The sequence below is a fragment of the Dryas octopetala genome, chromosome 2, assembly GCF_963921425.1.
Source record: "Dryas octopetala chromosome 2, drDryOcto1.1, whole genome shotgun sequence".
NCBI classification, from domain to species: Eukaryota; Viridiplantae; Streptophyta; class Magnoliopsida; order Rosales; family Rosaceae; genus Dryas; species Dryas octopetala.
Genome location: NC_141367.1, coordinates 13,356,351 through 13,412,694, shown reverse-complemented (window position 1 = coordinate 13,412,694; position 56,344 = coordinate 13,356,351). Strand labels below are relative to the sequence as shown.

The following is a 56,344-nucleotide window of genomic DNA, read 5'->3' as shown; positions in this document are numbered from 1 at the left end:
TCGCCGCCTTCAAGGGTGGTCTCCTAGAGGGGGACTTCTTGTTTGAACTCAACCGCCGCAATCCGCGCACCTACAAAGAACTTATGCAAGAGGCCATTGCCTATGCTACTGCGGAATTCAAAACATATGGAAAGAAGCCGCCCACCATGGATCGCCCAAGTACCGACCAGGCCATCATAGTGCCACCCCAGCCCAAGCCCTACTCGGGTAACCAGCATGGGGGGTCCGGGAAAAAGTTCAGTAAATTCACCAAGAAGCAATTTGGTGATGGTAGAGGTGGAGGACAACGAAGGGAGGAAACTTATCAGACATCCTACGCCTCCAGGTTTAAAGTCTATACAATTCTCACTGTTACTTATACAGAACTGTATCCTCAGATCAAAGACATACTTCCCAAACTCCCACCCCGCCCACCACAAACACGGTACCGGGCCAACAAGAACTTCTTTTGCCTTTATCATAATGACCATGGCCATGACACCGAGGCATGCAGAGCCTTTAAAGAAGCAATAGAAACTTTGGTACAGGAAGGAAAATTGGATGGCTTTATAGACAAGGAGGCCACCGAGAAGGCCAAGGCCGAAGGACAACGACGGGGGCGGGTCAATACCATCTGTGGGGGCCCGACCCTCGCTGGCAACTCCAACAGGGCTAGGAAGGAATACGCCCGAAATGCTCAGCAATGCTCCGGCGTTATGGCTGTAGACCTCCACCGTGGAAAAAAGACTCCTAAGCTCGGGTGGTCGCCCATTTCCTTTGCTGAGGAAGAGGAACGCGATTTGATCTTCCCACACGATGACCCCTTGGTCATTGAAGCCACCATAGCTAATTTTGATGTGGCTAGGATCCTTGTCGATTGTGGTAGCTCCGTCAACATCCTCTTCGCCTCCGCCTTCACAGCTCTTGGGATTGACCAAGAGAGGCTTGACCGATCGGTCGCTCCTTTACTTAGCTTTTCGGGCGATATGGTCACCCCTCTTGGCGGGATCTACCTTCCACTCACCCTTGGGAGGTGTCCTTCGTCCGCTACCACAACCACTCAGTTTTTGGTGGTCGACTGCCCCACAGCGTACAACGTCATCCTGGGACGACCAGCCCTTAACCAATTGAGGGTTATGATCTCCACTCACTTACTTTTGATCAAGTTCCCGACCCCATGTGGAACGGGGGTAGTCAAAGGCAATCAAGTGTCAGCTAGGTCCTGCTATATAACTTCAGTCAAGAAGAAGAAAGAGGTAAAGCCCTCTATGGCTGTTTGTGTCTCCAACACCTGCCCTACCCCAGACGCCCTACAAAACCATTGAGGTCGTCCGTCCAGGCACATACTGGCTCCGCGCCCCAACCGGCAAGGAACTCGGCCGCCCTTGGCGCGCCGAGCATCTCCGCTACTTTTACAAGTAGACACATGTTGTACCCCCCGGGGACTTTTTTCAATTTCATCTATGTTATCGCTTTCATAAATGAGAGTCCTACCACGGACAGATTTTTCTTCATTCTTATTCAAAGTGTTAATTGGCTGTATGGACCCCCGGGCCATCAGACATCCGACCCTGCCCATATCCGCCCATGCATTCAAGGGAAGCTAAGTACCATGCATTCAGGGCGCGGCTATGGCACATGCATTCAAGGGAACTTAAGTACCATGCATTCAAGGGAAAATCAATCTCATGCATTCAAGGGAAACTAAGTACCATGCATTCAGAGAAAAATCAATATCATGCATTCAAGGGAAACTAAGTACCATGCATTCGAGAAAATCCCACAATACCATGTATTAAAGGGAAGGGCATCCTACCCCATAAACGGGTTGGACACCCTCCAAATCATCCAAATATCATAAAGTACAAAGGGAATAATCAAAAGAGTTTGTAATTTGGTACGGGCTACATCCGACCCGCCATATAACTCAAACAAAAAATAGGGCGATGGTCCGCCCACCCCTGCCCCCGGGCCATGTTTGCTTCAAACATTTATTTGGGATCCTCTCCCATGTCATGCTCCCCACCTGTGGATGCTCCATCCTCGGGCTCTTCCCCCTGGGTACCTCCCTCTGGAACGTTGGCATGTCCATCATTACTGCCAGCCCCTAACAAACCACCTGCTTGGCTTGGCTCAGCTCCTCGCACTGCTCCAACTCTTGCCTAGCCTGGTCTGCCTCCTTCCTGGCCTGCAGTAGCTCGGCCTGCAAAGCATTGATTAGCCTTCCTGCCCCGGCTCGAGCCCAGGCTTCCGCCCTGCTCACCACCCAGGCTTCCGCGCCGCGCACCCACTCAGGCTTCCTCGCCGCGCACCCACCCAGGTTTCCGCGCCCCTGACGCTAGCTCTCTCCGAGCTTCCGCCCAGTGCACCACCAGCCCCGGCCCGAGCCCAGGCTTCCGCCTCGCACACCTGCCCATAAAAAAAAAAAAAACAACAAAAATCAAGATGGGAAGTACTCGGAATACCAAGACAACACCATGGACATATCAAGATCGCTACTGGTTTCCCACCCCTCATATGTGCTCTTCCACCCCCAAATTTACAACATTCACCCTATCACTTTTCACATGCTCAGCCACCAACCATTTATCAAAGCCAATATTCAAAAAATCAATTCAAGGGGAAGAGCCATGACAACCCATGCCTTACCAGTCTTCCGCGGCTTCAACAGCTCAGACGGGTTCCGACCCACTCATCTTGTTTCCTATGTACCTGGCAAAAAACACAACAATACCCAATAAATTACAAAGTCCAAAATGTAGGCGTGTGGCCTACCTAGTGCTCGGCAAGGTTCATACCCACCTGCCCCTCCACCTGCCTCTACTCACATTATCCACAAATTCACAAACAGAATTCCAAGGTCCGCCTCAGGCTGGACGACAATAATTTCTCACAAAATCTCAACTTTCCAAGGCAAAATCAGTATATCAATTGAGTAGAAAATTTTTTGAGATTGCTCACCTCAAAACACCCGAGCACCCGAGCACCCGCGCACCCGAGCACACGCTCAAATCTGGCCTGAGCCCACTATTTTCGAGCGAAGACAGCAGCCACAAGCCGCGCCCACCAGCTGCTCCGAGCCGAGCTGCCCACGGATCCGACCCGACCAGCCCCCTCCGCCCCTCCCACGCACGGCAAGGCGAGCAGCGCACTTCGCCTGCCCCAAGTCCGAACACCCGAGCACACCCCTGCTCCTCTTCCGCCTGCCCACGCACCTCAAGCCGCCGCCAAGACCGGCCCGAGCAGCGCCACTGCACAACGCGGCTGCACCCAACCGCCCCGAGCAGCGCACACCACAAGCCCGACCCGCGCACAAGCACTCCGGCCCGAGCCCTTCAAATCCGACCCGAGCTCGACGAGCAGCGCACAAAACAGCCCGCTGCGATCCGCCTGCGCACAACCCCTGCGCGACCCGACCACCCGAGGCATGCGCGACCCTAGCCTCCTCCTGCTCCGGCCCGACCCTGCGGCCTCTGCACAGAACCAAGACCCGATCCGAGCGGCACTCACGACGATCCCCACCAATCGAACTCCGGCCCGACCCGCAAGGATCCTAGCAACCCGAGCCTTCTCCTGCTCTGATCCGACCCGCGCACAAGCACTCCGGCCCGAGCCCTTCCCTCCGACCCGAGCTCCTCCGACCCGAGCTCCTCCGCCCCGAGCAAGATCCGGCCACCCACCTTCTTCCGGCCCGAGCCCCTCCCAACTCCCACCCGAGCAGCTTTCTTGATCTATTTCAAAAAGCCCAGCCCCCCCTCTATTTACTTCTCCTGTTTAACAAAACAAAATAAAAAAAAAAAAAAAAAAAAAGGGGGGGCAGCCCCTGTATTCGGTTATCACAAACAAAAGGGGGGGGGGGGCAGCTCTATATTGAGTCATTTTTCAAAAAATAAAAAGGGAGGGGGGCAGCTCTCTCTCTCCTAACATAGTACCCAAAAAAAAAAGGGAGAGGGGCGGAGAGATGAGGGTGTGGAAATCTTTATATTTGGGCTCTACCATTTCATGCAAGATTCTCATTTACAAAGGGCGACATCCCACCATTAAAATCGGACGAGATTCACTGGGATTACATGAAGCGTCTACTGCTCGGAATACAGAGTGATCAGAAACTCAAAAAAAAAAAAAAAAAAAAAAAAAAAAAGGATCTTTCATATGTAACCCCCAAGCTTTCCTGCAGTACAGCTTTTCTTGCTAAGGAACTTGGGGGACTTCTAGACAATAGCTTAAGCAGGAACAAGTATGTGGTTACTTGTCGTTCTGCTCGGACTTCTATGTGTACAAAGTTCCCAACCAAGAAGTATCTTCTGCTCGGAAACTTTGGGGACTTCTGTTCGTATGATTAATCATCTGGGCATAACGACAAGTCACACAAGGCTTAACATCATGTCGTTTGGGCCTAGACCCAAAAGCTAAGCCCCCGCTAGGCTCCGGCCTCCTAGGCCTTGACCTCCTAGGCTCCGGCCCCATAGGCTCCGGCCTCCTAAGCTCCGGCCCCATAGGCTCCGGCCCCATAGGCTCCGGCCTCCTAAGCTCCAGCCTCCTAGGCCCCTGACCCGTGTCAACTCACTCGGATCCTCGAGACCGGTGACACGTGGCGCTCCTACAGTGCAAGTCATCACAAGGGACACGTGTCATCACCGGATTGGTTGACACTCTTCCAAAGGTACTATAAAAGAGGTACCTTCTTGTCACAAAAGGGACAACTGAAATCATTATTATACTATTCACTCACTCTGCTCTCAGATCTCTCTGAACACTGACTTGAGCGTCGGAGGAGCCGGCACCACACCGGTGCCCTTCCCGCTCACTTTTGTGTACCTGTGCAGGGTGCTTTGGATATCATTCTCTCTCATTGCTCACCAGTCGGACCCAGCTACTCGTTCCTGCCCCACTTCGACGTGTCATCCGCCCAGTGGTGGGTCAACGGGCCTACGTGGTTCGACTCGACGTTGACTGCTCTACCATTTTTGAGCATCAACATGAGCCTTTCTAGTTTCTACTGCCTTTTGAAGCTATCTAGCAATTCATTATGAAATTAGTATTCTTCTATAGCTTTGAACCTCCGTTTATATTAATTTCTAGAGCAAATTACAACTCACACCCCTCAGGTTTGGGGGTTTCACAACTTGCACCCTATGGTTTCAATTTTTTTAATTTAGTACCTAACGTTTTGATTTACTTACAATTCACTATTGTAATATGTCTGATTGTCTAATCAGATGTTAATTGCTGACGTGGCAGTTGCGAGTCTCACATTTTATTAACTTGTAAAGTCTAATGATCTCACAGATTGCCCCATAAGAAGTGCTTTAGCAGTTTGATATGGATTTTTGGTTTTTGAACGACCTCCCAAAATTCATATAAAACTTGATGCATTGAAAATGCACATGCAGATAGGTTATTCGGTCTTACAGGTTGGCAAAATTGTGGGATCTGCAAGTGTCAAATTATCAATTAACATATAATTAGATAATAACAAATATGGCAGTAGTGAATTGTAGGTAAATCAAAATGTTAGGTACTAAATTAAAAAAATTAAAACCATAGGGTGCAAGTTGTGAAACACCCGAAACCTGAGGGGTGTAAATTATAATTTGCTCTTTCCCTTTCATCTTCTTCCTTTATTGGGGTTCCCATCATAGAGAATCTGATCCGCGCCGAATTGCCAACCAACCAAACCAATGGTATATATCTGTTCACCAACTCATTTTGGAATATGCATTGTGTTGTTTGGCTTACACAAACACTAAATCTCAAAAACTCAAGCTGATCACAAGGAATGAGCATGTATATAAAGTTAACACCTCCTTCACATGCAGCTCCTTGTGCACTTGGAGAGATATGACAATATAGGTGCAACCCCCACCCTACATGAAATAAGTAGGAGATGAGGTTTGGAGCGAGGTTTCAAACTCATGACCACCTACAACTAGAACTCTAATTCTATGTCAAACAACCACTAGACATTGCTAAAAGAAAATGAGTCAATAATATATATCAAACTAACAGTTTGTTGTAACTGTTAAAGCTCTCTTACCAGACAGCTTGGTATATGTGAAATTATCGTATTGTTAACAAGACCTCACATTTAAATAAAAATTAACTTAATAAACCACACTTTTTTCAAGAATATATGACATTTCTCAAATAATAACAAGTTGGCATATAAGTTTAGGCCAGAATGCATGTCTCTTTCACATAAGCCACATTAATGGTTAGTAGCATCAGAGAATCATAGCCCACTCAAGTTTATTGCTTGAAATTTCCCTTGATATAATAAAGAGATGGTTGATAAGTTGGTAGTAAATGACCAAATATTGGGATCTGCTAGATTCCAATGTTAAAATCAATGCCCTAAAATGACACATGGAAACAACTTGTTCATTCCATCCTAACTTTGTTGTGTAGATTTTTTTTTTGGCCATTGTATGACAGATTATTTTCAAACGGAAAACAGAGGTTGGATTGTCCTTGTCCATTTACTAATTTCAATTATCAACAAATTGTGTGAAGAAGAACTTACTTGTCTCTGATAGGGATGAGTGAGAGAAAGAGAGAGAGTCAATAAGAGAAGAGAGGATGCAAGGTGTTATTCCCAAGGGGGGAATAGGTAAGTTATTTTCAATTGTGTGACATAACTCTCTAGGAGGCTAGGCTCTAGCCTCTAGTTGCAGTAATGTTGCACTCGGTCTCAAGCAATTGTTATCTCTTGTACAGTTCTTCTCATGTCGTCTCATCTACAATTCCAAATGGGATTGGTAACTATTTAAACTATATTTTTGATGGGTAATCTCCTTCTCTTTTTTTTTTTCTTTTTTTTAATTGTGAATATGAATTACACATTTACTTAAGACTCAACCTAATTAATAGTGAAATACGTGCTAAGAGAATTTTTGATACTTTGATTATGTCTTAATTTATCTAATTAAGAACATATATCTAGACCTACCAAATTAGCTCAGTTGGATATATATATATATATATATATATATAAAACAAAAAATGGGCTTGTCACAAATGCCACATAAACACTGATAAATTAAAAAATTCAGTTCCATTGCACACCTGAATGAGTTCAAAATAATCATTTATCTTTTTACCAGATGATACAACTACAAAATGAAATTAAGCCTGACCACTATTTTACCCAGAAGTCTGCATTGACATAGTAGTATTGCAATTTGCAAATGCAAACCCACCTTATCAGCAAAATAAGTAAAAAGACATAAGCAATATTGTCTCTCAGACTCGGTACTATAACCAACTTTCTCACCTTCTGGTCTGCATGCCCTCTAAGGCTCTCTTAACTCTAAAATGAGGAATTATGAGTATGAATGTCACATCTTTATCAGCAACCCAATGCGCAAAAATTGGAAAACAAAACACAACCTCAGACCACAAATTTTGTGGCACCAGGTTTTGAATCTTCCTTCACAGCATCACCTGTTTTGCAAACCATAAAATTAAAAGCAATGAAACACGTTCAAACAACACAAAATCGAACCCAAAATTGGTGAAATTTCAAAAACTAGCCAATACTTATGCCATTTAAAGACTTTTTAACCTGTTTTTTAGAGTTTTGGAAATCTAATGCTTGAGCTCTCCTCGATTGTCCTCGAATGCCCCTCGATTGTTTTGCAAAATGCTCAAATGCCCCTCGAGCACCACGCGATAGGTTCAAACATTACTCGAGGGGGATTCAAGCACTTCTCAAAGCACAATTCGAGGAAAGCTCGAACACTATTTGAGGATTAGATTTCTTAAATTCTAAAAAAGGGCATGCATTCAAGCTCGAGAGGGTTCGAACACTACTCAGGCATTTTGGAGCAAAGTTGGAACATTACTCAGTAACTCAAGGAAAGCTCGAACACCATTCGAGAAATGAAAAATAAGGTTAAAAGTCTTAAATGCGAACAAAAAATGATTACACTTTTCAAATTTCTCACTAAATTGTCTAATCCCTAAAAGCAAATATAAATGCAAAGAGAGTGATAGTACCGATTTGGGAAGCAGGAGCTTCGCCGTAGATGGCTTTGAGTCTGGAAAGTGGGACCACGGGGGTGTCCGTGGCGGCCTCGGCGAAGAGCTGCTGCTTCCAGTCCCACATGGTCTGCTTGGCGGCCTTGTTCGATTTGATCAGTGACGCCTTCTCTGCCTCCAGGGCTTCAATGTCGTTTTGCTGGTTCACCGACCTCACGCTCAGCGCGATGAACGACCCTACCAGGAACACGTTTATCACCGTGTTGTTGCTGCTCGCTCTCATTGCAGCGTTCACCACCTTGTTCGCGAACTCCATTGTTGTGGAACTTGGGAACTGCAAGCATACGACACCACGCTGGTTTGGAAGATGGAAGGTGAAAAGACTTGGACGTGGGCTTTGAATAATTTCTCTAAGACTGAAACAAATCAAGGTTTCTAGTAGTTCAATATTTTGTAGTAATTATTGGAAAAATTAAATAATAAAATAATTATGAAAGAAAAATTGGAAAACTGGCAGATTCTTTTCATGATAATTATATTGTTTATCAATCAAAGCCCATCAACAAATCAGGTATTCACCAGTACCTCGAATTTATCAAAAGCCATGAAGAAAAACAACCCATGAGGGGGGAAAAAACTTCCCCAAGTCTAACCTCTGTTTTTAATATCTCCATATCATCAGCAAGCGTAAAGTAAAGCCTAGGTACCACACTCATCTCTAAAGATCCGAAGGGTTCTCTCCCCAATGATATATATATATATATATATATTTCAGCCTAGGTACCATATCATCTGGCCATACGAATGAGGAAACAAGATAGTCTGATGGATCACAGCAATAGGAGGAAAAATCAAGTAATAACCCATGGAGGAATCTGAAGAGCTGCACATATATCATTAGTAGGCCATCTTTTAAGTTTCCTTCCTCACTCCTAAACTAAGACAAGCATTCTTCGATGCTTAAAACTGACTTGCTACCAAAGAAAAGGTATATAACATGGAGGATGACATTGCAGCATGTCAAATGTGGAAGATGACATGACACTATCGTAGTTGTTAGAGATAAATGATGTTTAGGGTTAGACTAAATATGAACAAATGAAATACCATCACATCAGTTCAGTTGGTATTCAGAATTTTGGGATTTATTCAAGTGTCTGTGGCGTTACTCTTTCAATTATATAACAGCAATTATGATACTAAAAATCAGCTAGCTCCCGGCCTGACGACAGCATCAATTTAAAATCCCTTTTGCTTCTCATATTGCTCATGAGATTCTAAAGAATCATTTCGGACTGTAACGGACAATATGAAGGAAAAGAACAATAGATGTAATGAATTAGAATTTTAACAAAGACAAACTCAAAAGAGAAACGGTAATTCAACTCAAGTCATCAAATTTCAAACCCAATATATATAATTATACAAAACAAAATTAAGGTAGCAAGTTAGCAACAGAAGAGAATCAAACATTTTTACACACCCAATTATATCAAAAAGCAAAATTAGTGACACCCAGTTCACAAAAGTCTAGAAACAAAATGTAAAAGAAACGAAATTCAAGAATCTGGAAAAGTCATAAAGTGAGAGACAGACCTGAAAGAACCACTTGTTCATGACAATCACAGTGACATTGAAACTCCACCATTGAACAATCTGGGAAAGTCATAAAGAGATCTAATGACGCTCCACTGGCACACCCGAGTCTCCTCCATCTCAGCAGACCCAGATCACCAAAAGAGACCCAGATCACAGAGACCCACCTCAATTCCAAAGCCAAAAGCCCCCCAAAACAGAGCTATGGCAGCTAAACAGAGATGAAAGAGATCAGAGAGAGAGAGAGAGAGAGAACCCTAATAGCAGAAGTGAATGAGGGTGTGGAAATGAATCGAGGTTAGCTAGTCCTCCTCCTCCTCCTCCCATGTGATTTGTCCCTGTGTTTCCATTTGTTATGTCGGAGTTCCTAAAATGTTTTTACTCTTTTGGCCAAAAAAAAAAATGTTATTACTCTTTTTTCTTTTTTTTTGGCCATTAAAATGTTATTACTCTTGACGCCATGGAAAATGCCATATCTGTTCTATATTTGTTAGCCAGGTTATTTCGAGCATTTTAAATTATTGAGCTAATTACCATATTTTTAAATTTTAATTTTATTTACGAGTCATTTGATACTTATTTATCAAAATATTTATAATTATTCGACACCTAATTGTTAAATATTGACAAAATTTTTAGTAAGTAACCACTAAATAAAAATGAAAAAGGCATTCGACAGTATTCTACTGAATATTATCATTATATTCGGCCGTAAGCTGCCTAACATCTTAGTATATTTCGGTGGTAAGTTACCGAATAGGTCTGGGTGATTTTATAATTTTTTGTAAAAATGAGTAAAATAGAAAAAATTTATCTAAAATATATTTGGGTAGTCAACTCAATAAGGAAGAATGGTCATAATAGTCTCTACCTAGTTATAGAGACTAAAGAGGGTCCTAGACTCTCAGCTTTTTGTATAGGCCAAGCCAAGCGTGAAGCGGCCAACAACACACACATTGGGACTTTGAGAGTTAGGAGGTCCAACGTTTGGGAGGGGTCCAAGCCGTCCAAGGGATCAGGAAATCGCAGCCATTCAATTATCATCCTTATAACATGCTCATAACATGGCCTGTCCTCATAACATGGGAAAATTTTATTACCATCATCCTTATATAAAGTAAGGATAGTGGTGAAGCAATTTTTGAAGAAGATTTTGAAATTCTATTCTTTATCTTTTGGCTGAAAGAATATTTAAAGTTCTAATTAAATGTTCACATCTCATCACATTTTGATTAGTTGTTGTCTGCAGTGTAATTGAAGATGCCTTGCTCAATCCTGTTTTGAGGGGCACTTCGTCAAAATAGTGATTTGTCTGCAGTCTAATTCAACACACCTATCTTAGCATCTTGCAAAACTAGTTAATTTGTCCAAAGATGGGAGAGCTGAAGCCTGAAAAACTGAAAAGCAAGGCATCAGTGTCATTGCATGAATGGTCCAATATCGATTACCAAAATGGTGTATCCAAAAAATCTGAGATTAATCTGGAGAAAGAACAACTTTCATCTTGTGATTCTGCAGCTACAAAATATTCTCTAGATGGACCAAATGTCTCAATCCAGAATATCAAAAGAAATACTGTTCCCTTGATGGAAAATGTTAATGTGAATGGCAGCATTTATGAGGAACATTCCAATCACAGCAGAGCGAAGATCAAGGGCCCATATATGCAGTTTGAAAGTAGAATATTAACCACTATCTGAGAATGCACTTTGAAATTGTACTGCATATTAACATTTCAGTATCCTTAGTTATATTTTGTTTTGAATTATATAGGACTGGAGTTAATTACATGGGGAAATTACACTGTAGCAGTCATTGTTGTTTCACTAAATATTAAGAAATTTTCTCCTATTTACCACAGTTGTTAGTCTAATTATGCATCTCCATCTCAGTAATTGAAAGTGGTTTTGTTTGTGAGTAAGATTCATCTTTTGATTCTTTTCTAACCTCTTACTGTTTTGTTAGGTATGTAGCTGTTGCACATGATTGTCATTTTTGTTTTGTTTTGTTTTCATCTTTGATGCATTGTAAGCTGGATTCTTTGTGTATATTTCACCAACTTATTATCTGAGCCATCTCGATCCCTTCTGTTTGACCTTATTGTGACCTAATGCTTCTCTTAATTTCCCATCCAATTGGCAGATCACATGTGATAGTAATGGGGATGCTCAATTAGTATGCTTGGAAAGCGAGAGCTGGGAAACTATAAGTGATGGTTCCCTAGAGGAAAGGGTAAGAATGAAATACGATTAACTTTGATTGGCTTGCAAAGATCATCTTAAGTTTAAAATTTAAAAGTTTTAAGTGGTTATATTGTTGAAAGCTTAGGTAAATTTAGATGAAAATTCTATTTCGATCCACATCCATGTAATTCAGTTATAGTCATAAACTAGCTCTTTACATGTGGTTTAATTTTCCAGAGACACCTAAATATCTCTTCAAATATCACTAAATGCAGAGTCTACTGCAACATTAACAGTGAGGAACTTTCTTTGTTGTTTACCGAAAGGATTTATGCATATAAGATCCAACTAATATTTACATTGGCCATCCAAAGATAAAATTATTCCAGCCATTGGAATAAATTTCTTGACAGAAAGGGTTGATTTTTGAGATGGAGAACAAAGAAGAAATGGGTTTAATGTTTCTTTAGTTTGGAAGGCTAGTAATAGTTTTTTTTTGGACTGAGAGGCTAGTAGTAGTTTACTGTGTTGTACTTCTGTGATATTTAGTGCTTGAATTTCACTGAGCCTCTTCTTCTTTTCCTACCAAAAGAAGAGAAATGAAGATTTCATATTGGTTTTCTGTGCTCCATTTTCAATTAGCACTTGCATAGAATCCAGTGAACATGTGGTGAATTTTATTTTTGTTATATTTAAGGACATTTTTCTCGAATATATAATACACACTAGAATAATATTTATTTATTTGGACACATCAAAAGGCAATTCATTTGGGGTGTAAAACTGCAATTTAAGGTTTTTTCTTTTTGTTTGAAAGCATATTTTTTTTAGAACTAAATGTTCCCCTGTCTAGGTGTACTTTTTATTAATAAAATTTTCCTCATACCATCAAGGTTGTTAAAAAAAGAATTGAAGTAAAGATGTTTTTGCACAGTTGAACAGTGTGTGCTAGTGAAGGCTGAAAGGTGAACTGTAAATTCTTTGCACAGTTGTTCCAATGAATTTTTGGCTAACTCTGTAGTTTTGATGCAGCAGAAGCAAAAGGTGGGGAAGAAAGCTTCTGTAGACACCTCAGCATCAGAAGTTAAGGCTTGCTACTTTTTTCCTCCTTATTATTTCATTTTGCTCTTATATTGAGGAATCAAGTGGAATAATTCCGTGATTTTATCTTTGGATCTTAGCATAACTCATCCTTTTAGTGGAATAATTTTTTAGGTAGATTAATTAGGGTAACTTAACACATCACTTGGCTTAGCCACACCAATACAATCTTCAAACAGTGATAATATCCATATCCCTTGTTTTGATTTTATTATTTTTGGCTGCTTATTTTCAGGTTGTCAGAAGAACTCGGAGACAAAAAAAAAAATTTAATTACCTATGATGCTATTTTCGTTTGAGTCTGATTATTGCATTCAGTGCTTGAAAACAGCAACATCTGTAGCTTAGACTTTATACCCTTTGCCTTCTGTAAGTAATCACTCTAGATGACTAGATGTCAATGTTGTATACATTCTTGACAAGCAAGCAACACCAGGACTGGTTGGTTGCGTCCATATATCTAGGATTTTTTCTTTCTCCAGTGAAATTTTGTTATGTGTAAAAGAAAGTCGTATGAACTCTAGTTTTTTTTTTTTTTTTTTTTTTAGAGTCCCTTAATTATAAAGTACTAACAAAGCAAAACATTAACCAAAAACACCTAATCTATTTTTATTAACTTGCGGACACTTTCCACTGGCCAAAACATAGCATGCGGACACCTTCCAAAATACCAGCATCAACGCATCACCAAAAGAACGGAAATTGAAACTGCAAGTCCGCAACTCCAATAAACTGCAGTTTCACTTGCAGTTAGTAACTGCAACTGTAAGTCTGCAACTCCAATAAACTGTAGTTTCAGTTCACTTGTAGTTTCAGAAACTGAACTAAACAAAAAAAATTAAGAACCTACTACTGATAAGGAAGGCACGAGGGTGGAGTTGGCTTCCCCAATAACTTTCTAGGCGTTGTTATAATGAGGAGCTTGGCTTGTTCTTCGGCAACGTTGTGACAAGGCTGAGATCATAGTCAACATCGGGGCTCCGGGTGTTCCGAGCTCACTGGGATGAAGAAGGAAGAGAGAGGAACTCAGGGGTGGTCCTCTCGTCGCCATCCATGGCCGGATGCGCACACACGCCATCGAGGAAAGTTGCGTTGCAGCGAGGGAGAGCAAGAGAGAAGAGAGACAGTGCTTGGGGAGAGAGAAAGAGAGTGATGAAAGAGAAGATAAATTTCAAAAATGAGGGAGAGAGAGACACGTGAGAGAGTTTAAGAGAGTTTTGAAAAAATTAAAAAATTAGCAACCATTGGATTGCTTGGATAGCTAAGATAGAAAGATTGTACCAACTGGTACCAAGAAATGGGTAACCAATTCACTCTCAAAGTGACCTAATTGTTAAATATTATAAATATGTGTATTACATGTTACAAACAATAAGAAAAGTGTAGCACATAGTAATTATTTTTTTTTTTTTATGCCTCCCACATATATTAGAACAAATACTTTTTTTTAAAAAAAAAAAAGTATAAAGAGAGATAATATTGGAAGAAGGTTTGAAAGTTCCTATTAAGTGCACTTGAAAGTGATCTTACTTGTGCCTTGTGATTAACGCCGTTATCTCACGATTTTTGTTGTTATCATAGTAGTTAGTTTGCCCAAAAGAACTTTTGAAGCAATGAAAGAGGTTTCTTTAGAACTCTGCAGTGTTCTCTCAACCTGAACCGACAAGCGTGAGGTGCATTGGATGTAGGTATAGAATGATGTATGACCTCTGATTATTGAACTTAGGATTTGTGATTACTGACTATTCAGGTCAACACTATACTTTAGCATCTATAATTTAGATTTTAGACAATGTTTATGTCATTTGAATTACAGAGCGAGGAAATTCCATCGGATTTCAGCTTAATAATTTTAAATTAGCAAAGATAAGGTAAATTCTTTTATCTTATTGCATAACCCAATTTATCTCAATTTTTGCATGACGTTGGAGAGAAAAGTTCTGATTCGATAATTTTCAAATGAAGTTATTCAAGGTAATTTATGATGATTTTCTAAGTTATAACTTGGATGCTATGTAGTTATTTGAAGTGTCATCATTGTCTTAAAATGGATACACATTGTTATTTAAAGGTCAAAATGTTAGGGCCCAAATAAATATAGGGCCCGTTTGACACTACTTCTTAAAAATATTTTTATTTAGTAGTGTTTTTACTAGAAGTGCTTCTGCTAAGAAGTACATACAAATTTTTATAAAAATTCTAAGTTGTTCATGCAAAAGCACTTGAAAGTACTTACTGAGTAAACATATGAGAAAATGCTTTTTGGTTATAAAACCTCTTAAAAGCGCTTTTATAACTCAGAAACACTTCTATTTATTTTTGTCAAACGTTCTCAAACGCTGTCAAAAATGCTCTTATTAATCTGAAGCGCTTTTGGCAATTCTAAAAGTATAGCCAAATGGGCCCATAATTACATTGTTTTTACTTGGTACCCGTTTATTGTAAAACAAGCAACATGGATGCACAAACTTCTCATTTTATTTCGTAAAAGCACACAAAGCCGAAGCCTTTTTATTTATACATATAAAGTTATAAACCATAGAAAAGTGGCTTATTTGCATCACCAACACAATCTAAGTCGATCACGAGGAATCCAAAGTCGAAGCAGCAATCTTGAAGTGAGTCAGACGCACATAGAAGCCATGTTTCTTGTGATTACAAGTCTCAGATTCAATCACTTTCCTGCCTATTCAGTGTTCATTAACCAACTCATCCAATAGCTTTCACGGTTACATCATGCAAAGGGTGAAAAAAGATGGGGATGAAAAACCTTTATGTTTCTGCATTCACCATGCTCCACACCTGTCAACAAAACCATGCTTCAAACAAGTTCCCCTAAAAGCTTGGAAACTTCTGAAGATCAACTAAACCATACCCTTTTTTCTTAGGGTATTAGAAACATTCAAGCACTATTCAAAGTTAAAAAAAAAAAGAAAAAACCAAGTGTTTAACTGAAACAAGAAGAAATTACCAATTTGGTCCACTTATTGTTCACTTTGTCTAGGTTTGATTCACAAATTATTTTTTTCCCCATTCTGATCCACGAACTTTCTGATGTTTGCCATTTAATTTGGTCTATTTCATCAAAATTTCATAAACATATGTTAAATGGAGGGGCAAAATGGTCCATTTCGTCCCATGTTTTTCAGCTTTTTTCTCAATTTTGACTCAACTTTTAACTATTAAATCATCAATGAATTCAGAAATCTTATACTAGTTTTGAAGCTAAAAATCTCTTCTTTTCAACCATATAAAAAGCATTCAAAACGGATCTATAAAACTCAAGATAAATTATTACAAAGTAGGCAACCCGAAACTGCCCTATTAAAAAAATTTCCAAATTTTAGAAATTTCTTCCAACTTCAATTTCCTTCGAATTCACCACCACAAATCAATTTCTTAGGCTACTAGAAACATGTTTAAAGTCTCTCAATCCATCACACAACCTGAAACCGACCTAGAAATCAAAATCTCAATGCTGAAAAATTGATAAGTACACCCCAACCCAAATTCTCATTCAATTTTTCTCCTTCTTGTGACCCAAACAACCTAGGAAATGAATGAGAATTGAAAGAGAATTCGGGTTGGGGTATACTTATCAATTTTTTAGTTTTAGGGTTATATTTTCTTAATTGAGATTTGGATTTCTAGGTCAGTTTGAGTTGTGTGATGGATTGGGAGACTTTAAACATGTTTCTGGTAGCCTAAGAAATTAATTTGAGGTATTGAATTCAAAGGAAATTGTAGTTAAAAGAAATTTCAAAAATCTGAGAATTTTCTTAAAAAATGGGATAGTTTCGGGTGTACTTTGTGATAATTTATCTCGAGTTTTATAACTCTGTTTTGAATTTTTTTCATATGCTGTAAATATGAGATTCATAGCTTCAAAACTAATATAAGATTGATGAATTTGATAAGGATTTGATAAGTTAAAAGTTAGGTCAAAATTGAGAAGAAAAACTGAATAACAGGGGACGAAATGGACCATTTTGCCCCTCCATTTAACGTTTGTTAATGAAATTTTGACGGAATGGACAAAAATGACAAACGTCAGAAAGTTCGTGAATCATAATGGCGAAAAAAAAGTTCGTGGACCAAACCGAGACAAAGTGAATAATAAGTAGACCAAATTGGTAATTTCCTCTTGATTAAATAAATATCTCTTAAAGTTTCATTCAAAATTTTCAAATTTTTCTCACAATTTTCATTTTTTTTGTTTAATTTTTATCAATATCGATATTTCCTCGAAATTTTATCAAAATTTTTGTAATTTTGGACCACCAAATTTCTGTCGATACCAAAATTTAAGACATTGGCAACAAATGATGAGCAGTTTACTTTGCAAAATAAACTACATTAAGTAAATAATAACACATTATATTCTAGGACATACTTTAACTAAAATCTACCCAAGTAATACAAGAAATTCCTACACAAATAATGACACTTACAACCCAGGAATGAAATTTAAAAAATTTCGGCGAAATTTTTTCGTTTTTTTTGGGTCCCGAAATTTTATCACGTATCCACTATTTTTCGTAATTATTTCGAGAAATTTTGCCCAAATTTCGAGAAATTTCACTGTGATTTACACGAAGGCACTAATAGTTTAACACTCCCAGCGGTAGAGACCTGAGGGAGATAGGGGAGGAAGAGGCAAGCTGGCCTCGTCGCCAGCGGTCGCTGGAGGCGGCAGATCGGAGGGTGATTGGGGAGGGAGGAGAAGAGATCGAGGAGGGAGATGAGATCGAGGAGGGAGAGGAGGAAGAGAGGAAGATCGGGGAAGGAAGAAGGAAGAGACTGTGCTCGCACGGCTGGGAGAGAGAAATGAGAGGGAAGAGGAAGAAAAGTCACGGGCAAGGAGGAAAATAAAGGAAAGAAAAAAAACGGAAGGAAAGAAAGAAGAAAAACAAGAAAAGAAAAGGAAGGAAAGAAAGAAAGAAAAAAAAAAAAAAGGGAAGGAAAGAAAAGAAAAGAAAAGAAAAGCAAGGAAAAAAAAAAGGCTTTAGAGTTGATTGAGGTTTGGGGCCATTGGGCAATTGGAAAGAAAAAAAAAAGGTTTGAGGTTTCGTTTAGTTGTTTTTAAAGTCTAAACCCTAATACATTTTTATATAAAAAATAATTAAAAATATCCTAAAGGGCCTAAATCTTAATATTTTATACCATATCCTAAATAATATAGAGTATATAGGGTTTAGTGCATAGATAATATATTTTATACTAATTTCATTTATTCATTATACTAATTTTATTTAACAGTATTTATTTCTAGTGCGCATTATATTCATCTTATATCCAAGAATTCAAATTTCGGTTTCGAGGAAATTTTCGATGGAAATTTTCGCGGAAATTTCGATTAAACTTTTGATTTCGACAAAATTAAACAAAAACGACGAAAATTACTATTAAAATACATAACTTTTGAATGAAACTTTATCATATGTTTATTTAACATATTATCTATTACATTGATAAAAAAATATTGAAGAAACCAAATTATATAGTAGGTTTCATATGATATAAGATGAATATATTGCGCTCTGAAGGTAAATACTGTTAAACAAATGGTTCACTAATTAATAATTACATAAATTTGATTGAACAAAACACCTCAGAGCTTGTGTAATTTATTTTCCAGTTTTTCATAAATAAAAAGAACTTTTTAGAGCTTTGAATTGTTTTTGTTTGTGCTTGTTTGAAGTTGTTCCATTATTACTTTCCTTGAAATTTCGAGGACGATATTTTTTTAAGGGGGATAGATTGTGAGACCCGGTATTTTTTCAAGTTTTATTTTGAAAAGTATTTTAAATATTTGAAAAATTTATTTGAGAAATAAAACATTTTGGGTTAATTTTATAATTTTTGTTTTAAATTAGTTTGACCCGTTCTTTGACTTTTTGAACTATTGGACTTTTGACTTCGATTTGTGGCTTGTTGGAAAGGTCTCGAACACAAGAACACGTAGGACCAAATTGTTCATCGATCAGAGCTACGGTTTGAAAGATACGAGCATTTGAAGTGAGGGGCATTTTTGTAAATTTACATTCATGATACATGAGTTTTAAAAACCCAAAATCAGATATTTTTATCTTTATTTCTCTCTCCTCATTGACTCATTCACGCCAACCCCCTACCCCCTGACACACTCATTTTCTCTCTTCTTCTCTCCTCCCTTTTTTTTTCCTTCTTCTCCTTTCTGGCTTTCTCTTTCAGCCTTTTTTTTTTTTTTTCTTTTTCTTCTCCTTTCTAGCTTTCTCTTTTAACCTTCTTTTTTTCTTCATCTCCTTTCTTTCATTTCTCTCCATTAGTCCATCCCTTGTGCTTCTCTCTCTCTATCTCTCTCTCTCTCGGCATCTCCATCCCAGCCCACCCTCATCTCGCCCCCTGCCGCCAAAACCCAGCATCTCCTCTCTTCCTCCCTCCTCCACGGCCTCAACCTCCCCAAAACCCAGAAATCCCCCCTAGCGAAAATTTCGCCGAAATTTTGAGGTTTTTGGCGAAATTTTCAAAATTTAGACGAAATATTTGGAAATCTAAACGAAAATTATTTGGTATATTGATAAAATTTCACCCTCTCCAAAAAATGAAATTTTCCTCCCAACTTATATCACATGAAACCTATTATATAATTTGGTTTCTTTAATATTTTTTTATCAATGTAGTAGATAATATATTAAATAAACATATGGTTAAGTTTCATTCAAAATTTATATATTTTGATAGCAATTTTCGTCGTTTTTGTCTAATTTGTCTAATTTTAAACGAAATTTTTGCGAAAATTTCCTCGAAATCAAAATTTTACTTCTTACTTACAACAACCAAATTGGGACTAGAGAATTTAGACTCCTAATCATTTAAATAGGTACTAAATACATAAAAATCTAACCTTATCATACTTAATTGCTTGCGAACTTGAAATTCAATAAGTTAGTGATAAAGTTTCATTTTACAAAATTATTAGAAAATGTTGAATTATCATATTATTCTTGATTTTGAAATTTTAGTTGTCTTGTTGATGCCAAAAGGAGGGAAATTTAGGCATACAACAAATGATGAGCAATTTTACTTTGCAAATTGCTCGAGTGTTTATTTGAATGATTGAATCCAAAAATCAAAACAACAAAAAGATTAAAAACCAGTTTGTATGCCAAAGCCGAGAATTTATTGTGTGTGATTGTAACACTACGTGACATGATGACGTAGTGTTATCAATCCACTTAAATTATAACACGTGTACAATAATTAATTTTTAAAATCCTAAAATCTAGAAAAGACCCTTAAAATCGTAGAGAACTTTGGAAAAATGACCTTATTTTTAACATACTAAAGACTTTTAACCCACTTTTGATAACTCTTAGAAAACTAGCCAAAATAAGAATGGAAAAGACTTAAACACCCTTAAAACCAATAAAGTTTCCTTCTCATACCATCCTCCTTTGCTTTCATGCCTGACTCACCCTTTCCCCGTTGGCCTCTCTCATCTCTCAGTCTCTCCTTCTCCTCTCACCCTCCCTCACCTCAATCTCCACCTCACGTCCCATTTAACTTCTTCTTTGTTTCTTGTTAACTGCAAGATTTGCCAATAACATGTTTGAAATAAGTCATCAAATTGTTGTTTTGAAGAAATGAAAAATTGGTCTTCTATGGTGTCTTGGACAAGTTGCTGGTTGTAGATTACGTACTCGAGTACGCGTAGTCGTCGAGCACTACTTGAGCACTATTCAAGTACCCATCGAGCACCCTCGAGTACTCCTGGAGTTTGTAATTTTTTTTTCTCTTCTTCAAAAAATATGAAAATTAAAACAAGGCTTATTCACGCCAATGCCCCTTGAAAGTAACTTCGATTTTCAATTTGCCCTTTGAAACTTCATTCCTCCCACTTTACCCCTCGAACTTTACAAAATATCATATTCCGTCAAGTCCGTTACAAACTCCGTCAAATAAGCTGACGTGACAGTTTATTGCTCCTTCCACATAAGTGTCACGTAGGCTTTTTTGACGGACTCATAGACAGACTTAACATAATATGATATTTTGTAAAGTTTGAGGGGCAAAGTGGGACGAATCAAGTTTCAGGGGACAAATTGAAAATCGAAGTTATTTTCAAGGGGCATTAACGCGAATAGGCCTTAAAACAATGAATCCATATGAATTTGACGTTATACATAAAATGAGGTTATACACATGTTAGGGTTTAATACAAAAATGGTCTACGAATTTTACACTGATTTTCAATTTGATCTATTAACTATAAAAAGTGTCAATTTGGTCCACATATTTTTCAAGTTGTACTAAAGTAGTACAAACGTTAATTTCTATTCGAAAATTAACGGAATTAGTCACATGAAAATATGATGAACGGATTGAAAGTGGTCACTTGTTGTGTACATAACCAGTTTCCGTTAAATTTTTCGATAGAAGTTAATATTTGTACTGCTTGGTATAACTTGAAAAGTTTGTGGACTAAATTGATATTTTTTAAAATTAGTGGATCAAATTGAAAATCAGTGTAAAGTTCGTAATCATTTTTGTATTTAAGCCACGTGTTATAAGTCTATTGGTACACATCATCCACTGTTTCCAACTTTCCAAGCACAGCCTTTCTATTTCTGGTAAATAAAACAACAATTGTATGATTCTGTTAACGCCACCCACTAACACCTAGGGTTTCCTTTTACAGTAATCAGAAGTCTCCTTGTCTGACTCACTCATTTTCTCTTACTTTCAAGAACTTGGAATTTAGTACGGACTGGCCAAGTTTCGAGGGGGTTTGTGATGTTTCTATGGATATTTAATTTGGGTGGATGCTCAGAAAGTTACTATTTTGGGTTTTCAAGTTGGAGCACTGAATTTTGGTCTGAATTTCAGTGTAATTTGGCTTTATTTCGGCAATTTTTGGCCTAGCCACATATAATACACACATAGAGATAGAAACCCTCACATACTTGTGAGTAAAAGGTTGACTTTGGAATGGGTTTTCTGTGTTATTGCTGAATGAAAGCTTTGGCGTTTTATTTCAGCAATTTGCGGCGGTTTCGACGTCGGCAGATATTGATATTATCACTTTGAGGTCAGTTTCTGTGATTTCTTTTACTGCTATTTATAGAAAGCCAAGAGATATAATTGTTATATTTGAATTTCACGTCGGTGTGGTTGTTTAATATATTGAATATTACATGTGGGAACAATGGGAAGTGTAATTTTGTGTTTTGGGCACCGCAGGGTTTTTGGTGGTTGAATTGGTAATATTTGTTTTGTTGTGAATTGGGTTGTTTTGATCCTATAGATCTTGGCTTTGTCTGCAGAAGGTGAAAGGCAAAGTAATGATGAATACTGAAAGCGATATGCTTGTAGGGGAAGATGATAGGGAATGAAGAATTTTCTTGAGCAGCTGCTATTTGGTGTAACAGTGGTCATTTTTATTTGGAATCAATTTTAAGTTGAAGATGGAATACAACTTTTCTTCTAAAGAGAAGGGGAGTGATCGTTGGGTATCTTCCAGAGCTCAGGTGGAGAATTTGGCTTCATTTGAAGTTGGAACGAGGAACTCGATTTCAGAGGATATGTTTAATAACATTTCCGAGCTTATGAATTTTGATACTTTTGCTGGATGGTGCAGCAGCCCGGAAGCAATGGATCAGATTTCAGCCTCTTTAGGGGTGTCATCATGTCCTTCAGCTACTTATGCGCCTTTGGATGCCTTGAACTTTGCAGAACAAAACAGTGGGGCGTTGCCTGTGACTGAAGGTGGTGGAGCTTTCAATGTGGCTGGAAGTTCTTTTAATTGTGGAAACAAAATTGTCTTTCAACCAATGGACACCCCCCAATGTGGGGTGTCAATTGATTCTCATGATGCGAATGCCTCAGCTGCTAAACCAAATAATAGATCTTTTCAACAGAATAATGTCATGGATATGTCAAATTATATGATCTCCAGGCCACCTGGATGGTCACTTAGTGAGAAGATGCTCAAGGCATTGTCCTTGTTTAAAGATTCTTCTGGTGGGGGTATTTTGGCACAACTATGGGTTCCCATGAAGCATGGTGATCAGTACCTCTTAAGCACTTGTGAGCAACCCTATTTGCTCGACCATATACTTACCGGGTATCGTGAAATTTCAAGGATGTTTACATTCTCTGCAGAAGAAAAACAGGGTTCTATCTTGGGGCTTCCTGGCCGTGTATTTGTCTCCAAAGTTCCAGAGTGGACTTCAAATGTTAGTTATTACAATAAGGCTGAGTACCTGCGGGTGGAGCATGCAGCTAACCATCAGGTCCGTGGATCAATTGCCTTGCCTGTTTTTGATCTTGACCCTGAAATGTCATGCTGCGCTGTTTTGGAACTTGTCAGTACAAAAGAGAAACCCAATTTTGATACAGAGATGGAAATAGTTTGCGATGTACTCCAGGTTAGTTTCTTTCTCCATGTTGTATGCAACAAGAAAGCTTCTCTGTCTCTCTCTCTCTCTGGCTCTGTCACTCTCTCTCTCTTTCTCTATCTCTCTCTCTCATCCCTCCTTGGTAATGGTACCTCTGGTTTGAAATACACACACAGACTGTATACATAACTGATTGATCCCAATCATAGGTTCATATTAGTAAAATAAGTAGCTGTAAGGAAGGAGCCTGTGGTCAAATATCATTCAACAAATGCTCTAAACAGTCTTCAAAATTGTTCAACCCGCTGAGGGATAAAGGAACAATGAGAAAAGTTCTGATTAGAAGTTGTCTCCTGTTTTTGACAGTTTATGATATGGTGTTAGGATCCAAGGAAAAGATATCGATTTGTTAGATAGGAGTCCAAAGGTTTCTCTTAGGATCTCTACATTATTTTTACACGTCTTATTGTATTGTTAGATGCCATATATTTTAGTCTGTCATGCTGGTATGGATATTATATTAATCCAAAGCTTAAAATTTACTAGAGTAATGAATGTATAGAATTTGTTCCTCTGCATTTGTCTTTGGAATTTGAAACTGCCTCATAGTTGTCAGTTAGCCAAGGGCACCTCCATTTTGATGCACGGGTATCTGAATGCTTATGATTCAGCACCTGTACTAATTCTTGTGAGGGTGCTTCCCAAGTTCCAGCAGAAATTGCATCACCCTATGTTTCACATGTGTTATTGTTAGGGTGTTTCAAGTATAATCATGAAATGTAATTTGATGACAATTGTTTGCAGGCTGTGAATTTGAGGACCAGTGTGCCTCTTCGACTTCTTCCCCAGGTATACATCAAAATGTGTTAATTATTTCTTGTCTATTCTCCAACGCTTATCCCCTGTGCAACCCAAAAAAAAAAAAGGAAGAAAAATATGAGGAAGCAAAGTTTGCAATAATTTTTACCTTAGATTTTCTGCCCTCCTTATAAGGAAATTTATTGCTTGCAGTGCCTGTCAATGAACCAAAGAGCTGCTTTAACTGAAATAACTGATGTCTTACGAGCTGTATGTCATGCACATATATTGCCATTGGCTCTAACCTGGATTCCTTGTTACTACCATGAGGGCACTGGTGATGAAATTATAAGAGTGCGTGTCAAAGAGGGTGTTACAAGTTCAGATGAGAAATGTATACTATGCATTGAGGAAACAGCTTGTTATGTAAATGACAGAACGATGCAAGGCTTTGTGCGTGCATGTGCAGAACATCACCTTGAGGAAGGGGATGGTATTGCTGGGAAAGCACTTCAATCAAATCATCCCTTCTTCATTAATGATATTAAGGTGTATGATATATATGAGTATCCACTTGTTCATCATGCACGCAAGTTTGGTTTAAATGCCGCTGTTGCAATCAGGCTAAGGAGCACTTACACTGGTGATGATGACTATATATTAGAGTTTTTTCTCCCTGTTAATATGAAGGGGAGTCCAGAACAGCAACTTTTGTTAAACAACCTCTCGAGTACCATGCAGAGAATCTGTAAGAGTTTAAGGACAGTTTTAGATGCAGAATTAGTTGGAGTAGAAGACTCCAACACTGGGTTTCAGAGGGGAGCAATCCCAAATAAACCACCTATTTCCAGGAGAAATTCTCAGACAACATCAACAGATGGTGAATTGAAGTCAACGGAGAAGATACCCTCTAATGTATTTAATAGAAGAAATGGTGGAAATGAAGCAGATAATCCTCCTGAACAGGTATTTCTTTTATAAAAGAACAACATTAGTAGATAGTTCACCTGTTTCAGTTTCTTTAAAGAAATTTATAGTTTAATAATCTAAAACAACGGTGGCATATTTGTTTGTCTAATTGAGTTTTTGTTAGTGATCTGGCACCTCATATGACCCTACTGTGTTTATCTATCTCTTGATACTAGGATGCTGGTTGAATGTGTGTTACATTTTTTTCAGGGGATAATTTTCATTGTCAAAAGCTTTTTACTGCCTTTGTGGTTAGATAGTATATAGTTGCTTTGTTTCTTTTTCTTGATGACCTAACTCTGCTTGGTATTCTTGTCCTATTTGCATTGGTTCTGGTGTGATGGTATTTTAGTTACTCTTGTCTGGCTTGGAAATATCTTGATGAGACTTGATTTAAGATTTTACTGTTACTTGCTAAGTGAAATTACAAATCATCACATGTATATTCTATTTTTTAAACAAATTTGGGATACCTGAAGACCTGGGAAGCATGGATACTTCAAGCATATGGGGTATGCAGTATCCGATACTCCCAACTGCACCGATACAACATCGATACGGCTACATACGTATGGATACGGATTTGGCCATATCCGATGACTTTTCTGCCGTTTGACTTTCCGATACGGCTTGGATACTTGCAGGGATACGGCTGGGGTATTTTTGCAATTTTATTTTAAAAAACAGGGGTCGTCTCATAAAAAATTGAAAACTTTGTGGGTCAAATTTCTAGTTGCTCTCAGTTCGACAAAACCAAAGGTGAAATGGGGTAGGGTTTCTGCTGTGTTTTGATTGAAATAGAGAGAGAAGAGAGGAGAAGATAGAGAAGTAAGAAGATAAACAAAATACCTATATTTATATTTGTCATTTTAATTATTTTTTTAAAGTATAAATATATATATATTATTTTAATTGACGTATCACAGCTGTATCCGTGCTATGGTTTTTGGAGATTTGCCGTATCGCGTATCGGTATCGTATCTGTATCGGTGCTTCCTAGCTGAAGACTTAGTAGAGGTGAAATTGGAAAATATTATTAAAAAAATAAAGGTTAAAGAGAAAAAGGGAAGTTTACTGTCCATTTGTACTACAACTTTATTGAAAAATAAAATACCTTAAGATATAATTTGAAATAATCTCAGTGGCTGAAGCACACAAATGCTGTAGAACCAAGAAATCCCATCAGGTTGTTCGCCCTGTTCTGGCAAGATTGTTATCTTTTAAATTGGCTGTCTGAAAGAAATTAATGAGAAGCTGCGAGATATAATATCAAGATAATTATCTCTTTGGTGCCATTAAAGATTAGGAACTTCTGGGTTGACCATAGTTCAGTGTAGTTTAGTCTCCACCTGAGAGAATAGGTAATCAATTTGTGGAACCCTTCCTTGATAACACACCTCATTGCCACAATCTCTTGTAGAGACAAATTATTAGTACTATTGCTTAGAAGAGTATGAAATATAGATCATAGCAATATCTACACTAGGTCGTTTTAGATGACATTATCCTTATGTATCATACTGTTGGTGATACCTTAAAGAAATCTGTGAATTAAATATCTTCATGGATATTCTAAATTAAATATGGAAACTTCCAAGGGTCCTTTGGTTTTGCTAAGTGGCTATCCTTATTATCCCTTCTTGGAAAGTTACATAGTAATAGTATAATCTTTTGCTGCTTGAGGAATGTTGTTGGGGGAATAATTGTTTACATTCTTTTCTTTTCTAGCGCATTGTAAACATTAGTCTTAGTCTTATATATATATATATATATATATATACAGGGGCTTTCCAATAAGAGATCCCTCATTTAGTGTTAAATGAGGGATCTCCCTGTGAGGCCCACTAGGGTCGTTTTGTGTCGATCCAAACTGTCTATTTTTTACATCTTCATTGATTATTTTTTACATCTTCATTGATAGATCATTCATACAAAAAATCAGCCAAATCGGAAACCGTTTACCCGTTTGATTAAGCGGTCAAAGTTTAAGTGTTTATAGACGATATTGTTGTTCGTCCATTTGTTTAATCCTAATTAGATATCTTAACGGTCTTCGATTTGACTAATTTTTTACATGGATGATTTATCAATGAAGATGTAAAAAATGGACAGTTTCGATCGACACAAAACGACCCGTGTGGGCCCCACAGGGGGATCCCTTATTTAACATCCCTTATTGGAAGGCCCCTGTATATATATATATATATATATATAGATTCGATCAAGTGCGGAAGAGCGAACGTGCCACCGAGCGCTCGGTTGCTTCGTTGAGTGCTTGACAAAGATTTTTTTTAAAACAGGTGAGCTCTGCTTCCTCCGCCGGGATTTGAGGGTATACCCTGATGGGTTCACTGTATCCCTTCCTAGGGTATAGAATGGTCTTGAAAGCGTTATGTTAAGGTTTTGGAGCCCAAAATCCCAGAACTAAACCATAACATAAACGCTGACAAACCAGCATTGAGCGCTCGATGTTGCAAAATTTTACACTACTGAGTGCTCGACGGTGGTCACAACATGGTGACATATATATAGAATGTTTATGTGCATTGCTCGTAAACCTTTCCTGAACTCTCTTATGGTTTCAGTTTTCCTTCAACAAAAAAACAATAATATCTACTTCATTCATTGTTCTATGCAGTTTATAACAACAAAAAGGAAAATTCCTTATGGGCCAAAAATTGTTGTTTTTATATGAGCCCATCTTGCTGAGTCATCAACTAGTTTCAAAATACAACAAAATGGGATCTAAACCTAGGTCGGTGGTGAAGCCCATGTTTGATGATATAGGAGCCATGTCAATTAAATATCATGACATAGTTATGATGGGGTTTATTAATATTATTCAATATCTCTAATTTTCCTAAATATTCTCATAATTTAAGGTTATTTTGATTGATCATTATTTGGCCTTAAGGCTTTTGGCTTTCATATATAGTCTGGATATATACATTTATATGTATGAAGATGTTCTCTTTCCAGACAGTTTAGCATGTTATGTTGTTAGACTGTAAATCTGAACCATTGATTATGTAAATTCTTGTTTGTGCGGTCTAAATTGACGGTTTGACAACATAACATCCCAGACTAACAAGAGAACATTACCCTTTATATATACACCTTTACACATACATTTAAAAATTTATATATCTGTCTTTATATATATGATCATGATATGAGTCTCAAAGATGATAGCTTTGATAATTTCAATAGGAAACAAAGTAAAATAGGACTTTTATGTTTGAACTTGATGTTATAGGCAAGATTTCTGGGGGAAATGGGTGGGTTTTTCATATCTTATTGCATAAGATCAAGATATCGTGTACCCAACTTGCATGTGTTATACATGTGTTATTGTTAAGGTTAATTCCAACTTTGAAGATGTCATCCCAACTGTGTGTGATGCTGCCTTCTGGTGACAAGCCACTTGGTATGCCACATTATAGAGCAAAATAATTCAGCAAAAAGATTTTACAGGTGTTTTTTTACTTTTCTTATGCTTAAGTCTCAAAGAAATGTATTTGTTTGTGGTTGCCAGCAAGGCAGCCCTAATTTTTCTCACGTGAGACATGAAAGGCAAGGTTTTGCTTTACAAAGTGAATATTTTGTACATGCTGTCAAGGAAGCTTTCTAGTGCTTTGATCTGTCAAAGAAAGAGACCTTGCACTTTTCATCATTAGTGATGGTGAATTAAAAGTCTCCCCCAAAATTACATCATTGAATGTAACTTTTGGAAGTTAAATGGTATGTTATGTTATCTGAGAAACAATAGAGTTTCATGAAGTGAATCCCACCATATTCAGTGGAGCAGGTCTGCATGAACATATTTTTCATGAAAAGGAAAGTAAAAAAAAAAAAAAAAACCAGTCCAGTGCACAAGGCTCCTGCCATTGCGGGGGTCTAGGGAAAGTAAGACATACAGTCATACCCATGTTTCAAGAGGTTATTTTGCAACTCGAATCTGCAGCCACTAGATTGCTTGTGGCAAGCCATATTGTTTTGGCAAGGCGTGTCAGGGAAAAAAATAGGAAATTCAATTACCAATCTCACACATAGCATATGTCCTAATTTTGGATTAAATTTGACTTAGGCATTGGTTTTGGATTTCAAAGAGTGTGATTTTGAACAACTTTTTTTTAGTTTGAGCTCTAACAATATCTTCTACATTGTATAGGCTCCGAGTGGATCAAAAAGACAGGTGGAGAAAAAGCGAACTACAGCAGAGAAAAATGTGAGCTTGAGTGTTCTACAGCAATACTTCTCTGGGAGTCTCAAGGATGCTGCAAAAAGCATTGGAGGTGAGACTTCTGTCTTATGTGCCCAATATTTGAACATAATGACTCTACTTATTGTAGGATTGATGCTTTAATAGTCAAATAAAAGAGATTATTAAATTTACTTTTAATAAGGTATGGATGGGCCTATGTAAAATTCCTAGAAAAAGTTCCTGTGGTGCTTCATTTACTGTTATAACCTTGGGTTAAGCAATCCTGAGGGGCCATAGTACTCTTTTAAGGGGAGATATTGATTCTAACATCAAAGCCTAAGTATGGTTATATAAAAGGAGGCCATATCCGCACTCCAAATTTGGTCTTCTGCACTCTTCTTGTTACTTTCATATTTTTCATTTATTTATTTTTGTCTGATTTTTCATTTATTTTTAATGGTTCAATTTTGTCAACCACCCTCAATGCTACTTTCGACTTTCTGGAACTTTCTTTTAGCTTGGTTGTCACTCATTCCATTGTAGCCTCAAATGAATGCCTGCATGAAAACCCACCAGCAACCATCAACAAGCTCCACAAACCCATCCCCCCCCCATTAATGCTGCTTGGAGCAACATCGAATGTAACTGGGATTGGTGTGATAGCCCACAACAGCGTCAATCCATTAGGTTTCCTTGCTAGCCTGCAGGAAAATGTACCCTCCATCATGGGTGTTAACACCTCCATTTTCCTTGACCCAGATTCTCCTCTACGACAACCTCCCAGAGCCCCGGGTGTCTCCCTCTGAGACAGTGGCAGCGTATACTTTAGTAGCACACTTAGTCAGAAGATCTATCTTGTCCTGTTCTCTTTCCTAACTATGATAGTAACATTTCAATGCCAAAAAAAAGTGTCAGAAGTTGAAAAAGGCATTGAGGGTAGTTCTGGAAGTTAACTAAAAAACACAAAAGACACAAGGCATGCAGAATATCAAAGTTGGAGGCAAACGTTGGTTCCCTATATAAATGGGATACAAATATGATAAGATAGATACATCACCATTTTTAAGTAAGAGATGGTAGAATTCTGCTATAAATTTATATACTTTTGTATGTACTATTAAGCCTTGGGTTCAGTATCTATTGTGAAACTTACCATGCATGCGCACACATAGATATATATATATATATATCTATATATACATAGAGAGAGAGAGAGAGAGAGAGAGAGAGAGAGAGAGAGAGAGAGAGAGAGAGAGAGAGAGAGAGAGAGAGAGAGAGAGAGAGTCTTGACTCTGTTATGCTCATATATGCATAATTGTTTTTTGGACAGTTGTGACGGAATAATATGCCATAAGTAAACCTAAAATAAACATCAGTTAAAATGTATGCCATGAAGCCATCCTATATATTTTGCTAAAAAGGGTTTTATCCTAATTTATGAAGTGTATCTGATATGGTTCCAATTTTTATTTTTATTCTTTTTGTGGGTGAATACAAGTTTTAAAATTATATTTTCTAAATTTTTTTTTTGTTTATGAAGTACCTGATATTGATGAGGGGGTATCTTATGAATACCTATATTCAATATTGATATGAGTTATGACACAGTTGTAGCTCCCTTGTTGAAGTATCTTTGTTAAGTTAAACCTTAGAGGAATTTAGTAATATTCATTTTTAAGGATTTCTTTAATTAACATTTTATTTTCTTTTGGAAGTTTGCCCCACGACGCTAAAAAGGATCTGCAGACAACATGGGATATCAAGATGGCCATCTCGCAAGATAAATAAGGTGAACCGTTCATTGAAGAAAATACAAACGGTGCTTGATTCTGTTCAGGGGGTGGAGGGAGGATTGAAGTACGACCCAACTACTGGCGGGTTTGTGGCAACAGGGTCCATCATCCAAGAATTTGATGCACCGAAAAATATTCTCTTCCCTGAGAAGAACATGCCTCTTCAGAATGCTGAGCCAGTTTCCCAAGATCCAGTTTCAGTACCTTCAATGTCCTGTAATAATGATGAGAATTTGGTGATCAAGTTGGAAGAGAATGGGTGTGTGGGTGGAAGTATGCTAATTCCAACTTCTCATGAGAGCGAGGTAAAGAAACATAATACCCCTTTGATTAAGTGTAGTATGGACTCCAAGCCGACTGGAATAGATTTAATGTCATGCCGGCCAACCAACCATGACACCATGCCTCCAAGTTGTCCTGAAAATGCTTCCAGGAGGTGTCTAAGATTAGAGAATTCTGACTGCCACTTTGTGTCTCAGAGCTCAAGCTCCTTGGCTGCTACTGATGAGATGGACACAGGAGTAGATGGGGATGACGGGATTGTTGAATATAACCAGCATACTTCTTCAAGCGTGACAGACTCATCAATTGGCTCTGGTTCAACCATGCATGGCTGTTCATCAAGTTCTCAGAGCTTTGAGGAGCGAAAGCACCCAAAAGTCAACACAAGCAGTGTTGAGAATGAATCAAAAATTATCGTGAAAGCTACTTATAAAGAAGATACAATCAGGTTCAAGTTTCAGCCTTCTGTGGGGTGTCTTCAACTGTATGAAGAAGTTGCAAAGAGGTTGAACTTGCAAAATGGGACATTCCAGCTCAAGTATCTAGACGATGAAGAGGAATGGGTGATGTTAGTAAGTGACGAAGATTTGCTCGAGTGTCTTGAGATTTTGGATGACATTGGGACACGTAGTGTGAAGTTCTTGGTTCGTGATATACCTTTTGGTGTGAGCAGTTCTGGTAGCAGCAATTGTTTCTTGGCAGGGGGTTTATAACAGATGGGAGGATGCTCAACTGTAGAGTAAATGTCAAGTTTGCTTTTATAGTATTACTTATAGGTTTTTTCCACTATCTTTCTGGATTCTACTTCATATGAGGTCATGTACTTCCATGGAGGTGAGAAGGAGGGTGCATGGGATGGCCACCATATCTGACTTTACCACCATATCTGACTTTATTGCCTATCTTTCAATTATTTGTTCACCAGAAATCAGAGGGAAATCACTGTTCTTGGGGATAAATTGCTCCATTGGTTAAACCAATGACCATTTAGAAGTACAGCCATGCTCTGCGCATGGTTGGCTATTGTAAGAGTTCTAAAGCAGGCGAAGGGAAGATATGACGTACATAAAATCCCATGCATGTTACAATAAGCTCTGTATCTGTTATAGTGGATGTAGTCATAGAAAGGATAGAGGGGAATTAATCTGCAGGGCTTAATCCCCAGTCTGTATAGTTCATATTATATATTAATTTAAGAAAATAGGATTTCTACGACTTCAAACTGTTTTATCTGTTCAGTTGCGTTCTTCAGGAAAAGAAATTGCCATTTCATGATTTATAAAGCATATGTGATTGATTACATTTAATCCATTATTACCCGTGTGAGACCCCTTCTAAATTTAAATAGGCAAAGGAATTTTTTGTGGAAGTCAAGAAGCTGGTTAATATAATAATAATATAACTTCATATAGGAATACGTGTCATTTTGTTCCCTAGACTATTGTATTCGTATCAGTTTGTTTCTCAGACTTCTAATTTGGAAAATTAAGATACTTAACTTTTTTAATTTTGCTAATGTACTCATAGCTGATTATAATCACAGTACATTTGACAGTTATTATTTTCATAACACAGTAATACCAAATTGGCCCTTAATAAATTGATACAAGTGATGGGCACATGACTACTATTTTTCCCTCAATAAAGACTTTTCGTGATGGGGATTTGACTTTGTGTAAACGAAGTTTTAGATGGAACGCGAGTAAATTCACAAAATCACCTCAATTGACAAAATTGAAAAGTCAAGTATCTTAATTTTCTAAATTGGAAGTCTGAGGAGTAAATTGATATAAATATAATAGTTTAGGGAGCAAAATAACATTTATCTCTATATTTTTTGTGTGGTAAGTGTATTGGGTGGGGAAAAGGATAAAAAATTAATTTTAATTTGAATAATGTACACAAGTTTCCATGATTAAAAAAAAAAAACCATTGTACGTCAGAAAAAATAATAAAATGTGATAATTTGGTCCACTTTATATGGTTGATGGATCGACCAACATTTTTATTTTTCAGTTTTCGAGCTATTTTTGATATGGGTGATTGGTTTAGGGTATAAATTCTCAATTTGATATTACAAGTTAAAGTTTAGCTTTCAAATTTTGGCTCCGGTCCACTTGTTTGTTCATGAGCATCAAGGGGAAAATCAAAGAATAAGACAAGACAGACAATCTCATCACAAATTACATGATGTCGTGTTTGTATCCGAGCAATTCTTCAATCAAATGGAAACTATAAATTGAACACATTATATCTTGAACACAATCATAATTTATGTCCTCAAATTAAAGCACAACATATGAGGTAGTATAGGACTATAGATCCACATTCAAAAAGAATACTGATTGACAATGACAAAGCCGGTGTACGACCATCCAAGAGTTATCATGCTATATTAACAGAACAAGGTGGATATGAAAATTTGCAATATAGTGAGAAGGATGCACGAAACCTCATTAGTAAAGAAAGAAGATTAATTGAAACTTGGAAATGAGATTCATGTGCACTTCATAAGTATTTTATTATGATGTAGACTCATAACCCAAATTTTTTTTATTCAATGGATCTTGATGAAGAAGGTCAATAAAAAAAAAATATTTTGGGTTGATGCAAGAAGTAGAGCAGCTTGTGAAGATTTGAGAGATGTTGTCACCTTTGACACAACCTGCTTGACGAATAAATATGATATGCCATTTGCTCCTTTTGTTGGGGTAAATCATTATGATTAGTCTATGTTGTTGGGTTGTGGATTGCTATGTAGTGAGAGTATAGAGTCATTTATAAGGATATTTGAAACGTGGAAGACATGCATGAATGGGAAAGCTCAAAAATCTATAATTATAGACCAATGTGGAGCTATAAGAAATGTTATTAAGGTTGTGTTTCGTGAAGTTAAACATCGATGGTGCTTGTGGCATATTATGGAAAAAATTCCAAAAACATTTCGATGTACAAAAAGTACGAAGGCATAAAGTATAGTTTGTTGGATGAGGTGTATGAAGCTTTAACAATTGATGACTTTGAGAAGCGGTGAAAACTATGTGTGAGAAATACTTTCTAAATGGACATGAGTGGTTAGATGGGTTGTATAAAGACAAACATCGATGGGTTCTCATATATTTGAAAAGCACATTTTGGGCGGGAATGTCAACTACTCAACATAGTGAAGGTATTAATGCTTACTTTGACAAATTTGTAAACTAAAAAACAAGTTTGAAGATTTTTGTAGAGCAATATGGTGCAGCTATGCGAGATAAGAGTGAAAAAGAAGAACAAGATGATTTTCGTTCTTTCTTTAAAAGCCTGAATTAAACTCTTTAGTCAATTCAAATTCGAGACCCAATTTCATGAAGCTTATATGAATAAAAAATTCAAAGAGTTTCAGGATGAGTTGAAAGCAACAGTGTATTGTCATTCATTTCAAGATAAATAAGAAGGATCAGTTTGTACACATAAAGTCACAGAAGATTCGTGTAGTAGGCTTAGAACTAGTGGTCCTATATGTCATATTGTTGAGTTCAATAAGGACTTGCATTATATGAAATGCACATGTTGTTTATTTGAGTACTGAGGAATACTATTAAGCATGTGATTAAAGAATTGGTTGAAAGAGGAGTGTCGGCAGTTCCAAGTAAGTACATACTTGCACGTTGGAGGAAAGATTTTAAAAGGAGTATATTTTCATAAAGTGTTGCTATGACGATCCCAAATATAATAAAGAAAAAGTTTTAAATAATAAAATGTGTGAAGAGTTCTATGATTTTACAAGCATTGTTGAAGGTGAGGAAAATGTAGAAACTGAACACCTTTAGAACACCATACCAGTAACCAGTAAACAACATACATATCATATATGTATTTCATCATAACTCAAGCCTTGTAATACATAAGCAATATAACCAATTATCATATAGAATTTGGTTTATAGTGTCATTACTTATTAATCAAGCAATATCGAGCATGTAATATTAATGCATAGGTAGTTAGTCCAATATGAGTTCTAACATTCTCCCACTTGGACTGACTTTCTATCACAACTCAACAAATGCTATAAGTAATATGTAATTGACCTTTGACACTACGAATCAAAAACACTCATAACAACCTTGTCAAATTAAGACTTTAAAATGACAGACTACAAGAACAATGGAACCATTATTAGTTTCACCATCTTATAATCACTGTCATTCAAGCTATAATCTACATAGGTCTTTCAAGCATCAATTCAATGCTGATTCAAAAACTAAAAGATTCAGGATTAGGTCCTGCTACATATTTTGCATTTCAGAGTCTGAAGCAAAATTCTTAAATATTGAACATGCCATACTGCATACACGTCCAGATGATGAAACCATCTAATGACTTTGCATATATATATAAACTGAATGTTATAACAGGATACATGTAAAATCATACCAGTACAAATAAGATTGAAAATATATATCAAAACTGAACTAAGAATGAAGTCATGATTAATTTTAGTTCATTTTTGCAATCCAACTAATATTACTTTAATAATTTAACAATCAAAACTGAATTAAAAGAAAATACTAAAAATGAATTAAACAAAGTCAAGACGACAAAATGTATTTGTAATATTACTGAAAAGGAAATAATGGCAATTTCCATACAGCTCCCACTGATCTTATATATCCTGCTGAGTTGCAACTGCTAGAGATTCGAGCACTCCCATTCTCTCCACATGTTGCTTAAAAATGCTAACTGGTAATGCTTTGGTAAAAGGGTCTGCTAGTTGATCTTTAGTGCTCACATATTCCACTAACAACACTCCCTCTCTCACATTTCTCTTACCATCAGGAATTTGGTTCCTATGTGCTTGGACTTAGAAGTTCTCTTACTGTCTTTCGAAAAACACACTGCTCCACTATTGTCACATAAGATCTTTATTGGATTTGCAACAGCCTTGATAACCTTTGTCTCCAACATAAAATTTCTTAACCAAATTGCATGAGTTGCTGCTTCATATACTGCAACATACTCAGCCTGCATAGTAGAAGTGGTTACTAGGGTCTGTTTCACACTTTTCCAAGATATAGCTGCTCCACCAAAAACGAAAATAAAACCTGATGTTGATTTCAAGCTATCCTCACAGCCAGGAAAATCTGAATCCGAGTAGCCAATTATGTCCAAATCAACCACCCTTTTGTATACTAATATATGGTTCATTGTGCTTTTCAAATACCTCAGTACCTTCTTGCCTGCAATCCAGTGCGCCTGTCCAGGATCTACCTGATATCTACCTAGCATTCCCGCAGCAAATGCCAAGTCTGGTCTTGTGCACAATTGTGCATACATCACTGATCCTACCAGTGACGCATAAGGTTTATCACTCATGAAGGATCTCTCATGCTTATCTGTAGGACATTGTCCTTTATTCAATTTGTCCCCTTTTGACATTGGTGACTCCCATATCAAATCTTTTAAGGATTCTAGAAATATAAGCTCGCTGTGATAGTCCCAGTAAGTGATTCTTCCTGTCTCTTTTAATCTCAATTCCCAGTACATATGAGGCTTCTCCAAGATCCTTCATCTCAAAATTTTGTGACAGAAAAGTCTTGGTTTCAAGCAATAAGTCTATACTATTGCTAGCTAGCAAAATATCATCGACATATAAAACCAAGAATATGAAATCCTCCCACTCATCTTTAGGTAAATGCATTCATCATAAGGATTTTCTGAAAAACCATAAGAACATATGACTGAATCGAATTTGATGTACCACTGTCTTGATGCTTGTTTTAATCCATGAAAATCCAAGCTAAGTGTTCATCTCTTTTCTGTATAAACCCTTCAGGTGAGTCATATATATCTCCTCGTCTAACTCTCCATTTAGGAAAGCAGTTTTGACATCCATTTGGTGTAGTTCCATATCAAAATGTGCTACAAGTGCCATTATGATTCTGAATGCATCTTTGCTCGAGACAGGAGAGAAGGTTTCATTGTAGTCAATTCCTTCTCTTTGTGTAAAACCTTTTGCCACTAATTTGGCCTTATGTCTTTCCACACTGCCATCTGGATTTTTCTTGGTTTTGAAAATCCATTTGCTTCCTATAGGCTTAATTCCATGAGGTATTTCAGCTAGTTCCCAGACTTGATTTTTAAACATGGACTCAATTTCAGTTTGCATTGCAGCTTTCCATTCTGCAGACTTGTCACTAGACATTGCTTGATTGAAGTTTCTTGGATCAGACTCCTCTCCTACATCATACTCAATTTCTTGTAAATAGAGTATGTAATCACTGGATATGGCTGATTTTCTCTGCCTTGTCGACTGCCTCCTTGTGTCTTCACTTCGTAGTGATTCATTTTCTTCAGCTTGGTTCTCATCTAGTAACTCTTGTGCTTCTGGTTCATCTAGTGTCTGCAAGTCTTGTGGTTTTCCAAATGTCACTGCTGGTGATGGAAAATATAAATCTACGTACCCCCTTTGAGGAGTCATGTCCTCATTTGTCTCTTCAAGTGCAAAGTCTGATAGTGCTTCTTCATTAATGGGATTTGTTTCTTCCAAAAACTTTGCTACACTGGTCTCAACAATTCTAGTTTTCAAAGTTGGACAATAGAATTTGAAACCTTTGGACTTCTCTGAATATCCAATGAAATAGCCAAAGCTTGTTCTTGAATCCAATTTCTTAATATCTGGAGTATACAGTTTGGCCTCAGCTGGATAGCCCCATACGTATAAATGTGATAGAACTGGTTTTCTACCAGTCCACAACTCAAAAGGGGTTTTATCTAAAGCCTTGCTGGGGGTTCTATTTGTTACATAGTTTGCCGTTTTCAATGCCTCTCCCCACAAGTATTTTGGCAGACCTGTATTGCACATCATAGACCTTACCATACTCATTAAGGTTCTATTCCTTCTCTCTGCCACTCCATTTTGTTGAGGAGTGACAGGAGTGGTGTATTGTGCCTTAATGCCATTTTGTTGCAGATATATAGCAAACGGCCCCATGCATTGTCCAGCCTCAGTGTGCCTTCCATAGAATTCTCCACCCCTATCAGATCTAACAATCTTGATCTGTCTCCCTAATTGTTTTTCAACTTCTGTCCTATATATCTTAAAGGCATCCAAGGACTGTGATTTCTCAGATATGAGATACAAATGACAGTACCTGGAGAATTCATCAATTAACAAGATAAAATATGAATTCTTGCATATTGTATTAACTAGAAAGGGTCCACAGATGTCAGTATGAACTATTTCTAAAAGTTCATGACTTCAATTTGATCCTTTTCTATTGTGATTGGTGGTTTTTCCTTTTATGCACTCTATGCAATCATTGAAGGCCCGAAAGGCTTACGCGTTACGCATCGAGGCTTACGCCCTCGCCTTGTGAGACCATCTCTGATATTCTTTACAGTTTCCAGTAACCACCTACAATTTCAGTTATCAAGGTGATTTCCCCTGATTGAAGTGTGCTTTGCCCCTCTATGCAAAGAAAGTAAGAAACTTACTTGGGTCGAATATAGGCAGCAACGAAAAGTAGACATACCTCCATAATTTAGCTGCAGCAAAAATTATTACACAAAATACTAAATTTTAATAAACAAGATAACAAAGTTAGTTGTAAATAGAAAAAACTAGCTTATCAATGCTAAATCGATATGTGCAATAGGAAATATCATAATGCTTGCGCTATAATGATTTTTAGATTCTTGGGAGCTGAAATATGAGTTGGGTAGATGATGGCCAATTGAGCTTACCTATTATTAGTCAATAATTATAACAAGCAAACATTTTTTTTATTTTTTTATTTTTTTATTTTTTCAGTTTTTGGACCATTTCTTCCATATTAGAATTCTTTTTCTTGTATGCTGGTCGACCTTTCCGTCGTATAACTTTTGGACTAAGAATTCTTGTGTCTATTATTGGTTCGTTGTCATTAGTAGAATAATGATTTTTAGAACCAAACAATGTCAATTTAGGGTTGCAATCCACCTTCGATATCGTGTTATGCTGAAGCAGTTTAGCTTTTAGTTCACGTATAACTTGTAAAACAATGTTTGCTTTTTCCTCACCTTTGACAATGCTTGTAAGATCAGAAAACTCTTCACACATTTTAATATTTAAAACTTTTTCTTTACTATATATTTGGGATCGTCGTAACAACCTTTTATGAAACCGACTTCCTTTTAAAATCTTTTCTCCAATATTGTGCAAGTATGTATTTACTTAGAATCGTTGACACCGCTCTTTCAACCGATACTTTAATCACATGCTTACAAAGTATTCCTCTGTACTCATATAAACAACATGTGCATTTCATATCATGCAAGTCCTTATTGAATTCAACAATATGACATATAGGACCATTGGTTCTAAGCCTACTACACAAATCTTTTGTGACTTTATGTGTAAAAACTGATCATTCTTTTTTATCTTAAAATGAATGACAATACATTGTTGCTTTCAACTCATCCTTAAACTCTTTGAATTTTTTATTCATATAAGCTTCATGAAATTGGGTCTAAAATTTGAATTGACTAATGAGTTTTAGGCTTTTAAAGAATGATCGAAAATCATCTTGTTCTTCTTTTTCAATCTTATCCCGAATGGATACACCATATTGGTCTACAAAAATCTTCAAACTTGTTTTTGAGTATAAAAATTTGTCAAAGTAAGCATTAATACCTTCACTATGTTGAGTAGTTGACATTCCCGCCCAAAATGTGCTTTTCAAATATATAGGAATTGAACCCATCGATGTTTTTCTTTATACAACCTATCTAACCACACATGTCCATTTGGAAATGATCGTTTAAGTCAGACTGTACCACGTCGAGGCATCATTTTCCTCACTTCAGTTTATCGACATTGTTGGTACAATGTTTTCCTTACAATTGTTTGTATATATTTTTTATGTTATAAAATTGATTTAGTTATGTTTTGTTTGGATTCAGATACTTAGTAGTCGAGGTTAGCAGGCCCAACACCCTATCAGTGTTGGACTCTATAGAATTACTTCGGGTTCCAAAGTGGAATCTGGGGACTGTCCTGTCATAATCACGTCTAGCTAGAGGTCCCAAAATGCAAAGATAGATGATTCATACATATGTATATATATGCATCACATTCCAAACAGAAATAACTTTGTTTTCATGCCAATTTCACCATAACTTCAAATGAAACAGCAGAAGGGAAATTACAGACCCTGCAAAACAAAATGATCGCCCAGCCCTTTTTTTTTTTTTTTGTGCTAAGAGGGACAAAGCTCAAAAAGCAAAGAAACCTAGATAGTGATCGCCTAGCCTTTCAACAACCATGTTGCACTGCCCAGAAGTCATAGGCTCATCTTATATACAATGAGCAATGCTTGATTGGTCTTCTTTTTGTTGATGTAGTTTGAGAATTAAATCCTAATTCCCACCGTCACGGCGTACAAGCAATAATTCGATGAAAGATAAATAACAAACACAGCCAAGAAAACAGAAAATAATAAACCAACAAGCACACACAATCACACCAAGATTTGTTACGAGGTTCGGCAAAATTCCTGCCTACGTCCCCGGGAGAGATCTCCGTTCTTCACTATGAGAATAATAAGTATTAAGATTACAATTGGACTAAATCACATAACCCAATCCCCAAATCCCTTGTACACCCTTTCACAAAGTGTTTCCCAAAACCCTAGATCTCTCACCCAAGATTAATTACCTAATCTTGATCTCACCAATTCTAGATTGTGTGCCTCCCAAGAATCCTAAGGACTTGCTCACTCTAATCTGATTCTCTCACGTTTTTCTAAGCCCCTAAGGTCCTATTTATAACCATAGGCCTTAGATTACAATCCTAGATAAAGTAGGAAGAAAGTTAACTTTGAGTAGGAAATAAGTTTCCTTTATACACAAGGAAAACCTCAAAACTTGCCCAAAACGAAGTCCAAAACGCACCAGGAATTAATAACCTTCCAACACCTATTTGGACTCCTAACTTCATCCTAGAATACCATGGAAATCCCCCATGAACCAGGAAATCTTCAAATGCGAGCCAAATTAACAACAATCTCCACCTTGGCGAGCATATCATGCAAATTACCTTGCACCAAATACCATTGGCCTTGACCTTGTACCAACTACACATAACCCGAATCAAGAAACTATGGTCCACCCTTGATTCGCACGGCCAATACCTATGTGCAGCTACATCGTGTAACCAATTACCGGTTAGCACCGAAGAGGGGCCTCGATTCACCCCCTCCTCCAGTAGGATCTCCTTTCTCACCATCGTTTGAACCTTGGAAACATGTCACAACCGTCTCTGCTGTACCCGCAAACGAGACCTTCCTCAAGCGCTTGATTTCTTGTGCATTCCGTTTCCAACCAACCATCGAGGTTTGAGTTCCTATCAAACGATATAAACCACCACACTTCTCTCCCTTCATTAGGACCATGCTTCCATGAGTAATTTTCATGACTCCACCTGCTATCAAAACCAGGTAGCCCTTGGAATCCAACCTACTCAAGGATATCAAATTCCTTTGTAGCTTTGGGACATAAGCGACTCCACCCAAAGTATGCTCCACCCCATTGAACATCTTGATCTTCACCGTTCCAACCCCCATGACGTCAACTTTGGACCCGTCAGGCAAAGAGAAAGATCCTCCCTTTGATTCTTGAAACTTTTCAAAATATTCTTTCCTAGAGCATATATGGTGAGTAGAACCCGAATCCAATATCCAATCACCATGAGAAGAAGTGTTACCTATAGAGACTGTGAGAAGTTCTCCAGATTCATTATAGTCTGCTACCGCTGTAGAGCCATGACCATCCTTCTTATTCCAAGTCGGACAGTCCTTCTTTATGTGTCCCCACTCTTTGCACTTGTAGCACTGCCAGCCCTTACCACTACCCTTTGATCTAGCCTTGCTATTATCACTAGAACCCTTGGTAGTTTGCCTTCCTCTTTGACCATGAGCAACAAACAAGGAATCTTTATCCTCAACTTTCTTTCTCCTTTCACTAGACAAGAGAGTTGACTCGACCTCCTCCATTTTCAGTGTATCCTTACCATACAAGAAGATATCCACTATGTTGTCATATGTATCAGGAAGTGAGGTTAGAAGTAAGAGGGCTCGATCTTCTTCCTCAATCTTTACCCCAACTCTTTCGAGTTGATTCAGCAGTCCTTTGAACACGTTCATATGATCCATGAGATTTGCACCCGCTTCCATCTTCAGCTTATATATGTCCCGCTTCAGATTCAACTTTGTGGCCATAGACTTCTGAGCTAAATAAAGCTTTTCTAGTTTCTTCCACAATTCTGGGGCAGAATCTTCATCTATATTGTTGATAATATTATCAGCAATATAAAGCCGAATCGTGCTCACACACCTGCACTCCAAGTCTTCCCAGTCATCATCTGTCATCTTTGCCGGCTTTCCTTCTTCCTTTCCCTTCAAGGCGCGTGCCAAGCCTTGCGAAACTAGGACATCCTTCACTCTCTTTTGCCATAGAGTAAAGTTACCTCTTCCATCAAATTGCTCCACCTTAAAGGATGAAACACCACTACTTCCCGCTGCCATGACAAACTACCCTCGATCGATAAACACGGAACCACGATCGATGAACACGAAACCTGGCTCTGATACCACTTGTTGATGCAGTTTGAGAATTAAATCCTAATTCCCACCGTCACGGCGTACAAGCAATAATTCGATGAAAGATAAATAACACTTTTTTGCAAAGTAATTGTAAAAAAAAAAAAAAAATGCATAGTAACCAAACCTAATGTTCTTTCTACACTCCAATGATCACCAACTAACTTATAAGTAGAAATTCCAAAAATCCGAAAAGAAAAATTAAACTATATATATATATTAAATTATACAAATCCAAAAGTCTATATGAAGTTATGAACACAAATTTGAAAAAAAAAATAAAAAAATCATCAATAGTACGTCCAATATATGAACTATAAAAGTAAACTAGTTCTAGAAAAATATGGACTTTCGTATGAACTATACATAAATCATTCAAAAGATAGAAGTAGTGAATTAAAGCGTACCTTAATGAATGAATTGAAAAAAAAATCTTCTAAATCACATATAAGATGAGAGAGGACGTAGTAGGTTTTAGGGTTTTAAAATTGGGGCTCAATTTCTTTAAGAGATCGCTATTTGTTTTTGGATGAACCTGCAATGATGAAATCGTTAGAAGAGTTTTGGGGCTCAACTTTACATGAACCTACAATAATAAAATCGTTAGAAGATTTTTGGGGCTCAACTTCAAACGAGCCTGTAGTGATGAAATTATTAAACTCTTTTTTTTTTCTTTGATGAAGTCATGTTTTTTTTCAAAGATATATTGTTAGCTATAGGTTACTCTAATTTGGGGGTTAAATTTTTTTTAAAAATCTTATTCTTTTGTAATTTAATTTCAATTTTGTAAGATTTTAAAAAAGGGCAGACAACTAGACAAGTCTTTAAAAACACTTACATGGTAAATAATTATGAGCTGTATTTAAAAAATTATAATTGACATGAAAAATCCATGTCAATGAGGCACCATTTTTGAGACACTCTAGCACTCTCCTATAGTAAAACTCATGCCAAACAAGTACTCAATGAAAACTATCATACGAGCTCCGGTAATCTCAAGGTATTCATAGAGCCATGATAAATTGTTAATAGCTGACTAGTGACATAATTGCTATATTTAATTTAAAAAGTGGACCACCTGGTATCTTTATGTGCTTGTTGGGCCATTTGATGTTTGGATTTATTTCATTTGGAAAAACCAAAAAATTAATTTAGATATTAAATTGAGATAAATTAAAATTGACCAAATTATGATTTTTGTTCATGTAATTTGGTCTAGGTTTTACTTTGATCATGTAGTTATAATTTTGTCAATTTTGATCTTGTAGTTTACTAATGGTTGCAAGAAAAATCACTTAATCTCGTTAAATGGTTGCATGGAATGAGCACATTGGAGGCATGAGCTAATGTGTTTTTGTTTTTAGATGTCCTCACACGTGCTCATTTAGTCAAACTATTTCAACAAAATTAAGGGATTGTCCCTTCTTTTTTATACGAGAGGGAGGAGGTGCAGAGAATACATTTTATGACTCTTCCAACTAAGCTACACCTTCAATTCCTAAGAAATTGTCCTTTAATTGCAATTATTAATAAACTATATGATCAAAGTTGACAAAATAAAACTATAGGACTAAGTGGTCAAAAAAAAAAATATAGGACTAAAATTGTAATTTGAAATTCAAGAGCTAATGAGCAGCACCAATGGAAAAACCAAAAAATAAATAAATAAATAAAAATTAAAAGCTTAAACCATTGTCTATTTATGCACACGCAGTAGAGCCTAGCCCCTCGTGCCGTTGCTTTCCTCTCATCTCCACTTCCAGCTGCCGCAACCAATCCAGTGGCCATCAGCAGCTCCCATTTGGGTACGCTATTGCCTCTCAACCTCTCTGTTTTTCTCTTCTCCTTTCAATTTATATTCGATCATAGTGTTTGCTTGCTTTTATTTTCAGCCTGGTTTTGATTATTTTTATTGGATTACTTTTTGATTTCTGCATAACCCATATGCTTGATAACTAACTTATTTACCAATTACTTATTGATTTCTTATTGGTTTAATATTCAATCCCCTCTCATAGCCGCTATTATACTTCCTTTATTCACCACTAATCTCTGATAGCCACTTTAAGTTTCCTTCTGTTTTTTATTTTTTATTTTTTTTCTGAATAATTTCGGAGTTCTGGAGGATCTTGTTTGTGTTCTATAATATGTTTGTATAGAATCTAACTCTGTGGAATTTATTTGTATAGAATCTATTTCTTTGGAATTTATTTGCATAGAATCTATTTCTGTGGAATTTGTTTGTGTAAGATGAAGGATGCTGAACTTATTTCTATTCATCGTTTACTCTTTTCAGAAAAATCCCAAAAGGAGGAAGAAGCGCCTTTGTTGTTTAATATATAGAACCCACTTCAGGTTAGCTATTTCTCTTCTTCTAGCATTTCTGTGTCTAGCAATTTTTTCAATGCGTAACTTGTACTGCTGTTCCATTCGGGGGTTATGTGATATACTCTCTTGATTAAGTTTAAACTTTAGTGAGATGCCATGGGGGTTATGTGATATGCTCTGTTATACCACCTCGGGTCTTTAATAAGTGTGGTAGTGAGATTTAAATGATAAGAATAAGCTGATCTGAGAAGAAGGGAAGCTTTGAGCTTGTTTTTTTTTGGGGAGTGGATTATTATAATGCAAAATTCTAGACTTTCCATTCTAGTGGCTGAACTTGGCTCTTTAGGAACTGTCAAAGGCCTATTTTATTTTATTTTTCATCTGAGAGAGAGAGAGAGAGAGAAATTGGCAATAAGAAACTAGTAATGATTGTGACTGAGTGAACTATCATATGAATGTAGAAAATGATAAGGTTTCGTTTGTGTCATATATCGTACTCATTAATTTTCCCCTATTTACTTTTAATGTCAAGATACATAATAATATGGTCTTCTGCAAGAGAGATAGAGAGAGAGACAGAGAGAGAGGCACTAGGAAACTAGTAGTGATCATGACTGAATGAACTATCATATGAATGTGGAAAATGTTAAGGTTAGGTTGGTGCTTCATCATATATCATACTCCTTATTTTCCCCCTACTTTACTTCTAATGGAAATATATATAATGTGATTTTAGATTTTTCTTAAGCATTCCATTATTTATGGTAAATTTTAAAAATGATTGTTGATTTCTCCCATTTGAATATGCTGCCTAAATGCACATTAAGCTGATACAAAGTGATGCAGGACAGGAGCAAAGGCTGCTGTCTTGCTCCAGTAATAGGGTAAAAACCATAGTAGAAAGGAAAATCCAGCAATAACAGTAGAAAAGAGAGAGAATAAAGCTATAGAATCAAAGTTGGAACGTAGATAAATGAGTTCTAGGGTTAGGAACCCAAGAGAAACTCTCAAATCAGAAATCTCTGAATAATATTATGCCCAAAAACTGTCTATTACAACCTAAGCCTTAAGCTTATATAGGGAAAACATATTCCTCAACTCACTAGGAAAACAATAAACCTTAACTAACTAGGAAAACTTAAAGTAAAATTACCTTAAAGACCTAATGAAATCAAGAAACTAGGCTCTAAATCCAGCTAGGAAATAAAAATCAGAAAGCTACTAAAAAAAATACTATTTCTTGGAACCCTAGGAGATGCTCCTGCATCACAAAGCTTTTGAACCAACAGTGTACTGGCCAGTCACTAATACACAATTACACATTGTTGTACCTTTGTGGAAACAAGGGTTATCCAAAAAAAGAAGAAAGGCATTAAGTGAGTTCTTGGATTCATTTCTCTTCTCAGAAAGCGAATATCTTCCTCTTCTATCATATGATCCATTTACATTAATCTGTCAGAGTGCTTTCACATAATATATTGGAAAGAATTTAAAAGATTTACTTACTTTATCCATGCTAGTAGAGTAGACAAAGCCCGCACTTTTATCATGGGCCTCTTGTTTTTCTATCATATAAAGTGCATACAGAATTAGCTTGTGTGAGTGTTTAAAATCAAAACAACAAACTTTTTGTACATAGGGATACAATTAAAAAGGACAAAAAGTACACTGCTAAAGTAAATTAATTATAACTGTTGAAGTTTGAACTTGGGAAAGAAATGAATCCACAGAAAACTAGTAAGCAATATGAACTGTGCAGGCATAAATCATCTAGATCAGGTGTTGTTTAGCATGAGTTAGATTAACAACTCAATACATACAAACTTCCAGGCTTGAACTCAGGAGCATTTTCAACTAAGATCTTGTCACAAAGCATTATTATTTCCCATGTTCCTGCGTTCACATTTATACATTTCTTCACCTAGTGTAGGTAAGCGAGTTGAAGATTCTTTTCTGTAAATACTACAATCTTACAGTATTTCTTTTCAATCTTCTCAATGAAATCAATTTTATTCTTCAGATTTTAGTGAATGGCCAAATGTAAATGTGTGAAAGAGAGCTGACAGCTTTCTGTTGAAGAAAGTCAAGTCTTAGATTTATCAAAACCTGTATCTATGAATGATTTATTAAGAACTGGATCCTTGAATGTTTAAAGTTCAAGACGGTTAAGGAAATTTTATGGTAATAGCTCACATTGCATTCCTTCAAAAATAATTGTTGCTGCTGATGCTGGCAGCAATCTAGAAACAGCATGCTGCTGCTACAGCAACCATAATGTAGTTGGATTCAAATGTAGTTGTATTCAGACAGCTTGAGTTCATAATTTAGTTAACTATTATGTGAATATGAAATATTTTGTGAGCTATTTACGAGCCACATTATTTGAGCTTATTCATGAGGACGAATCATGTCGCAGGGTTTTGTCATCTCACGGGGTTTCTTAGAAGTCCAAATGAGTGAAACTGCACCTTGCTCAAGCCTGACTTGTTTATTAAATGAGCTTAAACCTTAGGCTCACGTTTGTTTCTTTATCAAATATGTGAATATAAATTAGTTTTTGTTGATTGAGTTCTGTTTGCAGTAAGTAAGAAAATAATTTTCCTACTACAGTAATAGTTAGAAATATTGGTACATCTAATTGAGTTCTCATTTCTTTCTCTTACTCTCTATTTTTCTAGGTTTTGAAATTCTGCAGGTTTTCCAATATGCAGCTGACCCTCGAATTTGGGTAATTATTTATTTTGGCTCTACTATTTCTTAAATTTTTTGGTTGTTTGGTTGTTCTTAAGCTGTTAATTGGTCTTGATTCTTGAATAGTCAAGATTTGTTAGCTAATATCAGCATTATCCTAATAAGATTTTGAAAAAAATAAAAATAAAAATTTTAAAGTAACATCTTTTTCATGGTTCTTGCAGTGTTTTAGGTGTAGAGCTAACAGGAGCGCAAATTGAATTTTAGTTAACTCTATTGAAATAGTAAACATGCTAAGGTGTCTGGGAATATGGCAATACTCTAATATCATGACACAGTACAAAAATTCTAGTCCCCCCTCCCCTCCCAAAGAAAAAAAAAGAAAAAGAAAGAAAAAGACAGCATGCAACATTGGAGGGAGATGACTTTTTATGGACCATTTGTAAAATTGACTGGATTGTGAGTTGTGACTGTATTGTGCTTTGAAGATGTGGTATCTTCTTCTGTCTCTATTATAGTGGGAAAACTCATGTGCCCTGAATTAATGTACACCTATATTTTGTTCAGATTCATATAGCAATCTTTTTGTGCCTTTCTTGCCCTTGATAAGGTATTCAGAGTTTGAGTTTCAGACATATCTTTTTGTTTTTATGGTGATCCATTGTTACTGTGTGGAACTATTTTTCTATATCCACCTTGTGCCTTATGGACCTGAATGCAATCATATTTGCAGTGGAGGATTAGAGCTTCTTTGTAACTCTGTAAAGATTCATAATGTAAATGTTGAACTGCAAGAGGGAGCAGCAAAGGTAAATTTCAGCTAAGTTGGTTAGGCTGAAAAATTAAGTAAATACTCAGCAGATTTATCTTTTTAGTAATTTATTGGTATTACTCAAATTGGTTTTGTTTTTCTTCTTATCAGTTAACCATGAAAGATTTGCTCCTTTGGATTCGTACTAATTTGATCAAGGAGAGGCCTGAAATGTTTATGAAAGGAGATTCTGTGTAAGTTAAACTCTGCTAGCAGACTTAATGTTGAAGTGAATGTGTGACTCAGACGAGGAATAATATTTTTGAATTTATGTTTGCGGTTAATAGTTTTAATGGAAGAAGATTTATTAGACGTAAAAAGGCAAGACTATACAAAAAGGAGAGAGAGCTCTCTCCAAGAAAACAAATTGCTACAAAGTCGTACAAGGAATAATCACTAATGTGAAACTGAAATATCACCCTTATTATGTTCTTGTTAAAACAAGAAGGTTTTGGTTCTTCTTTCAGGAGACCTGGTGTTCTGGCCCTTGTGAATGATTGCGATTGGGAGCTGAGTGGGCAACTTGATACAACACTAGAAGAGAAGGATTCTGTTGTTTTCATTTCAACCTTGCACGGTGGATAGAATATAGAACTGTAGAATATTGTTATATGCTTATACTATGAAGCAATTGTTTGTCTCAGGATTGTAAGAGCTTGAAATTATTAGCCATGTATGTGAAAATCACTGCTTACTGTTTCCATATCAAAGCATTTAGAAACCAGATGGAAGTTTAGATTAGTTGTCTCCTGCATGTTGTCTTGAATGATTTATTTTATTGGCTTGTCTTTACTTTTTCTTTATGCAATTTTTAAGTGAAAAAGCAAGATAGAAGTTTTATAGAGTTAGGGTTGGGTCAAACTTGTTTCGTTTTATAAATTTATTTTTATTTTTAAACAAAGGGTGAGCGATAAAATAACAGTGAGTGGGGGTGTGCACGGTAAGTTACAGTTATATATCTTAACTATATACCACTTTTTAACTTGGTACCTCAAGTTCAAAAAGTTGCATTAAGGTATCTCAATTACGAAACTGTGTCAGTTAGGGACCTCCGTTAGTCTGGCGGTTAAAAAAACCGTTATCTGATTACCTGACATATCACTAAAAGGCTTAATTTCAATTTAGTACCTCAACTTTACCATGTTTTTTAAGTTTATACCTCAAGTTCAAAAATTTGCAAATGAATAAATGTTTTCCAGTTTTTATCTCAATTTCACTCCAACTTTTGACTCATCAAATCTCCACTAAAATTATCAATCTTATACTCATTTTGTAGCTATGAATCTCCTTTTTACAACCATATAGAAATCATGCAAAAAGGAGTTATAAAATCCGAGATAATTGGTCACAAAGTAGACTACTCGAAACTGTCAAATTTTCCAAACAAATTGGCAATTTCGGGTAGCCTAATTTGTGATTACTTATTTCGCGTTTCGTAGCTCCTTTTTGAATTATTTCTATATGGTTATAAAGAGGAGATTCATAGCTCCTTTTTGAATTATTTCTATATGGTTATAAAGAAGAGATGCATAGCTTCAAAATGAGTATAAGATTGTTGATTTTAGTGAAGATTTGATAAATCAAAAGTTGGGGAGAAGTTGAGATAAAAACTAGAAAACATTTATTTATTTGCAAGTTTTTTTAACTTGAGGTATGAACTTGAAAAATATGGTAAAGTTAAGGTACTAAATTGAAATTAAGCCTTTTAGTGGTGTGTCACGTCATTAGATAACGGTCTTTTTAACGACCAAACTAACGGAGGTACCTAACTGATATGGTTTCGTAGTTGGGGTACCTTAATGCAACTTTTTGAACTTGAGGTATCAAGTTAAAAAGTGGTATATAGTTGAGGTATATAATTGTAATTTACCCTCAAAAGATTATGAAGGAGTGCATAAGTACTTTTGTGGAGTGCAGGGGAATCTCGGCGGCAAGTGCGGAGTTCCTAGGTCTAGGGCGCTCCATCTTGTGGTGTTCGTTGTCCATCGATTTGGAGGTCGACTACAGAGAAGAGGAGAGAGAAAGGGAAAAGAGGGAAGGAGAAAGAGAGAGAGAGAGAGAGAGAGAGAGAGAGAGAGAGAGAGAGAAACAAAAAAAAAGGGAAGGAGAAAGAGGGTGGTAGGTTGGACCGCTGGGGAACGTGGTGGTTGGAGGTGGAGCTGGGTTTTGGTTTTTTGTGTGTAATGAAGGTATTTAAAAAAATTTGAGAGCTGCTATTTACATACCTTTTTTTTTCTTTTTGCACACACTTTTCTCCTACACACCTCCTACTATTTTTTAAAATGTAAAATTTATCTTTAACACACTTCTCTCATTACTAAAATATTTTTAATCTCATTAATCTTACCAAATTTCTCTTACATACCCCACTCAATCCATTCAAACAATACATACCCACTCAACCCTTTCAGACAATATACACCCCCACCCCCAACCTCACGCCCACCCGATCCTAGCCAAGAACACACCCCTGTATACTAACATCATCGTCGGAGCCATCACCACCGCCATCAACTCAGCCGTCGAAGTCGCCGTCAACTCACTACTGTCAATCCGTCGTTGGTGGTCTCACCACCTTACTACAACATCATAGCCATTGTTGTCAACCCATAGTTATGCCTTAAGCTAAATTATTTTGATTCATATGCAAATCTAGGTTTTTTTTATCAAATTTAAATTGGTTAATCTATCCCAAGACCTATTTTTTTCTGTTTGAAATAATTTGGAGTGCGGGTTTTCTGGGTTTCAAGATTGAATTTCGGGTTTGGGTTATAGGATTTAGCAGGTCGTTCGGCATTGCTCTACTGAACATTTCAGTTTCGTTTGGTAGTAAGCTACCGAACATTTTGGTTTCGTTCGACAACTTATTACCGAACGAAACTGAAAGGTTCGACAACTTACTACCGAACAAAACCAAAATGTTTAGCAGACCAGTGCCGAACGACCTGCAAATCCGAAAATGAATAACCAAAAAATTCACTCTTGCACTCTAAAAACCTCACTCCAAATCATCACAAACAAACGAAAAAGGTATTGAGATTGATTAACCAATTGAAATTAGATAATAAAACATTAGATTTACATTCAAATCAAAAAAATTTAGGTTAGAGCATGCCTTTAACTTCCAATGGCTATGGTGAAGAGATGATGCATAGCTGCGATGAAGGCAAGTTAACGATGGGAGGTGAGTGTCGGCAATTTTGGGATGGAGGTGGGGTCACGGGTAGGGTGTGTTTTGGTTGTGGTTGGAGGTGAGGTTGAGGGTGGGATATATAATTGTGTTTTAGGAGTGTTGGGTTTGGAGTATGTAAGGAGAGATTTTTTTTTTTTTTTTTTTTTTTCAAATGATGTGGGTTGTCCTTTAAGGTAATTTTTTTTTTTTTGTGTCAATAAGTAATTTCACAAAATAAGTTGGTGAAGGTTTGCAAATAGCAGCACTCAAAAATTTGGGTGTGTGTGTTGAGAAATTAAATATATAAAAAAAGAAAAAAGAGTGTGAAAGGAGAAAGAGTAATGTTTGGGTTCTCTTATTTGAAGACCAACGTTGTTTTCATAGCCAATCAAATGAACTCATGATGGGGTTCACTTTCCGAACTCTTTTTTCTCTCTCATGGTGGTGCTCATTTAATTGGCCATGAGGACAAGGTTGGTTCTCAAACATAAGGACTCAAGCATTTTCCAAAGATAAGAGTAATGCTTGGGTCCTCTTATTTGAGGACCAATCTTGTCTTAGCCAATCAAATGAGCTTATGATGGGGTCCATTATCCCAACTCTTAATGTGTAGTGAGAGAAAGTGGAGAAATTATTGTGTATAACTGATATATTGACACGTGGTATAACCAGTATATGTGTTATAATATGAGTGAATGTTATTAATATTATATCATACTAATATAAACGCATCGTCTAATAATACTTTTACACATTAAATTGGTCATACTACGTAACGGTATATCGATTATATCCTATAATTTTTCGAGAAAGTGGGGTGTGTATATAGCTGCACTCATCAATTATTTACTTGGTCAATTACTAAAGGTCAAAAAGTCCAACGGTCCACAATTCACATAGAAATTGGATCCATCTCTTCTCCGCACCAACAGAATCCACAAGCCGACAAGTCCACCGTTCAACAAATAAAAAAATAAAAAAATAAAAGAGAAACAGAGAGTCTGTCTTGGAATGGGTTCTTTTATCTCATGAACGCGTCTCTGCAATTCTAATGGAGTCGAATCCCCAGCCTTCAGGTTCGTCAAAAATCCTACAATTCTTCCCCTCGTAATTTTTCATGAATTTTTATATAATCGATTCAGTTTCTCATAATTCGATTATTCAATTTCACGGTGTTTCTTTTTGGGTTAGACATAAACTCGATTTTTTGTTATCGTTAGTTTGGTGTAGGGGTAGATTATTTGGGGGATTTTGTTGGATTGTTAGGTATTAGGGTTTTGGGGTTTTTGAATTTTGTATAAGGCTTGCAATTTTTGGGTTGGAATTGTTTAAGTTTAGGTTATGTTTTGGTAGCTAAGAAAAATTGTGAGAAAACGAAGAAGTTCTAGTTTTTGGATCATTAATTTTTCATTTCTTATGACCCTAGTTTAAGAAAACAAAAAATAAATAAATCCCGTTTTTCTTAAGTGTTTTATATGTTCTGTCAGAGCTACCAAATCCTTCTATGTTGTTGTATTCTGGGGTTTTGGGAACAAGTTAAGAACTTATATATGATGCTTAGAAATAATAAAAAGTAATTCAAAATCTTCCAAGGACACACTCCACGGCCGAAAACTGTTAATAAGGCTTGGTCTTGGGGTTTCGTCAAGGATAATTCTTCTCTAATGAGAAGCATAATAATGACGATGGTCGAATCATTACGATGATCAGGCTATTGAACATCATTTCCCTGTGGTTGTCTTAGTGGATAGCAAGTTCTGTTAATTCCTATCCCAAGGTGAAACATATATGGTAATAGAAGTTTCTTGTATTGATGAGTAGAGTATGGGAGCTACAATCAGGCTATTTTAGTAGTTTTAACCCTAAGAGCGTGTCTTTCCTTATGTTATTTCCTCTAAAGTGGAGTCACGTCTATAGACAATAGGATCTTACGCTCATGGGATAGGATTTAACTTCTTTTTTCGTATAGATAGTATCTCACTCCTCTGTTATTGATAATATTTCATTCGATTGCTACACACTGCATGTGCTTGTGTTTGGCATGAACTATTATGTTAAGTTGGAAACTAATTACATTGGTGATGTGCTCTGGTTATGGTTCTTTTAAGTTAGAAACTAATTTCATTGTTGCCTGTTGCAGCTAATGGTCCTCCACCAAAACCGTGGGAGCGAGCAGGTTCCTCATCTGGTCCTGCACCTTTTAAACCCGCATCAGCTGGAAGCACAAGTGATGTAGTTGAGGCTTCGGGAACTGCTAGACCTGGTGAAATAGTTTCAGGTTCTGATAGAAATACCACTGTTAACAGAAATGCTCTTGGTAGGCCCGTTCCCTCAAGGCCTTGGGAGCAGAACTATGGGAGTACCGGCAACTATGGAGGTTTAGTGAAAAGATGAATTTTTTCCTCTCCCTCCTCTCATTTGTGGCTTTCAAAATTCTTGTTTTTTGTTTATTTAACTATAATTTGTTTCCCTATTACAGGCTATGGTTCTACTATGAACTATAACTCAGGTTATGGTTCTGGATTGTCTGGAACGTCTGGAATGTATGGTTCATATGGTGGAACTGGAGGATTATATGGTGGGGGTGGTGGGGGGATGTATGGAAACAGCATGTATAGGGGAGGGTATGGTGGGGGGCTTGGTGGTGGGCTTGGTGGTGGGCTTTATGGATCTTCTGGGATGTATGGAGGTGGAATGTACAATAGTGGTTTGGGAGGCCCAATGGGTGGTTATGGAATGGGCATGGGTGGTCCTTATGGAGGTCAAGATCCAAATGATCCATACGGTCCTCCTTCATCTCCACCATCATTTTGGATTTCAGCACTTCGGGTGGTAAGAATTTTCTGTTTTGACTTGTTTATAATTCATATGGGAGGGATGAGAAATGCATAATACATATGTATTATGAAATTTCAAAATGGGTATAAATTAAAATCATGTGAATCAAACTGAAAGTATACATGTTCTCTAATGTTTCACATTGTTCTGGGGTCCTGCTTGCATCTGTAATTTCTCTTTTGGGATGGGGATTGATTGAACAAAAAGATGTGCTTTTAATGGGTTTCATACCACCAATAATATCAAATAAAAGATGTGCTTTTATTTGCATTTACTTATTCTCAAATTTTTCCTGTTATGGCAGATGCAAGGTGTGGTTGGCTTTTTTGGTCGAATTGCAATTCTCATAGATCAGAACACCCAGGCATTCCATATGTTCATGACTGCACTTCTTCAGGTTCTCATCTGTTGTTGCATCTCCTTATTTTTCCTCAGTGTAGAATCAACTTTGGGATCTCTTTCTGTTCTTTCCATGGATTGTTGCAGGAAAACTTTCTGGCTACCTAACCTTTTGTAGCATCACCATACACTTGTCTAATGATCTTTCAAGAGAAGTCCATTTTCAATCCGTTACTGCTCAGGGAAATTCCAATGTCTGACATATTTTGACCTGAACTTTTGAGAAAATAAGTTTCGAATATCTGAAGAGATATATAGTAGTTGGTTTGATAGGTCTTTCATATTCTCACTTCATTGGGGTGAAATAGAACCCAAATGGCCATAGTTTTGGAACCATTTTAAAACATCTTAGCACCATTCAAGCATTATCTAACTGTTTTACTAAACTTTGCTGCAGCTTTTTGATCGCTCTGGTGTATTGTACGGAGAGCTAGCTAGATTTGTATTAAGGATACTTGGAATTAAAACAAAACCTAATAAGGTTCACCCACCAGGACCCAATGGGATTCCTTTCCCTGGACCCCATGGTGCCCCTAGCCAGAACTACATCGAGGGACCGAAGGCTGCTCCTAGTGGTTCGTGGGACAACGTTTGGGGAAACGATACCCAGTAAATGATGAGACAACACACAACAGTGTCATTTTGCTTGCCCTGTGATTTTTGCCTGTGTTCAAAGGAAGAGAAGATAGAAGAAAAGGATTTATCTTACAACCCCCATTGTTAGTGAACACCAGTGCTGATATGAATGTTGATGTGGAGTCGTGTAATCTTTGCAACTTGTACCCAAATTGGTGTGTGGGTCATTCGATGACAAGCCAGTGGAGAAGAACAATAAGATATAAGCTTTGTATCATGAATTTAAAAAGGATGATTTAAATATAAGTTGTGATGCCATTTGATTAAATACTTAACAGCCTGAGTCTGCATTTTAATGTACTGTGACATATAGTATTGCCAAAAAAAAAAAAAAAATCTCTAATCTTTGACACTAACCTGGGGTATTTTCTTGCCCATATTTTGGCATGATTATTGGATTCGGAAGCTCAGTACATTGAATAAAAGGCAGATGGATTTGAAGATTGTTTTCTTTTTCTTGGTGAAAATGGGCAGAAAGACTTTTCCCATCTTGTTAGAAGGGGGTTTTACTTTTCTTTTTTCCCCGTCAACACTTGACAGGATTGGCTGTGTCCCATGGGAGTTTTTCCCATGTCCTCAGAGGCTAC

The 56,344-nt window shown here is 37.0% G+C and overlaps 4 protein-coding genes and 1 pseudogene across 8 annotated transcripts; 3 read left to right on the top strand and 2 right to left on the bottom strand.

The window, feature by feature from the left end:
- Nucleotides 1-7,011: 7,011 nt before the first annotated feature.
- On the bottom strand, nt 7,012-9,904 carry LOC147293240 (uncharacterized). 3 transcript variants are annotated; one of them, XM_086233161.1, is made up of 3 exons: nt 9,556-9,904; nt 7,978-8,293; nt 7,012-7,422 (listed from the first exon to the last, which is right to left on the bottom strand). In XM_086233161.1, the coding sequence occupies exons 1-3, from the start codon at nt 9,574-9,576 to the stop codon at nt 7,370-7,372; spliced, it is 390 nt and encodes a 129-aa protein (XP_086089287.1). In that variant the 5' UTR covers nt 9,577-9,904; the 3' UTR covers nt 7,012-7,369. The 3 variants fall into 3 exon arrangements, with proteins under 3 accessions (XP_086089287.1, XP_086089288.1, XP_086089286.1); XM_086233162.1 differs by having other exon boundaries at nt 7,978-8,375; nt 9,556-9,899; XM_086233160.1 differs by lacking the exon at nt 9,556-9,904 and adding an exon at nt 8,545-9,452 and having other exon boundaries at nt 7,978-8,375.
- Nucleotides 9,905-21,497: 11,593 nt separating this feature from the next.
- On the top strand, nt 21,498-32,550 carry LOC147293239 (protein NLP9-like). Of its 3 annotated transcripts, none has more exons than XM_086233084.1 (6): nt 21,498-21,909; nt 22,148-23,248; nt 24,023-24,067; nt 24,230-24,982; nt 29,157-29,280; nt 30,905-32,550. In XM_086233084.1, exons 2-6 carry the CDS (start codon nt 22,286-22,288, stop codon nt 31,975-31,977), a joined length of 2,958 nt encoding a protein of 985 aa, XP_086089210.1. In that variant the 5' UTR covers nt 21,498-21,909; nt 22,148-22,285; the 3' UTR covers nt 31,978-32,550. The 3 variants fall into 3 exon arrangements, with proteins under 3 accessions (XP_086089210.1, XP_086089208.1, XP_086089211.1); XM_086233082.1 differs by having other exon boundaries at nt 22,145-23,248; XM_086233085.1 differs by having other exon boundaries at nt 22,126-23,248.
- A 3,511-nt stretch (nt 32,551-36,061) lies between these two features.
- LOC147293238 (secreted RxLR effector protein 161 pseudogene) lies at nt 36,062-36,790 on the bottom strand (annotated as a pseudogene).
- A 7,774-nt stretch (nt 36,791-44,564) lies between these two features.
- Nucleotides 44,565-49,453, top strand: LOC147293237 (ubiquitin-related modifier 1 homolog 2-like). Its single transcript, XM_086232113.1, has 6 exons — nt 44,565-44,687; nt 45,179-45,237; nt 47,889-47,938; nt 48,635-48,710; nt 48,824-48,906; nt 49,180-49,453. The coding sequence occupies exons 3-6, from the start codon at nt 47,916-47,918 to the stop codon at nt 49,295-49,297; spliced, it is 300 nt and encodes a 99-aa protein (XP_086088239.1). The 5' UTR covers nt 44,565-44,687; nt 45,179-45,237; nt 47,889-47,915; the 3' UTR covers nt 49,298-49,453.
- Nucleotides 49,454-52,827: 3,374 nt separating this feature from the next.
- Nucleotides 52,828-56,053, top strand: PEX13 (peroxin 13). Its single transcript, XM_086232144.1, has 5 exons — nt 52,828-52,960; nt 54,025-54,261; nt 54,364-54,716; nt 55,027-55,119; nt 55,519-56,053. Exons 1-5 carry the CDS (start codon nt 52,936-52,938, stop codon nt 55,732-55,734), a joined length of 924 nt encoding a protein of 307 aa, XP_086088270.1. The 5' UTR covers nt 52,828-52,935; the 3' UTR covers nt 55,735-56,053.
- Nucleotides 56,054-56,344: the final 291 nt, after the last annotated feature.

What these genes read in the sequence shown, in the direction of transcription:
- LOC147293239 (XM_086233084.1), top strand. Translation starts at nt 22,286, where the DNA reads ATGGAATACAACTTTTCTTCTAAAGAGAAGGGGAGTGATCGTTGGGTA. An exon ending in TAGTTTGCGATGTACTCCAG is followed by an intron (nt 23,249 to 24,022) that starts GTTAGTTTCTTT and finishes AATTGTTTGCAG; the next exon opens with GCTGTGAATTTGAGGACCAG. An exon ending in CAGATAATCCTCCTGAACAG is followed by an intron (nt 24,983 to 29,156) that starts GTATTTCTTTTA and finishes TACATTGTATAG; the next exon opens with GCTCCGAGTGGATCAAAAAG.
- PEX13 (XM_086232144.1), top strand. Translation starts at nt 52,936, where the DNA reads ATGGAGTCGAATCCCCAGCCTTCAG. An exon ending in GTCGAATCCCCAGCCTTCAG is followed by an intron (nt 52,961 to 54,024) that starts GTTCGTCAAAAA and finishes TGCCTGTTGCAG; the next exon opens with CTAATGGTCCTCCACCAAAA. An exon ending in GGATTTCAGCACTTCGGGTG is followed by an intron (nt 54,717 to 55,026) that starts GTAAGAATTTTC and finishes CTGTTATGGCAG; the next exon opens with ATGCAAGGTGTGGTTGGCTT.
- LOC147293240 (XM_086233160.1), bottom strand. Translation starts at nt 8,675, where the DNA reads ATGAGTGTGGTACCTAGGCTTTACTTTACGCTTGCTGATGATATGGAG. An exon ending in TGGCTTTTGATAAATTCGAG is followed by an intron (nt 8,376 to 8,544) that starts GTACTGGTGAAT and finishes GATTTGTTTCAG; the next exon opens with TCTTAGAGAAATTATTCAAA. An exon ending in AGCTCCTGCTTCCCAAATCG is followed by an intron (nt 7,423 to 7,977) that starts GTACTATCACTC and finishes TTTGCAAAACAG; the next exon opens with GTGATGCTGTGAAGGAAGAT.
- LOC147293237 (XM_086232113.1), top strand. Translation starts at nt 47,916, where the DNA reads ATGCAGCTGACCCTCGAATTTGG. An exon ending in CAGCTGACCCTCGAATTTGG is followed by an intron (nt 47,939 to 48,634) that starts GTAATTATTTAT and finishes TCATATTTGCAG; the next exon opens with TGGAGGATTAGAGCTTCTTT. An exon ending in TTTATGAAAGGAGATTCTGT is followed by an intron (nt 48,907 to 49,179) that starts GTAAGTTAAACT and finishes TTCTTCTTTCAG; the next exon opens with GAGACCTGGTGTTCTGGCCC.